Source organism: Ostrea edulis, chromosome 6 (assembly GCF_947568905.1).
Source record: "Ostrea edulis chromosome 6, xbOstEdul1.1, whole genome shotgun sequence".
NCBI lineage: Eukaryota > Metazoa > Mollusca > Bivalvia > Ostreida > Ostreidae > Ostrea > Ostrea edulis.
The window spans coordinates 19,302,547-19,374,635 of NC_079169.1; the positions used below are offsets into that span (position 1 = coordinate 19,302,547).

Below are 72,089 nucleotides of genomic sequence, written 5' to 3' on the forward strand. Positions count from 1 at the left end.
TTTTTACCCAAATAATACATGTGTTTTGTTTTGATAATAACAAAGATTTATTCTATTCTTTGATATTGAAGGGTAATCTGCAGTTTTCCTTGAATTTTCGCAGTTGATAATCCTGATATTTGTACTTTATAAATTAAATTTCTGATATAATAAGAAGTTATACTTTCACTCTTATGCACAAGTTCCTTTTTCATCTTTGCCTTGCTATGAAAATCGATCCTTTGACTTTGGTGTTCTGAATGACAGTGAACGGTGAACGCACGGTGAGCGCAAAACTTTAAACGGAGAGCGCACGGTGAACGCACGGAGAGCGAACGGTGAACGCACGGAGAGCGAACGAGTAGAACGTTTCAGGGACTATATATATATATATATATATATATATATTGCTTGAGTTTAACAATTGTAGAAAATCAATTCTCGTGATACACTGTTTGTATTTCACTTCCCGTCGGCGTCACCGGTTTCGTTGATACACGTGGTGGTTACTTACTATACTAGTATACACATAGGTATAGCTACTCTATCAAGGTCATTCATTTGAGTATTCTTAATACACTAAGTCGCTTACTGTCATTTTATGTTTTGATATAGATGGTAAATATTGATGTACAAAACAACGAATGAGGAATGTTTATCAACAAACATGCTTATCACAGTCCAAATATTTAAACTTGTGCTTGCACTGACCGAACGAAATTTTGGAGCCGTATTCCTTGAACTTTCTAAGTGTACTGAATCCCCCCTATAATGTCATGCGTATTTTGCGACATAAAACTCCAGTAGAATATGAGAGTAAAGGAATGGAGTCCTGTTGTACTTTGGCCGCATTATGTTAGGAATTCATTCAGCATACACTTTTCTAAAATACAAGCCTGCAAAAGTACCCCAATGTAAAATACGCTTCTGAAAGAAATTCGCCTGTTAAATAGATAATTCAAACATTTTTAGCGAATACATTATCTCAATCTATGAAAAGAACATCTGCTAAGCCACTTCCTGTTCTGTGGGCTGAAATAAATAATGTAAGCACCAGGCCATCGTAGTAAACCCCTGTTTATTGTTTCACTCCATTCCACAAACATGTAATCCAGGTATAATGCCTTAGATATCCCGTATGGCTGTACATGATGAAATCCAGGTATAATTCCCAAGATATCCCGTATGGATGTACATATGAAATCCAGGTATAATGCCTTAGATATTCCGTATGGATGTACATAATGAAATCCAGGTATAATTCCCTAGATATCCTATATGGATGTACATATGAAATCCAGACGTAGTGCCCTAGATATTCCATGACATTGATATGGATGTACTGGATGTACTTACCTAGATCTTTCAATATTCTCATCGATTTAAAGGTATGTTCATTTCTAATTTTCATACAGTTTTAAAGAAGATCAGCTTCGCTAAAGCCGTCATAAACAAGATTGGCGCAGGCGCAAAGGACATATTCTATCTTGCAGGTACGTTATTGAAAAAGAATCACAATTTTTCAAGCAATGTGTGAGAGAAAGAGAATAGTAAAGCTAGTCTATATCTTAATAGAAAAAGGGTATACAAGATGTAGACTAGCTTTAACCGTGCGTCATGTGTACTTTATTTGCATGTCTGATTGAAAGAATATATATGAGAGAGAGAGAGAGAGAGAGAGAGAGAGAGAGAGAGAGAGAGAGAGAGAGAGAAAAGAGTAAATTTAAGCATTTACATGTACAACATTTTCTAATGATTATGTTGATAAAATTAGCTCTATGCATATACATGTTATTGACCTATATTTGAAATTACTATTTCAGGACAATGCTATGGTGGGGATTCAAAGGTAGATGTAGTTTTACAGTTATTTGTGATTTCATAATTACCGATCAATTATACTTTTTACTTAAGAAATAATTCATTTTATAGTGATATTTAATATTCTTTATTATTTTCTGTTTTAGACTGATGAATATCAACACTGGGTGGACACTTGGAGGGCTTCAAAAAGCGGTACGAGTATATTCTATATTTATCTATCTATCTATATGTCTCTTTAGATATCTTCATCTATTTATCTATCTATCTATCTATCTTTCTATCTGTATGTCTCTTTAGCTATCTTCATCTATCTATCTAGCTAGCTATTTGCATACATCAATCTGTTTTTCCATCTGTCTATAATGTTTGTGGATTACTTATTAGTTAACCATAAAGTGTAAAATACAAATCTATCAAAACACCAGTGTCAATGTTCAGAGATTACAATCTTCCCTTGCATAGTCAATGAAACCCCGATGACGACACTCTATCATGAAAAATTACATATATGTATATCTTGAAATTTTGATTTGAAATACATGTATCTATCAAACGGCCATTTTACTTACATTTCGTGCACGAAATTGTACAAATATTAAAACTTGGATTACCATATAAATTAAATGTAAAGTCATTGTTTCTAATTTCAAGAGGTTGAAAAGGCATCCCCAGAAGAAATTCAGAAGTATACTGACCTCCTGGTGGGGGATATAACGGAAGTCGTGGATAACATCGATGTATTGCTTAGCGGAAGTGAGTATCATTGGTCTCCAAAGCAACTGGTTTTTCTTTAATTGCTGATAAAAATTATATTTGGCTGAAAGTGATAAGATTATGCAACAACCTATCCATCCATGCTAAACTTTATCAAGGAAAACGAGATCTCAATAGGAGCATGTTATGTTTCGAAAATAGAAGAAAAAATCGGACACGGGAATTCAAAGAACTTAAATCTTGGTGAAAGGTTACCCCCGCATTATAGAATTTAGACTTCATAAAAATTACCTCCAACCCAGTGTTGACAGAAAACATTAGTAACACTATGTTGTTTTTTTTCTATGATCAGAAGGCACAGATGAAAATGGCGAAGAAGCTATGAAGCATTTCGGTGGAATGATGGAACTTGTAAAGCTTCATGCTGCATCGGGTAAACAAATTTAATCATACCACTTCCCGTTACAAGTTTAAATAAATAATTCTACTGCCAAGTCTCCATTGTTGTAATATTGCAAACTAATCGCAAATCAACAGGAATTGCGACAAAAGATATATATGTAAATATTATGTACACCCCTTTTCATTTCAAAATCAGTAAGTTTCAAAAGGTTTCAACAGGCTTGCTTAAAGTAAACATTTAGAAACATTTATGGTCGTTTTAATGATATAGTTTGCCGATACTACCTGTCATTAGGTCAAATGATATCTGACGTGTTTCATACCAATTGTTACGCCGTTCTTTACACGCTAATTTTTTTTTTTTACTACGGATTACTCAATTTACCTGATCAAGATATAGGACCCATGGCAGATGTGACCTGTCAATAGGGGATGCTTACTCCTCCTTAGCACCCAATCCCACCTCTGGCATGTTCAGGGGTTTGTGTGTTAATTTTTTATTCCATACAGGACGTATGAGGTAGATCACTGTTCGTTATCTTCACCTTTTAATTCTGATACTTCACTGATTTCCCAGTTTATTTTCGGAAGGTCGGTGGTCTCTTCCCAGGTACATCTGGGTTCTCTCTTCCACCAATAAAAACTGGGCGCCACCAGATAACTGAAAAATTGTTGAGTGTGACTGACAACAGCAAACACAAACAAACAAACTAACAAACTAATACTTCACTGAAAAGATGATCTGAAAATTTAATTACTTTTCATACAGGTGTTATCTAATAGATATATACATAATTTGTGAATAAAAGAAATACAATGTAATCTACATTTGGCCAATGATAATGGTGTCTATTTGTCTGCCATAATAATTGGAAATGAAGTATTTTGGCAAACTCTTCACTGTTACAGTTGCACCATGCCTTTGTATTTCCAGGAGAAGATGCTATACAGCCCATGAAACTACCCCCCGGGTCTGACAAGGGATGTACCGCTGGTGAGACTGTAATGAAATCTAAGACCATAATATTTTTCTGCTAAAAGATTCATTATATACAACTATGATATTAATATGGGTCGGAATTAACCCAGCAGCAGAATATACTTACAAAGGTAATTTAGCAATGAATAAGATTTATTTACAATAACAAGTGAAAGAAAATTATAACAATAAAAAAAATACTACCTTTCGATAGAGATACAAAATAAGGTCCAATGCCGAGCGGAATTTACACACAGTCACGAGTTAAATTCCTAAATAATCCTAGTTCCCAGTTATTGCGTATAATCACCAATTTTTGAGGTGCTTTTCTACCAGAGCTTAACATCATCTAATTTCACAGTGTATTTATAATGAGGGTGAATTTTCTTCAAAGACACAGTTATGCAACCATTACGTCATCTTTCTACTGCATGATAAACGTCGAACTCCAGAAAAATCTACATGTAGGTCACAGGTGCTAATCAAATACAAGTATTACACAACAATATTTTTTATCATTTTCCTTTCTGGCCATAGTGACCTATAGGGATTTTTTTATCACATGAACACGCCATTTTATCCAAATGTCATTCTGGCATAAAACACTATGTCTCAGCGAAGAAACCACAAACAAAATCTCAAAAACATAAACGATTGTAGTGGGCTCTTGTGCAAAGGAAGTGGACTAAAAAGAATTGAGAAAAATTGCTATTTTCTAATAAAAGTATCTTTAGAACCTATAATTATCGGAAAGTTAGTCGTGTGTGGAGACGAACAAATGAAACGTTCCATCCCAAATGTCTCCAATTTACACTGAAACATTCTACGCCATTTTGGGGGGTTATTTAGCATGAATAATGTTAGTATATTAAATTCATTCGATGGAACCTTAAATTCAGACCGATATTAGGCGATACTCGGAGATGTTAATGACGTTGTAAATGCTTGATATTTCCCAGAAAGAGGTTCATATTTCAACAGGACTTACATATGTAGCACCACGTCATAAATCCAAAAGTACAAGAGATATTTGATACACAACAATGTCCCTACACTTTTTTGGTTTGAAAATAGTCCTGATTTAAATCCCATTGAAAATAGTTAGGTTCGAATAAAGAAACACCTTGGCCAAAACATGCCCTCAAATAAAACAGGTATGTGTAAAGCACTGCTGTGAGAATGATATGCAACTCCAAAAAACAAAACTTCTGTCGAAACCAAATTCAGAGCATGCGTAGACACATTCAGTATGTTATTACTGCCAAAGGTGGGGCAACAAAATACTGGAATGTTTGGTGAGTTGTATAATGTGCAAACAAGAATAGAATTGTTAAATGCCTCAAAACATTTGGTTGTTTCTTCGTATAGCAGCAATTAGTGGGTTTTTTTTGTTTTTTTTGGGAAACGTGCAATTAATTTGTTCACAAAACCATGTTAGATTTTGAAGAAGTCCATAGATCTGTAGTATTAATGCGATTGGTGACTGTTATCTTCATGTTTTCATGATAAGCCATGTTGTGCTAAAAATCAAGATCATTCCCGACTATTTGAACGATATTTTAAGTTATATAAAAAAAACTTATTAGTAAAATTGTAAATGGATGACTAATACAATATAAATTCTTTTCAGCGGATGTTGAAGAGCAAGACAGCTGCGATGCTAAATTTGGTGTAATTCTTTCATGTACCAAAAAGGGACTGACGGCTGTGATCAATGACTTAAAGAGTAAAAAAGACGGTAAGATAGTCACATTCGCACATTGCGAACAGTCATACCGAGGAGCCACACTCAACCATATGTAAAACTTATATGGTACCAATTTTGAACAGATGCGCATTTCGACAAATAATGTATCTTCAGTGAAGCTCAAACCAAAATATTACTAATAAGGTCAAACCTAGGGAACATACTTACACATCACAAACATAGTCATACATGTACCTAGGACCACACTCACACATTACTAACATAGTCATACCTAGAGATTAAACTCACACATCACTAACATAGTCATACCTAGGACCACACTTACACATCACTAACATAGTCACACCTAGGACCACACTCACACATCACTAACATAGTCATACCTAGGGGCACACTCACACATCACTAACATACTCATACCTAGAGGTCACACTCACACATCACTAACATAGTCATACCTAGGACCACACTCACACATCACTAACATAGTCATATCTAGGACCACACTTACACATCACTAACATAGTCATACCTAGGACCACACTCACACATCACTAACATAGTCATATCTAGGACCACACTCACACATCACTAACATAGTCATACCTAGAGGTCACACTTACACATCACTAACATAGTCATACCTAGAGGTCACACTTACACATCACTAACATAGTCATACCTAGGACCACACTTACACATCACTAACATAGTCATACCTAGGACCACACTTACACATCACTAACATAGTCATATCTAGGACCACACTTACACATCACTAACATAGTCATACCTAGGACCACACTCACACATCACTAACATAGTCATACCTAGGACCACACTCACACATCACTAACATAGTCATATCTAGGACCACACTTACACATCACTAACATATTCATACCTAGGACCACACTCACACATCACTAACATAGTCATACCTAGGACCACACTCACCCATCACTAACATAGTCATACCTAGAGGTCACACTTACACATCACTAACATAGTCATACCTAGAGGTCACACTCACACATCACTAACATAGTCATACCTAGAGGTCACACTTACACATCACTAACATAGTCATATCTAGGACCACACTTACACATTACTAACATAGTCATATCTAGGACCACACTCACACATCACTAACATAGTCATACCTAGGACCACACTTACACATATCTAACATAGTCACACCTAGGACCACACTTACACATTACTAACATAGTCATATCTAGGACCACACTTACACATCACTAACATAGTCATACCTAGGACCACACTCACACATCACTAACATAGGCATACCTAGGACCACACTTACAAATTACTAACATAGTCATATCTAGGACCACACTTACACATCACTAACATAGTCATACCTAGGACCACACTCACACATCACTAACATAGTCATACCTAGAGGTCACACTCACACATTACTAACATAGTCACACCTAGGACCACACTCACACATTACTAACATAGTCATACCTAGAGATTAAACTCACACATCACTAACATAGTCATATCTAGGACCACACTCACACATCACTATCATAATCATACCTAGGACCACACTTACACATATCTAACATAGTCATACCTAGGACCACACTTACACATCACTAACATAGTCATACCTAGAGGTCACACTCACACATCACTAACATAGTCATATCTAGGACCACACTTACACATCACTAACATAGTCATACCTAGGACCACACTCACACATCACTAACATAGTCATACCTAGGACCACACTTACACATCACTAACATAGTCATACCTAGGACCACACTCACACATCACTAACATAGTCATACCTAGGACCACACTCACACATCACGAACATAGTCATACCTAGGTCACACTCACACATCACTAACATAGTCATATCTAGGACCACACTCACACATCACGAACATAGTCATACCTAGGTCACACTCACACATCACTAACATAGTCATATCTAGGACCACACTTACACATTACTAACATAGTCATATCTAGGTCCACACTTACACATCACTAACATAGTCATACCTAGAGGTCACACTCACACATCACTAACATAGTCATACCTAGGACCACACTTACACATTACTAACATAGTCATATCTAGGTCCACACTTACACATCACTAACATAGTCATACCTAGAGGTCACACTCGCACATCACTAACATAGTCATACTTAGAGGTCACACTCACACATCACTAACATAGTCATACCTAGAGGTCACACTCGCACATCACTAACATAGTGACACCTAGGACCACACTTACACATCACTAACATAGTCATACCTAGGACCACACTTACGCATTACTAAGATAGTCATACTTAGTACAACACTCACACATCACTAACATAGTCACACCTAGGACCACACTTACACATCACTAACATAGTCATACCTAGGACCACACTTACACATTACTAAGATAGTCATACTTAGTACAACACTCACACATCACTAACATAGTCATACCTAGAGGTCACACTTACACATCACTAACATAGTCATACCTAGAGGTCACACTCACACATCACTAACATAGTCATACCTAGGACCACACTCACACATCACTAACATAGTCATACCTAGAGGTCACACTCACACATCACTAACATAGCCACACCTAGGACCACACTCACACATTACTAACATAGTCATACCTAGAGGTCACACTCACACATCACTAACATAGTCATATCTAGGTCCACACTTACACATCACTAACATAGTCATATCTAGGACCACACTTACACATTACTAACATAGTCATATCTAGGACCACACTTACACATCACTAACATAGTCATACCTAGGACCACACTCACACATCACTAACATAGTCATACCTAGGTCACACTCAAACATCACTAACATAGTCATATCTAGGACCACACTCACACATTACTAACATAGTCATACCTAGAGGTCACACTCACACATCACTAACATAGTCATATCTAGGACCACACTTACACATTACTAACATAGTCATATCTAGGACCACACTTACACATTACTAACATAGTCATACCTAGGACCACACTTACACATCACTAACATAGTCATACCTAGAGGTCACACTCACACATCACTAACATAGTCACACCTAGAGGTCACACTTACACATCACTAACATAGTCACACCTAGAGGTCACACTTACACATCACTAACATAGTCATACCTAGGACCACACTCACACATCACTAACATAGTCATACCTAGGACCACACTTACACATCACTAACATAGTCATACCTAGAGGTCACACTTACACATCACTAACATAGTCATACCTAGGTCACACTCACACATCACTAACATAGTCATATCTAGGACCACACTTACACATCACTAACATAGTCATACCTAGAGGTCACACTTACACATATCTAACATAGTCATACCTAGGACCACACTTACACATCATTAACATAGTCACACCTAGGACCACACTCACACATCACTAACATAGTCATACCTAGAGGTCACACTCGCACATCACTAACATAGTCATACCTAGAGGTCACACTCGCACATCACTAACATAGTCATACCTAGGACCACACTTACACATCACTAACATAGTCATACCTAGAGGTCACACTCGCACATCACTAACATAGTCATACCTAGAGGTCACACTCACACATCACTAACATAGTCATACCTAGGACCACACTTACACATCACTAACATAGTCATACCTAGGACCACACTCACACATCACTAACATAGTCATACCTAGAGGTCACACTCACACATCACTAACATAGTCATACCTAGAGGTCACACTCACCCATCACTAACATGGTCATACCTAGGACCACACTTACACATATCTAACATAGTCATACCTAGGACCACACTCACACATCACTAACATAGTCATACCTAGAGGTCACACTCACCCATCACTAACATGGTCATACCTAGGACCACACTTACACATATCTAACATAGTCATACCTAGGACCACACTCACACATCACTAACATAGTCATATCTAGGACCACACTTACACATATCTAACATAGTCATACCTAGGACCACACTCACACATCACTAACATAGTCATACCTAGAGGTCACACTCACCCATCACTAACATGGTCATACCTAGGACCACACTTACACATATCTAACATAGTCATACCTAGGACCACACTCACACATCACTAACATAGTCATATCTAGGACCACACTTACACATATCTAACATAGTCATACCTAGGTCACACTCACACATATCTAACATAGTCACACCTAGGGCCTCACTTGCTCTTATTTTATTTCCAAAGTCACTCATAGTAAGGTAATGATGCAATGTTTAAAAACTAATGTACAAAATTAAGTGAACGAGATTACATTGTTTGAAATGTAAACAACATTTTGAACAATATATATACATGTACATGTATGCTGTGTAATTTACTCAAAAGCTATGTGAAAATTTTATTTATGTTAATTTCAGCGGTGAAAAAAATCAGCTTTGCAAAGGCAGTGATTCACAGCATTGGTGAAGGAGCTGAAGGCGTTTACAAGTTGGCAGGTACGTTTGGCTTTACATCAAAATAATTTTCTAATGGAAGATTTGTCTTGTCAAATATTTGTGTTGACTGATGGAGTTTTGCAACGAAACCATACTATATCAAAACACAGCAATATCAGACATTCAAAGGCTTAAAAACATTCAAAAAAGTCTTTAAAAAACACGCCGCAGTGGTCTAGAGCTTAGAGCGTTTGTCCCGCATGCGGAAGACCGGGTTCGAATTCCCACAGCGACAAATCAAATTCGTTAAACCAGTTAATGTCAGTTCCATCGCCAAACGCTTAACATCAGTTGTGAATGTCACTGGTCCTCGGAGATTACCTTAAAAACGGATGTCCCGTGCCACAGTAGTTGTGGCACGCTAAAGAACCCTCACTGCTCAATGGCTGTAAGCGCTGAGCAAAGGCCTCAATTTGAAGCCCTTCACCGGTGTTGGTGGCGTCTCCATATGAGTGCAAAATTCTCGAGAGGCGTTAAACAAGATACAATCAATCAATCAATCGAAGACAAAACGCCTCGGCTTTAATACGAAAGCTGTTCGATATGTGTATTGGACCACAGCGCGATAACGCTTTGCACGATTTCGTGGATGATGATACCTTCCCAACGGTATAAACACGAACCTTCAGCTCCACATAGTTTTAAACTTGTAGTCATTTCAATAGAGCCAGTTGTTGACCACTGTTGTAAAAATGGTTGGGAAACGGGTTGAGAATATTGAAGAAATTAGAGCTTATATAAAAAATTTCACAAAACTTCGGGTCATTCGGTAATACAGATTTTTACTGAATTGGGGGAAGTTTATGGGTCTGATAAGGTATCTTATGAGACAGTTCGTAGGTGGAGAAAGGAATTTCTGCATGGCACAGAGTCCGTCAAAGATGCAGCAAACTCTGGCCGACCTGTGACTGTAACAGGCAAGGCAAATGTCTCAAAAGTCAGGGAAATAATTCAAAGTGATATTACCAAAGCTGTTGGCATATCGCTATCACGGGTGTATTTCATTTTGAAAGTACGAAAGATTTCTGCCATTTGGATACTGCATATATTGACAGATGACCAAAAACGAGTACGAGTACAAACCGCTAAGCAATTGTTCAAAATGTTTCCCAAATTCAATCAAAGACAATTTGCAAACATTGTTACTGGTGACGAAACAGGTTCACTATTTCGAACCAGTAAGAAAATTTGGAAACAAAATATGGCTAACTAAACACGGTAGATGGTCTGTAGTTGTCAAAAGAACCATAAACACAATGAAGGTTCTTTATTGCATATTCTTCTCATATGATGGTATAGCCGTACAAATTCCTGTGCCGAAGGGCAAAAGTGTTGCAGGTCGGTATTACCGAAATGTTATACTAAAAAAGCTCAAGAAATATTATCATAAACGACGCCCTGTGTCAGGATTTAGATATGTTCGTCTACTTCATGATAATGCTCCATCACATACATCTGACTTTGTGAAGCATTTTTTGTAGTCGGAGAAGGTTACCGTCTTGCCACACCCACCATAATCTCCAGATCTAGCCCCATGCGACTTTTTCCTTTTTCCAAAACTTCAAAAGTTCTTATCTTGTCGTCGTTACAAGTCCCGACATTAGTCAGTGCCTCAGAGGTCTACCTAAATCAGCGTACCGTGACGCATTTCAGAAATGGATTCAGAGATTGAAGTTATATATTTCAAGCCGCGGAGAATACTTTGAAGAGATGCAATGTTCATTTCACTTTTTGAGTTGAATGCTTTTGAGATATCGTACAATACACATCACATATCGAACAGCCCTCGCATTTCAAAACATCGGAGGTCATCCTGCGACATTCACAAAAACGTGGACTTTGTATTCTACACAAATTAATTGCGGCCGTTGTTTGAGGCTTCCGTCAATATGTTTCTTGTAGAATCTTCTGTTTTGTTTGGAACCTGCTATGTCCTTGTATGTGTTGATTTGAACCTAGTGTATGTTGTTTGAATCGTTTATATCGTTTTTAATCATTTACATGTTGTTTTGAACATTTTGTGTATTCTTTTGTTAGAATACTGCTATGGTGATAAAAAGGAAAAACGGATGGAAACCGAAAAGAAATCTAAGGCAAGACTAGAACGCCTGCTGCGTGAATATCTGAACACCAAGTAAATACCACCAAACAGGAAGCGACGCGAGTTACTTGACGGAAACAGGAAGTGAACCTCATTCTCATACTCTTCTTGTGTCCTCAAAATATGCGACCACCTTCGTCCTTGGACAATTCTTGAAATATATTTTCACGTTTTATATCGTTTATAAATTTTATTTTTAGAATGGATTTACATCATTAAATATTGAATGCATAATACAGCCTCGTTTTCTAGTGTTGTATTTTGAAGAGTCAAGGTTGAAACGTGTAATTGAAGTGTTCTACTTTATTTGGTTTAGCTATTTTTAACGTTTTTAAAAAAGAGACAAAAGACGACTCTGTATGGACATACGCGTGTAAATGAAAAATGTTCCAGATTTCTTAAATTTGTTGGTTCATCCACTCTAATTAAATGCCAATTTTCGTGATAATGTCAGGTGAAAAACGCAATTGATCAACAAATTCACGTGTTTACAGAGTACTGCTTCCAAGAAATCAAGTATCAACAAGAAGAGTTGTCACTTATCCACAAACTTTGATGCCCACGAAAATAATTAAAACTATCTAGGAACACATGTCATTTCCTTTGATATTGTATTATAAAGATATCATCGTCAAAGATAACAACGTGATACATGAAAGCCAAGTAGGATTTACAAAGAAGGCTTGAACTTCTGACCATTTATTGGTTATGACATGCTTTATTGATAAATATATCAATACCGGTAATAAACGCTTGTGTGTCTGCTTTGTAGATTTCCATAAAGCATTCGATACGGTAATACACAAAGGTATAAAATTAAAACTTCTCCAATTGAATATAAATGGTTTATTTTACAAAAATTATGTGTAACGTGTACAAATACAGCAGCATCTCAATAAAACTTGTCAATAAATTAACCAAGCCTTCCTCACCAGAAATAGGAGTTAGGCAAGAAGATGTTTTAAGCCCAAATATTTTTAAAATAGTCCTTGATGATCTCTCAAATCTACTCGGAGAAGACCGGGTTATTCATCTTCACTTTCTAGCAAGCATATAGGGGCTTTACTTTACACAGAAGACTTGGTATTAATATCTGATAATCAACAATCTTTACAACTAAAACTTAATCTACTTAACAATCATTGTAAAGAATGGTGCTTGGATATCAATGTAAATAAAACAAAAATAATCATTTTTAATAAACGTGGACACCTAATAACAGAATTTTTTTTTATTGATAATACAGATTTAGAATGTGTAAAACATTACAAATATTTGGGTATAATACTCTCATCTTCTGGTTCTTTCAAAGAGGCAAAATCTTTATATAAAAAAAAGCATTGAAATCCTTATCTAAAATATACAGAGATATCAAGCATACAGATCCACCTATCAAAGCATTACTATATTTTTTTGATCACTTAGTTAAACCAATTGTGGCCTATGGTTCCAAAATATTGGGTACATTCTCAACCACATTGCAAAATAAAGACAAAGACCTTTATGAAACTGTCAAAGATCTGAAGATTGAAACATTGCATATAAAATTCTGTAGATCTATAACTGTAGCGGGGAAAATGCACAAATATTGCAATTTTATCAGTACTGGGCAGACTACCAATCTTCTATTCTGTTCTTATAGCTATTTTCTCTTGTTGGCACAGACTTGGAAATATGCCTGAAAATACTTATTATACAGTGCATACAAAGAAAGTATGACTTTGGACAAGTCAAATGTAAATAGTTCACAAATGTAACCTATTTATCTAACAAATTAAGTATATCATGATCCAATTGCAGATCAATGAAAATATCAACTTTAAAAAGATATTTGAAAACAAGAGATGTTTGTAAAACACATATGCCCCCCATGGTGCAAAATTAAAAAGGATTATACACACACATCATTTAATTGAGAGTAGTATCATCAATTCAAGATATTGAGCAGACAATATCTTCCTATGTCAAGAGTGGATTGACCATGTGACCTAAAAATCAATAGGGGTCATCAACTCCTGAAGATGTACCAGTGTACCAAGTTTGATGTCTGTCAAGCAAAGGGTTCTCAAGATATTGAACGGACAGTATATTCCTATGTCCAATTTGACCCTTGACTTTTGACCATGTGACCTTAAAATAATTAGTAGTCATCTTCTCCTGAAGATGTACCAGTGTACCAAGTTTGATGTCTGTCAAACAAAGGGTTCTCAAGATATTGAGCGGACAGTATATTCCTATGTACAGTTTAACCCTTGACCTTTGACCACGCAACCTCAAAATCAATAGGTGTCATCTTCTCCTGAAGATGTACCAGTGTACCAAGTTTAATGTCTGTCAAGCAAAGGGTTCTCAAGATATGGAGCAGACAGTATGTTCCAATGTCCAGTTTGACCCTTGACCTTTGACCATGTGATCTGAAAATTAATAGGGGTCGTCTTCTCCTGAAGACGTACCAGTGTACCACGTTTGATGTCTGTCAAGCAAAGGGTTCTCAAGATATTGAACGGACAGTATATTCCTATGTCCAGTTTGACCCTTGACCTTTAAACATGTGACCTCAAAATAAATAGGGGTAGTTTTCTCCTGAAGATGTACCAGTGTACCAAGTTTGATGTCTGTCAAGCGAAGGGTTCTCAAAATATTGAACGGACAGTATATTCCTGTTTAGTGTGACCCTTGACCTTTGACCATGTGACCTCAAAATCAATAGTGGTCGTCTTCTCCTGAAGTCGTATCAGTGTACCAAGTTTGATGTCTGTCAAGAAAAGGGTTCTCAAGATACTGAGCAGACAGTATATTCCCATGTCAAGTTTGACCCTTGACCTTTGACCATGTGACCTCAAAATCAATAGGGGTCATCTTCTCTTGAAGATGTACCAGTGTATCAAGTTTGATGTCTGTCAAGCAAAGGGTTCTCGAGATATTTGATGGACAGTATATTCCTATGTCCAGTTTGACCCTTGACCTTTGACCATGTGACCTCAAAATCAATGGGGGTCATCTTCTTCTGAAGATGTACTGGCGTACCAAGTTTGATGTCTGTCAAGCAAAGGGTTCTCTAGACATTGAATGGTCAGTATATTCCTATGCCCAGTTTGACCCTTGACCTTTGACCATATGACCTCAAAATCAATAGGGGTCATCTACTCCTTAAGATGTACCAGTGTGCCAAGTTTGATGTCTTTCAAGCAAAGGGTTCTCAAGATATTGAGCGGACATTATATTCCTATGTCCAGAGTAGATTGACCCTTGACCTTTGGACCTGAAAAACAATAGGGATCCTCTTCTACTCATAACTAACCCACATATGAAATATCATTATCATCAAGTGAATGGTTCTCAAGATATTGAGCGGACAACACATGGTCTACAGACCGACCGACCGACCGACAGGTGCAAAACAATATGCCCCCTCTTTTTCAAAGGGGGGCATAAAAAATACGAGAGAGATTTTTGTTGGAATATTGGTTTAAGATAAGAGATGAAGGCTGCATCACTGGCAAATTGACCACATATTTCGATCTCAAAAAAAAAAACCACTTCAACATTCAAAAGTATTTATTTTTGAAAACTTATCAACTAAGAAAGATAAGACACAAATTTAGAATAAGTACTCACAATCTCAGAAATGAGAGTGGAGGTATGAAAAAATAATTAACACTGAAGGTAAAAAAAAGTTATACTTGAGAGAAACAAAAGAATTTGTAATATGTGTGACACGAATTGTGTGGAAGATGAGATACACTCACTTATTGATTGTCCTTTATATACAAGTGAAAGGCAAACCTTTTTTTTTTTCATAATATTTCTAAATATAATACAAACTTTTTAAATTTTTCAAGTAAAGAAAAAATTCTGTGGCTTATGTCAAACGAAGATAACTTGTTCTTAACCAAGCTGGGTCAATTATTAATCAGCATTTTTGAAATGAGAAACAATGAAATACAATGTAAGAGGTAAAAATGTATAAGTCTCTATAAAATAATGTATACCATAGATTTTACAATGAGACAAGATGTACCAGGTATAACTGATTTCCGTAGCCCGTTATTGTGTTATACGAGGTAGAAGTTCATTGATTATACGAAGGCGAGTCAATAAGTAACCAGCCTAACTTATTTCCGGTTGAGATCCACCTTTTCTTTTTCGATGTAATTGCTCTCTAGTGTGATACACTTAGACCAACGGTGATCAAGTGCCATCAACCCAGAACTGAAAAAGTCGGGGTCCTTCTATTGACCCACTCCTCAACTGCCGTCACGACTTCTTCGTCAGACCGGAAATGACGTCCACAGATATCCTTTTTCAAGTTTGGGAATAGGAAGAAGTGGCTAGGAGCTAGGTTAGGCGAAAAGGCAGGATGTGGTATTAATTGATACCCGTTTAGCTCTACAGCATCCATTGCAACTTTGCAAGTGTGGACTCTCGCGTTGTCCTATTGCAGCAAATCACCTTTAGAGAGTTTACCTCGGCATTTTTCACGGATGGCGGTTTCTTAGCTGGTCTAGCAAGATTGCATAGTATACTCCAGTTATTGCACTTCCCTTGGGTAAAATGTCCAACATAATGACGCCTTAATTGCGTCCCAAAATACTGTGACCATCACCTTGCCAGCAGATGGTTGTGTCTTGAACTTCTTTGGCCATGGGGACCCAGGCCCTACCCCCTGACGACTCCGACCTTTATTCTCTGGCTCATAATAATGAACCTAAATCTCATCTACAGTCACCAGACGCAAATGAAAATCCTCTTTAAGGCACTGCATACTGATGCTCTGGTTGCCATTTGCTCATCGCTAAGGGATTTTGGGACCCAACGGGCTGTTAGCTTGCGCATACCTAAACGATCATGCAAGATTGTTGAAATGCTACCATGTGAAATGCCTAATGCCTGCGCTATTTCTACCACCTGAATTCGCTTATCATAGTATACCAGATCCCGAACTTTCTTACACATCTCTTTATCGGTGGCGTCCAGACCTGGCTTCATCTTCTAAAGACGTTCTACCGCGTTTGAATTCCCCTGCCTAGAATTTAACATGAGCATATGGTGCTGAAGACCCATAAACATCGGCTAACTAGCCGTGTATTTCCTTGCCTGGTTTACCTTTATTTCCTTGCCTGGTTTACCTTTAAATACATGTACCGAATTATAGCACGGTACTCAACTTCAGATGAAAAGCATGCCTCTGCATCATTATCCATGTTTGACATTCAATATCTTATTAAAGAATGACTCGATACACGTTCAATTTTGTACCTAGGTATAAAACATGTACCCCCCCCCCCCCCCCCAAGAAAAACAAGGCATGAAAATCGTGACCATCGCGGTCAATCGAAAATGGGATAGGCTGGTTACTTATTGACTCGCTCTCGTAGCATGTCAATTCCTAAACTTTCCCGTGTGTTAATACATCGTGACATATATGATGTGACAGATGTAATGCTTATAGGAGTTATGAGATTGATCACTGTTCGATATCTTCACCTTTCATATGTAAAATTACATCTACATGATCTATATATCATAAAAAATATACGTCGTGGGGATGGATTCAGAAAAATTAAAAGATCTTCACCATGCATTTTTATGTACATGACAACTATATCACGGGATGACCCCTAATCAATCAAAGAAAATTTACTACTGATGACATCATTTCAGATGCTCTACCCCTAATCTTTTTAAAGGAAAAATATACCAGTTTTATCATATAAAGTTCGAAAAATCTAGAACTATGTCAGAAATAACGATAAAGGTGCAGAAAAAATACAGAAATACAGAAAAGAAATACGTTCAAAGCGTGGTACATGTAACTCTTTTTTCAAAAGTTGAACTTGTTCTTTTGGGTTTAATTTTAATTTGGTTTGATCTCTTCCTCTTACTTACACTAGGCTGTTATCGGTTGTAATACTATTAGTCAAAATATATTAGCATTGATAATGTCTGTTTCAGTTGCTTCATATGCTCATTTAAAGACCGCTCGCAAATTCTATGGTCGTTATAATGATCTAGTTTGCTAATAAAACTTGTCATTGTGTCTAATGCTGTCTGACATGTTTCACTCCAATTGTTAGGCGGTTCTTAACACACTGATCTTGATTACTCCGTTTACCTGATCAGGATAGGATCACGGCAGGTGTGACCGGTCAACAGTTTCAACACGTCCCCTGTCCCGGGTTTACGTCAACTGGTCTTGGGAGCTGTTACAATAGGGGACCAGTTAAGAGAAAAGCAGGCTGAGGTAATCAGAGTTGTGATTCAAACCCGGGACAGGGCATGTTGAAAATGGATTAAAAGCAAGTAAGTGTGGATTTCCTTGTGACAGTTTTGTGCATTACTGTTAAATGTTTGAAAACAAGATGTCTATTGCGTAAATCCAGGCACATCTGAGTCGAAATGTCGGTCGAAGCATAAACCGTCACCGATTCCGGCATTTACAAGTTTTCCAGAATTAAAACATGAATGCTTGCGAAGAGAAGTCGATCATGGCTATGCCTCTCGACTTCTCTAAAGAGAATAGTAACAGTGTAGACCAACAGGTGATACCACACGAACACGGACTCCCACTCCCGTCGACCTACCACCTAAATTCGTCGATTCTATGTTTATCATATCTATTTTTCAACTCCCAATGCCATTTTGGAGTTTTATCAGAGTCATGTGTTACCCGTGTACAGTTACACACTGGATTTAAATGTATATATTTACATTTGCAACTGTTTTCTCCTACATAACATTATCACGAGCAATACGTATTTATTTCTGGATAAATCTACTACGGGGTAACATTTGTTAAAAGTAGGTAACAGGTACTACTTTTACTAAGGCAATACACATCTAGCAATCGCTCTCACAAGTTACTACAGAAATATTTCAATAGATGAAATCAACATCACAAAATGTATTTACGGTTTTATTTGTATTCCAAGCAGTGGACTTTCATCAATAATTGATAAAAGCATTTCTGTAAACAATGTCTTTAGTTACTAGCCTACTAGGCCTAATGTATGTCTAAAATTTCGTCTGCTATAACTTCACCCTGGTCATCGGTGATGCGGAATTGTACCTACTGCTAGACGATGACATTAGGCTTTAGCGAAAAGGTCATTCACAGGATGTATGGCCTATAAGTCGTCAAAGTGCATTAAGACCTACACACCACACTGCTTCCGTGCCACAGCAGCCATAGGTGATTGATGTCGGTTTCCAAGTTTATGTCGGGACATCGAAGCGAGGCGTCGTTAAAAACCTATTACAAAAAATTATCGAGTCAAAAGAAGGGTTCAGTGAGCTCATGTTTATCAACAATTACATATCCAAATCCAAACCGTCCCTTACCTTCGTGCAGTTCCACATTCTCTGTGATGTTCAGTTCTTTCCGGAGATTCATCTGAGCTGCGTCCTCTGTCCTGTCTATAAATGATTTGCCTACAACTGACGACTGCCGCCCTGTTTTTCATGTTCCTCCATCTCAGTCTTCTGTTAACTCCGTAATATCCACAGAATATCTTTCAAAGTCGGTCTTCAACGTCTTCACTTTTCAAAAGTCAAAGCGCATCACAACTCTAAGTGTAACACTGCGCATCCCCGTTTAAATCATAATTCCCCCACCCCCTAAAATTAGACATATGGAAGAGTTTTCCATTATATACTCCCGAGTTAATGTATAAGTATATGTTGATATACTTGCTTTCTAGCGTCTTAATAATTAAAAGAGTTCTTCATTTTATAGAACTTTGTTTTGTGTTGTCGTCATTTTGAACATCTATGACGCTTCGTTGTGGACGTCAACAATTTGAAATGTATGGAAACGTGTTGTTAACACAATTCAGCAATGTTGTCGACCAAAAATGTAATTATAAGGAATAAGGTATCATTTTAAAATATTTATCGGGATATAAATACGGGTTGGTACATGATCAAATTTTTCATAAAGCCCTTCGGGCTTTATGGAATTTGATCACGTGACCAACCCGTATTTATATCCCGATAAATATTTTTAAATGATACCTTATTTCTTAAATAAAAGCGGAAAAGCACATCGATACAATCACGTTAAATAACATTTACAGTCAATCACTCTTCGAAAAAATAGATATTAAACTTTTCTGTAAGGGGTTACATGTAATAGCAAACGTTCGAAAGCTATAGTTATCGAATTGGGCAGATTCCCAATGTAATTTAGCGTCGTCTTTCAACAGTTTCCTAATTAATGACATAGACTAAAGAATTTGTATGTCTCGTTTTCTTTATTAAAGGCTGCATTTACTGTTTCAAAATCTAATTATGAGGGGAATAAACCTATTGGATTGGCTCCATAAATATTACCGTAAACTTTATTCAGAAATAGAATTCATATCCATGCATCCACATCTTGCAGAAAATGTTTGAGATCTTTCTTTTTATACAGTTGCTACATGTACAAAAAGAAAAATCAACTGTTTCGTTAGACGCATTTTGTAAAATAAAACACATTTGTCGCTTAGAGTAGTATTCTAAAAAAAATCCTATCATAGAAAAGTTTTTACTAAAAGAATTTAACTCCATAAAATCATGAATGAAAATGTAGGCATTCTGGGATTCCGTGTGATGAAAGAGTTTGCCCCAAATACTCAATATATTAGAGTGAAGATGAGATGCAATTTATTATTTGCCTTACCGGTATTTCATGAATTTATAAAACACGTCAAACGATTGGCTGCTGCATTATCTCAATAAAAATTATATCAAACCAAAATAATGCCGAAATTTCACGGATGTAAAATAATTTTCCTAGATTCTTTAAACACAAGAAGTGCTGTACAATTTTGAATATCATGGAGACCTTTCTTTTTCCTCTCTGTGTTTATCAAGGAAATAAACGGGATAGTAGAAACAGAATGACGTGTAGCTGTAAACAGTAAGATAGCAAAAAAGAATGACGTGTAGCTGTAAACAGTAAGATAGCAACACAGCATGACGTGTAGCTGTAAAACAGTAAGATAGCAACACAGAATGGCTTGTAGCTGTAAACTATAGGATAGTAACAGAGAATGACGTGTAGCTGTAAACAGTAAGATAGCAACAAAGAATAACGTGTAGCTGTAAACAGTAAAATAACAACACAGAATGGCTTGTAGCTGTAAACAGTAAGATAGCAACAAAGAATGACGTGTAGCTGTAAACAGTAAGATAGCAACACGGAATGACGTGTAGCTGTAAACAGTAAGATAGCAACATAGAATGATGTGTAGCTGTAAACTATAGGATAGTAACACAGAATGATGTGTAAGATAGCAACACAGAATGATGTGTAGCTGTAAACTATAGGATAGCAACACATAATAACGTGTAGCTGTAAAACAGTAATATAACAACACAGAATGATGTGTAGCTGTAAACAGTAGGATAGCAACATAGAATGACGTGTAGCAATGAAAGGAGCTTCTATTATTTGTTGAAGCATTGAACCCCCCCCCCCCCCCCGATCAAACTTAATCTATAATTTAATAAACGATTTATGTATTACAGAAAAAAAATGCCTGTTTCTTTTTAAATCTTCCTGTAAATTGTAGCAATTTTTTTAAAACGACATGTAATCAACATTATGCACACGTAAAGTTTATTTTAATCTGTTTACACGATAAAATAATAACGTATTGGTAATTGCACATCTACTATGACATATTGTGTACAGGTTCACGAAAGTTACGATGGAGCATGGGGCCGGGCAACAGCTGAAATGAAATATTTCAATAACAACAGGGTTAAGATATCCTCCAATAATATTTGAACTATAGGTATAAGTTTTAATCGGTTTAGTAAATATATTTTTCATTTCACTGAAATCCGCAGTGTTTATTCTAACCATTTTAACTATGCATAATTGATAAACATTACACAAAACATTCACTTTGAAGGACATTTCAAACAATAACATGATTATTTTCAATTTGTAGGATCAAAGAACGCAAGGCGTTGTTGTCGGAGTTTTACAGCTTCAGACTTTTGTTTTTTACCTATTCCCGGGGCGTGACTTTCAGTTCTGTAGAATGTTCATGCGCTTCTATTAAAGTTTTATTTACATAGGTTGCGCCAAACATAAGCCGCAATGGTTGGCTTTGTAGACGATTCAATACCATGCTATTCATTTGATGAGAAATCATTAGGAATTATTTGGACTAATTTAAAGAATGAATACAAAATATCCATATTTCTTCAAAATTTGAAGTGCCTTTGTTTCCTTCTATTTTTAACATGATGCATTGTAAAACAACGATCGAACGTTTCCGTCACCTTTGAGTGTACAATAACGAGGAATACTTTTTAATGCAGATTAACTGTTAGTCTGTTTAATACAAAGATGGCCATGCTACCAGGATTTTTAATTCTAGCAATTGGAATAATAATAGACTGTGCTCAAGTGTCAGGTACTACATGTATATATGCATATGTTTTTATCATTATTGTTTTGGGGGGTTTTTCGGGGGGGGGGGGGTTGGTTGTTTTTTAAATCATAAGAGTATATTTTAATGTAATTGTGGGATGAGAGAGGTCATTTTCTCAACAAAATTACAACTAATACGGAGAGTTTGTATGTGCCTCATTCTCAACTGAGTGCAGTTATGTCCTGAGTAAGAAGCAGGTTTTATTACTTGTGTATATACTTAGTTTTGCTCTTTCAGAAATATATGAACGAGGAATTATAAAGGAACTATATAGCGGATTAAAAATTTTCACCGTGGCTCATTTCACCAACCAAAATTTTATTCAATGTTTCGTTAAAGCATCTCCTATTGAGTATAATTTTAACATCGAAAGAGTGATACAAGCACTATTTTACATGAGTTTATTATGTGTTTTTTCTCAGATTGATATAACGTGTTTTGTTTGCAAATAAAAGATTTCAGAGTTTAAATTTTGCTGTGATTTGATGCATGATATGAATATTTAGATAAATTCACAAAAATGTAAATGTTTTTCCTTTAATTATTTTTTGAAACTTTAATATTTTGTTCTGAGGAACAAAACATCTTACTCTGTATGGTATAAAAGAAATCATATTTTTTTTTCTCCACATAGTTTCAAATATAGGGCATCATAGACCAGTTAGAAAAGTGTGGAATTAAACATTCGTGAAAAGAATGTACCCTGTGTAAAACTATCTATAGAGATTTTACAAAAATTAATACTTTTCATAAAACCGACCTATTTGTTACTAAATCGCAACTAAATATATGTAATTGTAACTGTAATTAACAGATTCATATAACGCCCTATCAACATTTATTTAGTTCTAAAGCGCTTTATCAATGTGAGAGAAAAGATAATATAAAATTGATGTGCACATACATGTAAATAAAACATTCATAGTGTCAGAATTAAAATGCCTGATTATTATTATTATTGATATATGGCGCCTAATATAATGATATAATTACCCTAATAACATATAAAACAATTTAAAAACAACCCTTGGGAATAATTAAATACATAGAAAGGACATAAATATAATAACAAACTACAGTTGAAATAGCAACTGAAGGTTTTTTTCTTTTTTCTTTTTTTTTTTTCTTTCTTTTTTCTTTTTATAAAAAAATGTAACAGCATTGTAAGAGCTGTAATGTAGGAGCACTAAGTATGTAAAAAAAATCAAAAGCTAATCTTAAAAAATGCGTTTTGATAATTTGAGTATACCAAGATGTACATTATATGGTACAAGGCTCTACAATAGCAAATCTTAAACTTACAAATGCTTCATATTAAGACCTCTTACAAGGAAATGCATAAAAAATTAATGTAATGAACAAAATGATACAGAAATTGATATACTTTAAAGTAAGAAAATTCCACTTACGATTTCGGATATTTTGGAATTTTTTGTAAAAATTTTATTAAGAAAAAGAAAAAAAAGACAAATTCGGCAAATTACATCATCATATTTGAGTTATGCGTTACTTTATACATGTAATAGACGGTTAAATCAAATATGATGCATTCAAGATTTGGACTCCCAGACCTCAAATATCTTGGGTATCTTCCATATTTTTCATAATATGCCATGGATTATATTACATGTAGTTTAATCGGAACATCATTAAATATTTGTGTTATGGAGATTTCATTTATCAAATTCATGAATTTAAGAAGATAATAGTGAAATTGATTTTCACAGGTGTTTGGCACTATCGAAGTCATGTAAAAAAAAATAGCTCATACCAAATAAAGTTATTTTAAAAGATCGCTATAGAACGTCATATTTGTAAACTATTGCATTAGATATACATGTATGTAGTGTTCATGTTATTTACATAATAAGCATTCTCTTTCATGGAGCTTCATTGTTCACTGATATCATTCTTTTTATTAAGGTTCTTAAAAAGGAAGCTCATTATACCAAAATTTTATTCAATGGCTCATTAAAACACCTCTTATGACCTATGATTTCACCATCTAGAGAGTAATACAAGCTCTCTTTTATTCTATATGATTTTTTGGGATTTTTCCGGAATGATAAAAAGGTGTTTTGTTTGAAAATAAGAGAGTTTAGAGTTCTAATTTTGCTGCGATTTAAATGAATATCTAATAAAACATGCCTAAACGACTCAGAAAGACGTTTTCATTTTTGAATTAAAAATATTTATGAAAATTGAAAGCGTTATTTGTTAATATATTTTAAATCTACGGATAAAGTCTTCAAAAAAAAATGTCAGTTAGAATAAAGATACATGTATATCGGAGAAGTATATTCTAAAAAGAAATTGAAATGAAATGGTCAACATGCATTCAGAAATTTTGCGACTTTTCAAATTTGAACCAATCAAGTCTAACTGACAATGAATTTGTAAATCAAAATAACGAAACTTACGTAATACACCATAAAGAGTCTTCGTTTTTATTTATATCTAAACATTTCCGCTAAAAGTTCGATAATTGTTTTCTTTAAATGGAATATAATGGAAATTCTCGTCATAACTGCTGTTGTCAGAAATCAGCCTGGTACCGATTTGTGTCGTTATTCATCGTTCTCGTAATGTATACATGCGCACTCTCTACACCCAACAATTCGCTAAGTTTGAAAAATGATTAATTGCAGTACACAGAAAAAAATAATGGCATGTATAATTTTCATGCATGTTCCTTTTCGTTCAAAAATCGTGTAAATATCGTGTAATAATCATACGAAAAATCGCATATTTAATTATAATTCATGCAAATTAAGTCGCATGGTATTCAATCGAAAATGTCGATACTTTATGTGGGTAAGGTTAAATTATGCTGTTATATATAATAACTTTCGACGTGTGATAATCGTGCAAAATTCGCATGAAAATGTAGCAATATTTATTAATGCTGCATTATAAAGGAGAAGGAACAAAGTTTAAACACTATATATGTACAGTTCCGTGTTTACACCGGTACATATGTAACACATACATGTACAATCAGGTTACGTTGACTTCAATTACTATCGTCATCCTGCTTGAAATCACGTTTTATATCTTACACCTTCGTACCAAAATATAATTGATGTTTGCATTAGAAGACCGATTCTCTCCAGATGACTTCCCTACGGATTGTTTGCATGAAAATCATGTGAAAACATGCGAATACCACGCGTCTTGATTTTCATTTTGTTCTCATGCGAAATATTCATGAAATGCATGTGAACATCATAAACCACGTGCTCCACTCTCCGCTGTGTATGCAGTACAATACAGAAAGTGTCCATTATTTAAATTGTCAAGAAAGTGTTAACACAAGTTCCAATTTCATGCCAAGTGTCCAAAATGGCATTATTCAGCGAAAGTGATGAAAATAAAACGGGCACACGAAAAGTCCCTTCATACAATAAGACTACATATAACATTAATTTAAAATTGTGTTTTAACATTGCGAATCACAATGCATAGTTTATTGATAATAATTATCAGTCGTGTGATTACATTGTGAATATTGTTAACTTTTGAAATTGCAATATATATTAGATCTATACCCTCATGTATTTTAAAAATTGTAGTCTACCTTTTATACTTACATTCTACTTTCATTTCTGTCGAATCCCCAGCCGTTAAACGTACTACATTTCTCAAGATTCAAACGCGCATTATTCACAACTGCATCGAATTCATAAGAAATGACTATCATTACTATTGGAGAAAACATTGGAAATGTAAATGAATTATATCCATTGAATCTTTTGTCTTATATTTCTTCTGAAATTGACATTGCTTTCATCATAGACAATGAATACACGTTTGGTGCGAACTAGTTTGATCCAGTGGGTTTTTTTTATTACCACCTGCCCGCGTAATCATTACTAATGTAACGTGTAGCGGTCACCCAGCCAAGTACTGATCACGTTCGTCGTTGCTTAACTTGCGTGATGAAAAGAGACTCTACCGCATCACTAGAAGTGCTAGCTCTCTAGCGAGGCAGTATAAGTTCTCTCTTATATCGTCCGCTACACTTCCCCCAGTCGGGGGAGCTTCGCACTGAAGCTTAGCGTGAGTTCTTTCTGAGTGTTCGGCACCTGTTCCCGACGACAACCACCCGTCGTCCCCAGACGAATCCACGTCCGTACATGGACACGAAGTTTCAGAGCTCCGATGAGACTCTACCTGAAGCAGGCCTCCCACCAAACACTAGAGTCACTATGCTGCCACCAATTTATAACGTGTAGCGGTCACGCGGCCAAGTGCTGATTGATTGGATATTGTTTAACGTCCCTCTCGACCATATTTCACTCATATGGAGACGTCACCATTGCCGGTGAAGGGCTGCAAAATTTAGGCCAATGCTCGGGGCATACGACCTTTGAGCAGGGAGGAATCTTTATCGTGCCACACCCGCTGTGACTGGGGACCTCGATTTTTGCGGTCTCATCCGAAGGACCGCTCCATTTAGTCGCTTCTTAGGACAAGCAAGGGGTACTGATGACATATTCTAACCCGGATGTCCACGGGAGCCAAGTGCTGATTACGCTCGCTGTTGCTTAACTTGAGTAATAGAGAGAGGCTCTATCGCATAGCTAGAAAAGTTAGCTCACTAGCGAGGCATTATAAGTTCCCCCTTATACTGTCTGCTACACCCCCCCCCCCTTCCAGTCGGGGAAGCTTCATCCCGAAGCTTAGCGTGAGTTCTCTCTGAGTGTTTGGCACCTGCTTAGCAATGGCATCCGCCGTTTCCGACGACAACCACCCGTCGTCCCCAGACGAATCCACGTCCGTACATGGACACAAAATCCCAGAGCTCCGATGAGACTCTACCTGAAGTAGGCCTCCCATCAAACACCAGTCACTACGCTGCCACCAATTTGTAACGTGTTGCGGTCACCCAGCCAAGTGCTGATCGCTGTTGCTTACATGTAACTTGCGTGATCGATCGATCGAGAGAGAGAGAGAGAGAGAGAGAGAATGAATCCACACCACTAGAAAAGAGAGAAAGAGAATGAATCCACACCACTAGAAAAGCTAGCTCTCTAGCGAGGCAGTATAAGTTCCCTCTTATACTGACCGCTACACTAAATATGGAGCGTCGCCATGGTCAAAGGTTGTATTGGTTGTTCCGTTTAGTAACGAATGAGTCAACGATACGATATTTTAGTACTTCAATCTAGTATATATTATAGAAATATAGATATAATCAATAAAGTATCTTTTTTTGTTGTTTTATCAGGTGATGAAGATTGCAATAATTGCATAAAATTTTGGATACCCGCTTATACGGATTATGAGTGATTACACAAATGTGCTATTCAAATGATCTTATCTATGAAATTGGCATATTGGATAAATATGTGCAGATACCCGATGGGCGTGGTCATAATGACACTCGGGAGCTATGCTCCCTCGCGTCATTATGACCACACCCTTCAGGTATCTGCACACCCATGCAACCAACATATTATATGGGGTAACTACCACATAACCCACACTTTTCTTCAAACCCCGCCCACAAACTTTAAAAAACAACATCACTGTCCACTGTATGAAGTTCCTCCAGATCAAAATTGCCCGTATCAAACACGGATAACTGACTCAGACTAACTTCTCCAAATAAATATTCGCACTCAATCTGATTTGAAGCTTGAGACAAGATAATATCGTCAATGATTTCGTCCCAAAGACTTTCTACAATGTATTTTTATATTCTCCTCCATGTCACTTCATGTGTGCAAACAAGTAGAGAAACAGGTGTAAGTAGAAATACCGGTATCGTTCATAAAGATTTTTAAAATAAAAGATCCAGTCACGTGATAACGCATTCAAGAAATAAACTTGTTTTGCGGACAGAATGAACAGCGACGGCCAATCAGACTTGTCGTTTTCATTTATGGTTTCGCGCCATACAATTCTTAATTATTTTTTTTTGCTTATGTTTCGCCGATATTTTAAATTTATTGTATATACCAGGGGCGGATCCAGGAATTCCAGTTACGGGGGGCGTCACTTTATGAGGCAGTGGGTCCAGGGTGAAGCCCTGGTGGGGGTCCAGGGGGCGAAGCCCCCGGAAGCTCTTGGATTTTACAGATTTTATGGGGCTTGAAATATTTCTCCTATTTAGTCATTTGTACTATTTTCTACCATTTTAATAAGGTGAAATTAATAAAATGACACAAATTTAAAGGATTTTTTGGAAAAAAATTAAGTTCTCCCAATAAAGTAATCAAGAAATCAAAAGATTTTGTCATTTATTTCTCCTGGAGTGGAAGAAATTATTGTTTCTTTTATCGTTTAGTACATTTTCCGAAACAAGATAACCGCGATTTACCTTAAATTTGAAAATTTTAGGGGGGGGGGGGGGGGGGCTGCGCACGCCTCCAAATCTGCCACTGTATACATGTACATGTACATGTAAATGTTTTTAAGCCAATTTGGTCAAAATATGTATTACAATGAAGAATATCAATAGAATTTTTAATAGAGTAACTACCATCATCAATTAAATATGTCGCTAAATTTTAAACAGAAAATACACAAATATGGGTTCTTAGAATCTTAATTGTATATAATTTCAATTCTTCGAAGCAAATACCGGTACTAGAAGTCGGAAAATGAGTAGGTGTGAAATGAAAATATCAAAACCAACGGTCCAAACATTTATATGCATTTTAAATAAGTTTTTAAAAAATTAATTAATGTTTATACATTTTTTGGTGATAGAAAGTCATTTTCATTGAAAGATATGGTGTACAAAGTGTAATGTAAAGACCTAAAAAAAAAAAAAAAAAAAAAAAAAAAAAGGGGGGCACCATATTGTAAACAGGCGACCGTGCTTCCGAAAGCTATAATAAAATATAATGAATAATAGTAAACTATGGTACAAGTCACTTACCTCATATCATATTGATTATGTACAGATAACAAAAGAAGGCACGCCAAACTATGGGACAAAGTTTACAAACCTGACACTTGTGCAGTGCCTCTCTTCCGCATTTGTCCGAACTGGTGACCTCGAGGTCAATGCACATCGGAGATTTCTGTCGGGAAGACATTGATTTAACTCACGAATCGACATTTTCTGCTGATTTTACCGTCCATTGCTTCAGATCCACTCTGATTTAATGAGATTATATTTATTCAATCACAAATATGTTATTCTATTTGTTTTCTTACTTTTCAACTTATTCACCGTCAGTTACAGTATGACTGCTTTAAGTACCGCTATTTGTTTAAAGGGACTGGTTCACGATTTTTGAAAAAAATATTTTGCATTTTTGATGTTAAACATTAAAAATAATCTCATTTAATGTTGACAGCCAAAATTTTGACCTTCTGAATGCAAGAATAAAAGCAATATTTTAGCTTGAAATGTGTGTTATGTAAACAAAGATTCGAGTCTTTTTATGTAAACAAACAAACCAGTGAAATATTAATTTTGTAATATAAAGCATCTTAATTTTGCATAGTCACAAATTTTAACTTTTAGATGACACATTCTACCCAAAGAATGCTTGAAATGTGAAAGATATAATAAACTTAGATCGATATCCATTTCTTTTGAAAATTTCGCAAACAATAAATACCGCAATCTTTGTTTACAAAATAAATAACAAACTCTCTAAAGCGAGCGTCTGTGATAATGTTTAACCTTAATTTTTATGCGAAATCCATTAAACACATTAGACAGTAGATCATTAAAAGTGAAAAACAAAATTTTGGGGGAAATCGTGAATCAGTCCCTTTAAGACACACACTCCATGAAAGTTAACCTTTACTTCTTTGTAGGGTATTTTCTCCTCTACAGGGTTTTACTAGAATTAAACTTTAATTTACTAAATTTAACTCTACTACTCTACAGGGTTTTGCTAAATTTAACTTTACTCCTCTACAGGGTTTTACTAGATCTAACTTTTCTCCTATACCAGGTTTTACTAAATTTAACTTTAATATACTAAATTTAGCTTTACTATACTCTAAATCTAACATTTACTCTTCTACATGGTTTTGATAGATTTAACTTTATTCCTCTACAGGGTTTTACTAAATTTAACTTTCGCTACTCTACTGGATTTTTGCTAATTTGTCCTGCAATGTTCTATAGAGTTTTACTATTTCCAACCTTATGTACAGGATTTTACTACGTCGATGATGCCAAGGTGACTGTCGCCGCCGCCAAGACACACTGTGAATCTCTTGGACTGCGACTAGCCGTTTTTGAGACACAAGCTGAATGGGAAGAAGCCAGGGATTTTCTTAATACCTACAACTCAATATGGGGGTGAGAACATTTAATTAATACCTACAACTCAATATGGGGGTGAGAACATTTATTAATACCTACAACTTAATATGGGGGTGAGAACATTTATTGATACCTACAACTCAATAGGGGGGGGAACATTTCTCATTCTCAAAATTCAATAAGGGGTAAAAACTTTTCTTAATACCCACAATTCAATATGAGGGCGAACACTTAATTGACTCTCGGAGTATATTTTTGTGCTGACGAATGCATCAATGAATCATCACACTTCTCTCAAAACTTTGTTAGCGTTCTAAATGTATATCATACATTATACTTTAATAACAAGAATTCAAAAAACAAATTGATCTTACATTAGCAAATATTCATTATCACCGAAAACATAATTAAAATCAAATCTTCCTACCGTATAAAGCACAAAATTGATGACATAAAAATCTAATTCCGATACCGTAATTTTCCGTCGCCACCATATAACTGAAAAATTGTTGAGTGTGGCGAAAACATTAATTAATCAATCAACCATAAGAAGTTATGGTGCCTACATTTTGTCATCCTCGATAGCCAAGGGTGACGATACAGGGTGTTTCTCTTTCACGAAAACCACCGTGTAAAATCACCCTTGTCTAGCTAAGATGACATTTTGTGGGATTCTTTTCTTTATTCTTATACCTACTACGAAAACTTACGATTAAACTTGGAAAGTATTTTCTTTATACGGTTAAACTTAGAAAATGTTTTCTTAATGAAAGGTGAAGATAACGAACAGTAATCAATCTCATAACTCCTATAAAGGTGAAGATAACGAACAGTAATCAATCTCATAACTCCTATAAGCAATACAAAATAGATAGCTGGGCAGACACTGACCCTTGGACACACCAGAGGTGGGATCAGGTGCCTAGGAGGAGTAAGCGTCCCCTGTCGACCGTTTACACCCGCCGTGAGCCCTATATCCTGATCAGGTAAACGGAGTAATCCGTAGTCAAAATCAGTGTGCCACGAACGGCCTAACAATCGGTATGAAACACGTCAGACAGCATTTGACCCAATGATAGGTTGTGTTGACGAACTAGATCGTTATAACGATCATAGAATTTGCGTAGTGCTGACTTCAATCGAGACTGTTGAAACCCCTGTACCATCAACTTGTTTGTCAGTAGCTTGCCTCGATTTAAAAACTGACTATACATAGCTAGATCAAGCTCTTGCGTATCGAATCAGTTGAGAGATATAAACACCATATGCAGGTGATGATGGAATATTACTACATACATATGGGAAGTTGACGATGGAGAAGCTGAAATCATCCCGTTTGTCATACAGTTGAGTAGTCATATAATACAGATATCTGAACCATTATTTCGTCTCTAATTCAGTCGCGGTTCTACTATTTAGTATGCCCAACGAAATCTCGTTTTCTTGTCAACCTTTCATTAAACAAACATATGTAACTTTGAAATTATGAAATATAGTGACGTCAGGCACTTAATGTCGTTTGTGAAAATGGAAGAACTGGGGCAAATGGAGAAAACAAGTTGCCTTCAAACTTGTATAAAAATTCTTGGTTAGCTGGCATTTTGTCACCAAATATTTGAATTCAATAAATATTGCTCTAAATTATAAATTTCAGTAATAACACCAGTATTTAAATATTGCAAACACCTTTTAACCTCAAAGCTTGCACATAAATGTGTAATCTTGGTGATTAAATAATTATTGTCTTCCTAGACAATAATTTTTCCTAATATATTTCTTTACACTTAAAGCGGTTATCAACGTAGTTTTGTGTACAAAATAAATGTTTTATTATGCATTATTATATATTCCTTGCCATTGAGAGATTTTGAGAGAAAAAAATGGTTGCCATCATTTTCACAGCTAATGCCCCTTTAGCAAGAATAGCAGTTCTGTCCCAGCTCTAAAATCATAAAGGGGAACGTTTATCCTTAAGTACAATCGGTACATGAATTTAATTCATCGGTTCCGCTTTGCAGTCTCATGGGGATCCTGGTTAGAATAGGTCCTCAGTACCTCTAGCTTGTCGTAAGAGGAGACTAAATGGGGACGTACTTCGGATGAGACCGCAAAAACCGAGACCCCGTGTCACAGCAGGTGCGGCACAGTAAAGATCCCTCCCTGCTCAAAGGCCTTAAGCGCCTAGTATACAGATGTAGGCCTAAATTTTGCAGCCCATCACCGGCAATGGTGACGTCTCGATATGAGTGAAAAAATCCCGAGAGGTACGTTAAACAATACACAACCAACGATTTACTGCTAGAACAAGAAATGATTCAGAAAAAATTCAAGACGTTCACCGTACAATATCCCCCTATGTGAAAGGCGACGATAACGAACAGTGATCATCTCATGTCTAGAGTGGTTGACCTTTGAACTTTGACCATTTGACCTCAAAATTAATAGGGGTCCTCTACGCCTTCGAAATTACCAGAGTACCAAGTTTCGTGTCAATCAAGCAAATGATTCTTAAAATATGGGAGACTGAGTTTTGTCGACCGTCTTTGTTTATGTGTTCTACTTATATAGCCTTTCTATTGGAACACAATGCCGATTACGGTGAATATAAAACGTAACAATTTAGGAATTGATTTCTTTCACACCTGTCCATCTAACGTTACGAAATCCGATCTTGATCTGTAACTTTCCACTTTGAAACTGCACTGCAAGTTTCAAATGAGTCCTCGCAAACATAACGGGAAAAGTCTTTAAAAAATCACAGGGACAGACGGACGGACAGACGGTGAGGAAACCTATAGTCCCCTTTGGTTTTACAAACTAACTTTGTATGTGATAATAACGCGATACGTACGTCACATATCAAGAGCAGCGAGGGATGGGGGTGTTGCTGAATGTACATCACTAGGGATTGATGCATAGAATGTAATTATTTATCATAACATTTCATAGCAGTCGGTTTGTTACGATGACTCAAGAAAATCCCACTGAGTAAATATCCACATATATATGGCATGTATGGTGTTTATATCTCTCATCTGATTCGATACGCAAGAGCTTGTTCTGCGTATGGTCAGTTTTTGAATTGAGACAGGCTACTGAACAACAAGTCGATGGTGCAGTGGTTTTAATAGTCTCGTTTAAAGTTAGCATTTCGCAAATTCTAAGGTCGTTATAACGATCTAGTTTGTCAATACAACCTATCATTGGTTCAAATGCTGTCTGACGTGTTTCATACCGATTGTTAGGCCGTTCTTGGCACACTGATTTCGACTACTGATAATTCCGTTTATCTGATCAGGATATATGGCTCACGGCGAGTATGACTGGTCGACAGGGGATCCTTACTCCTCCCATGCACCTGATCCCACCTCTGGTATATCTAGGGGTCCGTGTTTGTCCAACTATCTATTTTGTATTGCTTACAGGAGTTATGAGATTGATCACTGTTCGTTAGCTTCGCCTTTCATACGGTAGAGGAAATGCTGTTCTGTGATTTTTTTTCTTTTTGTGGACAGCATTTTTTTTGTAACTCCCTTTTTTTGAAGAGTTCCAAATTTTATAGTTCCGCAGGATAATTCCGATGAAAAGCATCAAATCGACCACTTAACCTTTAAGCATTCTAAATCAAAACTTCCCAGGAAATACTCAGGGATTTTTTATCTTCAGCTATAGCATAATTAAACCATTCTTATGAATTTATTTGCATAGCGAGTTGCTTTTACTTTTATATCGTGAACATTTAGTCTACTTTTCCAAGGAGTACATACTGATAAAAAAAAGTTCGTATAAAATCATAAATTAATATTAATATCTGATCCATTGTAAATAAAATTGACATATACTAATAAGATATACTTTTAAAACGTTTTATTAAGAACTTTAATACAAGTTATTAATAAGGAATCATTCTACCGAAACAATCAAAAAATATTTCTCCCCCACCCCCACATCCCCACTTTCTAACACAATGACAAATAGATTCATTAAATATATGATTAATAACAGAAAGTCTCCTCTATGCTGGGTTCTTCAATGCAAATTCATTCATTCAGAAAACAAAACCACGTGTGGATTGGACTGCAGAGAGACACGTCACAGTCCACAATGGTGTACAAATGGATAGACGGATCGGCGCTATCATGGGGCGCCTTTTACACTACTCCATGGAAAGACACCAGCACGCCCTTAGACGACCCAACCAAAGCCTGTGTGAAAATGGAGTGGGGGACAGGGCTTCTCTGGGAAGACCACGACTGTTCTTCAACTGAGAACTACTTATGCGAGGGTTGGATATAAGTGTTACTAAGATACTATAAATACATAAAAATTTCAGTTTTGAAAATACATGAGGGTATGAATTCCTATGTTGTATGCCAGCATACTTCATGAAGTAGCGCTTCGTGAAACGTATTCTGACGTCATTGTTGTTCCTGCCCTCAAGAATCCTCTAAATTTTAAAAAATAGTCGTACTGCATAATGTATATTTAATTATTTATCCAGATTCATACGCATATCGTTCACATTAATGAGGAAATTGGTATAATTCCAATTAGTAAAGATATCGAAGGCATAAATATGTACATGTAAATATTATGAGACGACAATCTTAAGTATCGTGTATAAAAATACGTGTAGTCAACGTACATTGTGTCAATGCTAAGACAATGTCTGCTACGATTTCAAGTATGCTACAATTTCAGACTGAAGATCAATCCTTTAAAGTGCGTTTCCTTATTCATGAAATGCTGCCCACTTTTCAAATGCAAATTTACGGCTAAAAACGAAATAAATAAGCAGATACAACCATATTTTTAACATTTTACATACAAAATGAAATATTTTCTAGGTCTCTTTTTCAGTTGTAGGACCTTTTTGTAAAATGGACTTCGGAGCATCATGGAGGTCACAGAAAATCCTATTTTTCTTTCTTCTTTAAACGTTTTAAAATATTGTTCAGATTCGGTATGATCGTGTATTTTTTTTCTCTAATATGACACTACAACATACCTCAATTAAACTCGTAGCATTCCCACAGCCTTCGCACAAGGCATCTTTTAAATGCATGTTCATTGATATCCTGAATGTTCAAATGATTCCTGCAACCTTCCAGTATTGCTTTGCGTTTGATATACCCAAAGGTTTCCGAACTCCCAATATTGCTTTCTGTTTGATATATCCACAGGTTTTCACCCTTCCAGTGTTGATTTCTGTTTGATTTATCCACAGGTTTCCAATCTCCCAGTATTGGTTTCTGTTTGATATACCCACAGTTTCCAATCTCCCAGTATTGGTTTCTGTTTGATATATCCAAAGGTTTCCAATCTCCCAGTATTGGTTTCTGTTTGATATACCCTAAGGTTTCCAATCTCCCAGTCTTGATTTCTGTTTAGTATACCCATAGTTTCCAATCTCCCAGTTTTGGTTTCTGTTTGATATACACACAGGTGTCCAACCTTCCAGTATTGGTTTCTGTTTGATATATCCAAAGGTTTCCAATCTCCCAGTATTGGATTCTGATTTGTTATACCCACAGTTTCCAATCTCCCAGTATTGGTTTCTGTTTGATATACCCTAAGATTTCCGAACTCCCAGTATTGCTTTCTGTTTGATATATCCAAAGGTTTCCAATCTCCCAGTATTGGATTCTGTTTTGATATACCCACAGGTTTCCATATGGATCCGGTTTCCACGAGTAGCTGGCAGAATGCCAAATCTAGTTGTGAAGGTATGGGGATGAAGCTGGCTTCTCTTAAAAGTGCCGAGATCAATCAAGCCGCCATCGAATTCATCAGCATCATATTACAAAATGCTGGGTAGGTGCAAACTATCTATAGATGTAATTATAGCACGGTTTGTCCCTGCCCGTGTGGAAAATAATTTTAACACCCCCCCCCCCATAACATATTGATATAAAATGACGGTTCTTTTCTACACAAATATTGGCGTTTATTTATGAATGTAACCTAGTCTTGTTAATTATGTTAAATGATGTTGACTCATATCACAATGTTTCACTAATAGTCTCGAATTATTCAATTGTTTAAAAAATGGTGGTGATATGATAATGTCCGATTACACTGTTTTTGATTTGTTTTTAATTTCATTTTATTTTGTTTAGTTGGGATAAAACTTTTATTTTAATGTCCCAATCCTGACTATTTGTTTTTTCACACAGAACCTCTGGTGATGTTTGGCATGGTCTATATAAAACCAGTACGAGCACTTACACGTTTGAGGACGGCACGCCCTGTAGCCCCGGTGTTTACGGAAGTACTCACAACACTTACCCATGGTCTTCAGGCGAGCCGGACAGTTCCGCGCAGTGTATTCGCTTAAAGTCTGCCGGTTCCCAGCAATACACGTGGGCAGACTATGGCTGCAGTAACAGCTTTAAATACCTCTGTCAAGGTAGGGTTGATCCCCATGCTTAACAAAGAAAAACGTCATAACAGCTTTACATCATGCTAAATAAAAAGTTAGGAGAAGGCCAAATCCATACGGTTTGTGCAGATCAAGGTCCATTAAAGGGACTGATTTACGTTTTGCCTCTTTTTTTTAAAATTTGTTTTTGAATTTTTTGAATGTTAAACATTAAAAATATAACTCAGTTAATGTTGACAGCCAAAATTCTGACCTTCTGAATGCAAGGATGAGAGCAATATCTTTTAGCCTGAACTCTGTGTTATATAAACAAAGACTCGAGTCTTTTCGTTTATACAAACAAACCAGTAAAATGTTAATTTTGTAATTCAATTAAAGAATCTTAATTTTGCACAGTCACAAAAACTTTAAAATGGCACATTTTACCTAAAGAGTACTGGTAATGTGATAGATATATTAAACTTGGATCAATATCCATTTCTTTTGAAAATTTCGTAAACAATAACTTATAGTAATCTTTGTTTACAAAACCAATAATAAACTCTCTAAAATGAGCTTAATTCTGTAATAAGGTACATGTGTATTTTTGAAATGTGAAAACCAAAATTTGGGGGAAGGGGGGTCGTGAATCAGCCCCTTTAACTTCTGTAATACATGTATGTTAAAAGTCTTCGCTCCCTTATAAGTGAGGTGTCTTTATCATCCTAGCTTTATCATACTGTACACTCACATTCTGTGCTAACGTTTTATGCTGTCTCTCTTAAACATTTCAGAAGAGTTTTCACCCACTACCTCCCCAGTTCCAACCACCATACCAACGACGACGACAACAACAACAACGACGACAACAACGACGACAACGACGACAACAGCAGCACCAACCACTACCATAACACAACCCGAGACCACCACCAAACCGTGGTGGTTTGTGGAGTACAGTGATGACGGGAAAGCTATAGGAGCCAATGGAAAGGTAAAGGGATTTTGAATTAGACGAAATGATCACAAATAGAAAATAGAAATAAATGGAAACAAATATTAAAAAATTAGTCACAGAAATACTATTCCAGTCTGATGAATTGTGGGATTGTAATCGCAATAGAAACAAATTTGTAAGCCAGTCATACAGAGATATGAACGACTGGTTCACGTTGTTAAACATTAAAGATATAGCTCATTTAAAGTTGAAACGAAAATGTGTACCATGAAGGATAAGAGCAATATAGCTTTAAACAAGACTCGAATCATTTTTATGTTTATAAACAATGCAGTGACATGTTAACATTGTAATTTAAAGCATCTTAATTTTGCACAGTCACAAATTTAACTTTGGAATGACGCATTTTACTTAAGGAATACTTGAAATGTGATAGATGAGAAACTTAGATCGATAACGATACATTTTGAAAACTTTGTAAACAATAACATGCATCAATCTTTGTTTATATAACATTAAACTCTCTATAAGCTTCTGCCATTGTGTATAACCTTAAATTTATGTGTGAAACCCTTAAAACACATTAGCCAATAAATTTTGATCATTAAAGTAAAAAACTTAGTTGGGGGGGGGATTATGAATCTGTCCCTTTAAGTACATGAACGTGTTAAGTACATGAACTTGTTAACTATAAGCTACATAAACTTTCTAAGTACATGAACTTGTTAACATTCTATGTTTGAAACGTTACACACGGATATCGTTTTGAATGAAATGCGACTGAGAAATTTCCCATATTCCACATCATTCTCTACAAAAAACGCGAGTTTGTTGATACAAAAACGTGACGGTGTTGATTGCAAAAGCGTGACTGTTGATTGCAAAACGTGACTATGTTGATTACAAAAACGTGACTGTGTTGATTACAAAAACGTGACTGTGTGTTGATTACAAAAACGCGACTGTGTTGATTACAAAAACGTGACTGTGTTGATTACAAAAACGTGACTGTGTGTTGATTATGAAAACGTGACTGCTGATTAGAAAAGCGTGTCTGTGTTAATTACACAGGCATGAGTCTGATTACAAAACAGTTTTGACTGAATATATTACAGAAACGTTCTTGTGTCGATTACAAAAGCGTGGCTGTGTAAATTACAAAAGCGTGACTGTGTTGATAAAAACGTGACTGTCGAATACAAAAACGAGACTTAGTTACTTACAAAAGCATAATTGTGTTGATTAGAAGACCGTTTTGACTGCATTTATTACAGAAGCGTTACTATGTTGATTACAAAAGTGCGACTGTGTTCATAACAAAAGCGTTCTTGTAATGATAACCAGTGTGTGACTGTGTTTATTACATCAATAGGCCCATGGGCCACATCGCTCACCAGAGTCACCTTGGCTCATATTTAAAGATTTTATCTATGTGTATTCACATGTAAGACTTCGATCGCTATTGTGGCCCCAACCTACCCCCGAGGGTCATGATGTTAACAAACTTGAATCTGCACTATGACAGGAAGCTTTCGTGTAAATATAAACTTTTCTGGCCGAATGGTTCTTGAGAAGATTTTCCCTATATATTTGTATATCATATACCTAGTAGTGTATCAGCCCTGATACACCTATCTTGGCTAGGGTGAGACAGCTGCAAGTAGGTAGGGCTGTCTCGCCCTAAGGGCCGAGATATCTCTGTCTCGGCCCGTTGTCAAGGGGCTGTCTCGCCCTCAAATTTCAAATGGCTATTTCTTCTTTAATCTTTTGAAATCTAACATAACTACATGAAAAAATGATGTTAGACACAATTTTTTTCATATATAATACTTTCTTCCACGACAAAATTTAATTTAAGCAGAAAAATTAAATAAAAACGTTTTTGAAAACAGCGCTAAATTGTAGCGAGTATCTAAGCAAAGGGGGGTAACCCAAGTAACAATTGTTTATTTAGAACAATAACACATTTAACTTCATTTCAAAACAATCAACGTTCTAGGTGACAGAAAACAGTAGGAGGATTATGGAGGGTGATACTGAAGCATTTTCAGAAATCCCCGGTCCTAATGGAGATAAAATGTTAATTTACAGCAATTTTGATGTAGAAAACTGTTTTAAAACGATTTCTGAAATCTAAAATCCCGAGGACTTGGCAATAAAACGAGAAAAGTAGAACCATTATCTTCCGACGTATTTCAACGACTTATAGATGCTAAACAGATGGGAAACGGTAAAAAAAAAAACTTACTTCAGTATAAGGTAACATTCCTTAAGCAAAGAAATAGCAGCATCAGATCTGTAAACATTCCCGTTCATACGATGACGCCACGTAAACAAAGTTCTACAACTCTTACAAATTATATGAAATATTGAAAACGGGCGAGTTTGGTAAATCCGAAAAAATAAATAAAAATCAGCAATGGAATAAAGCTACAAAACCCAGACTTTAGCATGTTTCACAATGTCAATAGTACTGGAAACGTAACCATTAAAGTAAACTCTCTGAAGGAATGAAATAGTCAAATATCGTTGTACAGTATACTATGTATTTATGTTTGGGTCAATGACCCCCCCCCCCCCAATTTAAAAAAAAATGTTTATCAACTTGTTGTGTTTTAGGTATATGATATAAACAATATCACACTCTAATGTTGATCTCGGACCTGGGATTGGCCCCGAGAGTTGATCTCGGCCCGAGCCCGTAGGGCGAGGGCCGAGATCAACTCTCGGGGCCAATCCCAGGTCCGAGATCAACATTAGAGTGTGATATTCTATATATGTCAAACTTTGATCCCCTACTGTGGCCCAAACCTATCCCCGGGGTCATGGTTTTCACAAACTTGAACTTACACTATGTCAGGAAGCTTTCATGTAAATTTAAGCTTTTCTGGCCCAGAGGTTCTTAAGAAGATTTTGAAATGACCCCATCCTATTTGTTCATGATTGTGATTATCTCCCCATTGAAGGGGCATGACCTTTCATTTGCAGTGAGTTTTAAGGCCCATTTTGGGTCTGATTTTCGGCCCTTTCCCCTCCTAAAAATTGCCAAATTTTTCCCAATTTAGCTTGCATTTTCCCCAATAATAAAATTATGAAAGGAAAACGTATTTGAAAAAAATAAACATTCCATGTGAATTATATACATAAGACTTAACAAAGAGTTATGGGAATGATGATTTGGATAGAATAGTTGAAAATGTTAGAAGGTTAAAGAAAATTTGATGTGTAAAATAAAGATAATATAATGTTTGATATGATTTTAAAACTTATTTACGATGAAATTGATTTTTCCCAATTTGAACGAAATGTCGACAATTTTGCCCAATTGGAAAGTCATAGGACCCTTGTAAAAATGTAGAAAAATCACTGATTTGAATAACCTTGGAAGCCCCTCACCCAAGGATGAATTTTGGTAAGTTTGGTTGAAATTGGCCCCGTGGTTTTGGAGAAGTTGAAAATGTGAAAAATTTTACAGACGGACGGACGGACGGACAGACAGATGGACGACTGGTGATAAGAAAAGGTCACTTGTGCTTTCAGCTCAAGTGAGCTAAAACGTGACTTTTAATTACAAAAGCATGACTATGTTGATCACAAAACCACTTTGACTATGTTTATTATTGAAACGTTCTTGTGCCGATTGCAAAGGCGTTATTGTGTTGATAACCAAAAACGTGACCGTTGATTACAAAAACGTGATTGTATTTAAAAGTACAAAAATATTACTGTATTAATTACAAAAGCGTGACTTTGTTGATTACAAATGCATGTCTGTGTTGATTACAAAAGCATATACCTTGTCCGATTAATTTATTTCAGACGTTTGATAAATCCAACCCACCTGCCAGGTTTGGTATCATTGGTCTGGCCATCGGCTTCTCTACCTTCGCAGTGCTGTTCACTCTTATCTGCTTTCTGTGGTTCTGTTGTATAAAAAACAAAGAGGATTATCGTTTTATGGAGGAAGAGGAGGAGGAAAAACGCAAACCCCCGCCCCTTGCGAAGGAACCACACGGCATACCGTATATTGCGTAACAACTGTTGAAAACTGAAGTGTCTTAAAGTATTTCATAAAATAAAACAAACCTGAGGTTGATTTTGCATTCAATAAAAGCTTTTGTAAAATCATTATATTTCCTACAGTATTTTCTCGTTCACATGACACCTTCATTTAATTTATTTGAGGGGGAAAATAAACCAAAAACTGCTTGTATACAAATTCCCCTCCCCATTTACTGAAGAAACGCCTCTCCCTGCGTAATAATGATTTCTAAAATCAGCGGTCAAATACTTTTCAGGATAACATAGCAAAAACATAACGCTTACAGATCTACCACGTACATGTAACAGCGGTAAATAAAAGAACTGCGCACGTTAACTCTGGGTTCCCGCCTACATTTTTAACTCGTATATTTTAAAAACCCTTGCAATCTTGCTAAAGATAATTTTTTAATGCAAAGTACAACCCTTTAGTAATTGATTATTAACTTTAATACGAGTGTTAATTGATTAATTGCTCTTAATTTCAACTCCTTTTAATTAGGGGGTAGAAAAATATGTTCCTTGAAACCGGACTTTAAAACGTCAGATATAAACGTGGTCTTTGGTGATCAGGGGCTCGTTTTACAAAACAACTTACGACAAAGTCGCAAGTCTTTAATTGTATTACAGAATTATTAGTTTAAAAGAAGGAATTAAAACGTTTCTGAAACTTAATTTTCGACATTATGTTTTCACTATTTTACATTGAAGTGAATTATCTTTCAATAAACGCGAGAATTCTAGTATGTAAAGTTGGTAGTAAGTCGAAAGTTCATTCGTAAAATGCACCCCAGGTGTGTTGGAATTCCCATGGGCACGAATTTTGCTCATTTGTTAGCTGACCTGTTTTTATATTTATATGAAGCAGAGTTTATTCAAAAACTTCTACATAAAAAGAAAAAATATCTTGCTGTGGCCTTCAATTCGACATGTAGATATATCGACGACTGTCTCTATTAACAATAATAATTTTCCTTTAGATGTCGATTCGGTATATCCAGTGAACTCGGAATCAAAGACACCACAGAGTCGTCAACTTCTGCTTCATACTTAAATATTTTATTGAAAGTAGATATTAACGGCAAACTATCAACTCAACTTTATGACAAACGGGATGATTTCATCTTCTCCATCGTCAACGTCCTGTATTTATGTAGCAATATTTCATTATCACTTTCATTTGGTGTTTATATCTCTCAACTAATCCGATACGCAAGAGCTTGTTCTGGGTATGGTAAGTTTTTTAAATCGAGGCAATCTACTGACAAACAAGTTGATGGTACAGGAGTGTCAACAGTCTCGTTTAAAGTCAGCATTTCTAATATTATATGGTAGTTATAACGATCTAGTTTGCCAATACAACCGATCATCGGGTCAATTGCTGTCTGACATGTTTCATACCGATTGTTAGACCGTTCTTGGCACACTGATTTTGATTACGGATAACTCCGTTTACCTGATCAAGATATACGGCTCACAGCGGGTGTTACTGGTCGACAAGGGATGCTTACTCCTCCTAGGCACCTGGTCCCACCTCTAGTCTATCTAGGGGTCTGTGTTTGCCCAACTATCTATATTGTATTGCTTATAGGAGTTATGAGATTGATCACTGTTCGTTTTCTAAAATACAATAAAAAATCAAAAGCATTAAGCAAACCTTTGCTAATTGCATTGACATGATGATGGGAAGGTATAGATCATATAACATACAATAAATCAAACACTTTTTGCGACAACAATTTATGCTTATGAAAAGGTGAAGATTAGAAATAGTGATCGATCTTATAACTCCTGTAAGGAATATATGATAGAAAGCTGGGCACGGCAGACCCCTTGATATAACTGAGGTATGATAAAGTGCCTAAGAGGAGTAAACATCCCTTGTCAACCGGTCACACCTGTCATGAGACCTAAATCTTGATAAGGTAAACGGAGTAATCCGTAGTCAGAATCAGTGTGTCCAAAAACGGCCTAACAATCGGTATGAAACACGTCGGACAGCATTTGACCCAATGACAGTGTGTATTGGCCAACCAGATTGTTATAACGACCAAACATTTGCGAACTGCTGACTTCAAATGAGACTGTTGAAATCCCTGTATTATGGACATGTTTGTCGGTAGCCTGCCTCGATTTAAAAACTCATCAAAAACAAAACAAGTTCTTTCGTATCGCATCAGTTGTGATAATAGAATATTGCTAGTTGACGATGGAAAAGCTGCAATCATCTCGTTTGTCATATAGGACTCAGGGCGGGTGTGATCGGAAGACAGGGGATGCTTACTCCTCCAATACACTTGATCTCATATCTGGTATGTCCAGGGATCCGTATTTGCCAAACTTTTTATTTTGTATTTCTTTTGGGAGTTATGAGATTGGTCACTGTTCGTTAGCTTCACCTTTCATAAAGTTAAGTTGTTACAGTACGTGTAGTTTACCCTTAATATTCATTTTCTGAAAATTGTTGAGTGTGGCGGGAAACATCAATCAATATTCATTTTCAATAAAATATCTACGCATCTAGCATGAACCTAAACAGTTAGGAGTTCCCTTTCTTAAAACTCCACGGATACCTTACGACAAAGACATTCTAGTACACTCCCATGAATGATATGTTTGGGGTCATGAAATTAAAAAACAAAAAACAATTACAGTTATACCATCTGGCTCGGTTGTGTTCAAAAGCTAAGGAGTTAACTTCCATAAGAGCATATTCACCTCTATTTTTATTTTTTTTTTATTTTTTTTTTTTTTGGTTTAGAATAATGATTGTCGTGTTCAATCAAGACAAATGCCTACAGTATAACACCCACTTTTTGTAACTCATAATACTCTATACGTCTCGTGGGGATCCAGGTTAGAATAGGTACTCATTACCCCTTTCTTGTCGTAAGAGGCGACTAAATTGGGTGGTCCTTCGGATGAGACCGCAAAACCGAGGCCCCATGTCACATCAGGTGTGGCGCAATAAAGATCCCTCCCTGCTCAAAGGTCGTAAGCGCGGATCATAGGCCTAAATTTTGCATCCCTTCACCGGCAAGGATGACGTCTCAATATGAGTGAAAAATTCTCCAGAGGGACGTTAAACAAATTCAATCAATCAACCAACCAACACAAATTACGTTATATTTTCTTACGATACTTAGATGACCATTTTCGTCCGTGGGTCTGTTAGTTGTATTCTACCTGTGAGGACATTGGGCGACTTGCTTCACGCTTTATGTAATATTCGTAATCCCAAACTCGATCAAAATAGCATCATGTAATAATCATCGACTTTGCTTTCGTGTAAGAATACAATTTAAAGAACAACAAAAACAGTTTTTAATTTATTCTATACTGCTATTCATTTAGAATATAAAAAGTACTCAATACATGTAAATTACATATGAACTTTGAAGCTTCTATTTCACTTTTTGGCCTCACATGAGGCATGAGAGTACCGACATATAAAACAAACAGGTAATGAATGAATAACAAGTAACATATGTACAGTAAAATTGTCAGGTTGCTAGTGGAAGGAATATCATTTTTTGAATATTGACATTACAATTCTACATAATATAACCAAACCATTAAGAGTAAATCTGTATACAGGGTTATTTTCACCTCGTGTTATTTTCGACTTTCTACACTTTTTGGCAGTTTTGCTTCGTTTTAAATTCGCCTAGACACATTTGAGTTAGAAGAGAGATAAGAGAAAAAAACGGTTTCGCCCAGTCTTAAATTCGCCCACTGACGACGAGAGCGAAAGGGACGAAAATAAAACGGGGGCGAATATTTCCCTGTATACAGTATTACAAAGAAATGATTATTCCAGACATATTACATAGAAATACAGAATCCACAATTATTACACAGGAATACTGGATCCAGACATATTGAATAGAAACGATCTATCTCGACATATCATATAGAAATGCTTGTTTCCTAGTAATATGTATTATGTTTTACTTATTTATGAAAGCTTGATTCCAACATATTGCATAGGAACGGTCGATCCTGGCATGTTATATTGGAAAGCGCAGTCCCAGCATGTGACTTCCGTAACACGGTAATTTGAAAATACTTTAAATCATGAAAAAGTGAATATAGAGAGAAGTGAAAAATCACATAAATCCTATAAAGAATACAACATTAGGAGAAGGGCAAAGATGGGCCTTCGTACACAACAGGGGTGGGATACGGTGCTACGACAATCATGAAAATTTAAACAATTTCTTGTACATATCTCTGCAAGCTCTGTTAAATCTGGAATCGAAAATGCCATACACAAAGCAGTTGACCACGTTATTGAGGAACATGAGTCGCATTGAAAGGCGATATACACTTAATTCTAATACACTCATGTTGGCCTTAAAGTTTTCTACCACACACAAAAACACCCCAAGCACAAGATACGGTAGATAGACGACAATGAAGATGGCGGTAATGATAAACAGGATGATTGTCGACCGATTGCTACTGGCTACTGCTTTCTTGTCAGTTCGGATTTTTGGAACCACCTGCAGTGATTTGATTTTGTAAAATTCCATTGCATTTTGGACGGTTGATATCTCATATGATTTTTGTCTTGTCCACTCATTTTGTGAGTAATTCTCCTTTGAATTACTTTCAGTGTTTTCGAACTTTTCATTATCAGAGGCACATGTGGTTCCTTTTGACTGCGTCTTACTTTTGGATTGTTGGCTAGAGTTAAGATTTGATACTGAACGCTCATTCATCTTACCTGCTTGATGAAACGATTTTCTGCGATGGTAAATGACTATCATTATATATGCATAACTAACGATCAATACAAGAACACACACAAAAAAGAGAATATACAAAACAGATAGATGTATTAACGGCGGGTTTAAAGATTCGTCGATATCGTCTTCAAAAAAACACTTCTGGACAACTCTTCCATCTGGCAGCTTTACGGCATGTAATCCATGGACGTAAAATACGGGGGCTGCGAGGATGACCGATGACACTATGCCTCCGGCTATGTATCGTCTGCATGTAGAATTCGACCATTGGGGACTCAAAGGATGACAAATTCTCTTGAATCGGTCACGTGACAAAAGAGTCAAAGTGAGTACCGAGCTTAGAATCAATGCTGCACTGATAAATTTAAAAAGTTTACATCCTGGCTCACTGTAAAAGTCATACGGGTACCCCAGATCCAATATCTCCAGCGGAAGGTCTATAACACAGACGAGCAGATCTATCAACGCTAGGGCTAGTACGAATGTGACATATGTTGATTTCCTATTGTAACGGAAAAGGAAAATTCCAAAAACATGACCATTGGCTACTGTTCCAATGACCAGGAGAATGATGAGGAAAATAATGGATGGGGTTGTCCCAACATCGACAGGATCGTAGACAATATTCTCTACGTCTGTGTAATTAATCCCTTCACTGGAATTCATCATCTACAAAGTTAATCAGGAAATGTATTAATTTTAATAATTCTTGATTTTCTTTATTGAATTAAAATTTGCGCATGGTAGAAATATATCTTTCAGAGTAAAACAAGAGTACCGCAAACGGTACATAGTACGCCCGTGAAAATCCTTACACGCAGTGTTTTTCTTGAGACATAATTTGTAGCACTCTGCGTTAGGTAGTATACGGATGCATATTCAATTGCTGGGATAAAATTTAGAAATTCATTTCAAAATTAAGGATTATCTCCCTCGTGCATAACCCCTATCCTTGGACGAATTTGGCTCCAGTTTTTGGCGCTCTAGTTTTCCTTCTAGCTCTTATAAGTTTATTGTTTTTTCGAATTTCCAAAATTTCGGCTTGAGCATCATGCACTGAAAAGACATTATTTGTCGACATGCACATCTGATGCATCAAAGTTGGTACTGTATAAGCTTTACATCAGCCATCAAGCTGTGATCTATAATACTTTATTTGCATGATATAAATATATCCTAAACGTTCAACAATCTGTAATTTTCTTTACAAATGAAGAAAATCAAAATCCTTGCCACATGTACATCCTCCCTACCCATACAAACATTCTGTAAAATAAGAAGGTACACACTTGAAAACTGTAGAAGGAAAAATAAAAGACAAATCATGTACTCTCTATGCAATATTTCCTCAAAACTGTCCAAGGTCAGCAACCTGTAATTTTCTCAAACATTGAAGAAAATAAAAATCCTTACCACATGCACATCTTCCATACACATAAGAATACTCTGTAAATTAAGGTCCTTACTTGAAAACTGTGGAAGGAAAAACAGACAAATCATGTACCCTCTATGTAATAATTCCTCAAAACTGACTAAGTTGAATAGCCTGTATTTTCTCAAAAATTAAAGAAAATCAAAGCCTTGCCACATGCATATCTTCAATACTTATTATAAATACTGTAAAATAAGAAGGTTCTCACTTGAAAACTGTAAGAGGGGTTCACAGAACAAATCTCAAAACGGACAAAGTTCAATAACCTGAAATGTTCTCAAAATTTTTAGAAAAATCAAAATCCTTGCCACATGCTTATCATCAATATCCATACACTCTGTAAAACAAGATGGTCCTCACTTGAAAATTGTGGGAGAAGTTTAAGGCAGACAAATTACGTACCCTCCATATAAGAAGAATTTTCAACGAAAAGGCCACAACTCCGTCAAGAGCGATCGAAATTGTTCAAAATTGCAATAAGATCCAGAGTGGTCCACAAAGAAGCTACATAGCAAGTTTCAGCTTGATATGTGACAGAGAAATCAAATTAGAGTCAGAATACCCTGAACGGACGGACGGACGTACAAACAACGCTGCATCTTCTTTAAAAATGTCTTGTTTAAAGACGGGCGTATAATAATAAAAAAAAAGGTAAACTATTGATAGTGAATAAGTTTATATTTTCCATAGATAATCAATTATTCATTATAAAAAATGTTGTCAAGGGCAATAACTCCTATGCTGGCATTCCTCTATGGTACAGTATGTCTATTATACAATGATTTCCATAATATCCACAATCAATTTATACATATTTATGAATAAGAGATTTTTCTGAACTTCTGACATTAAAAATTTGTCATTTTAACAAGTTTATTTATCTCTTTTTATCATTCAATCAAATGAATGAAGATCACAAAAATAATTACATTGCTATGAGATTTAGTACCTATCTACATTTAACCAACTTGCATATTCTAGTATGTGCGCAAAAATAATATATCTACTTACTGCAAAGGTTTGGCAGAATAGTAGACTTTTCGTAAATGGTTTTTATTTAAATATCCCCAAAATGGCTACGTCCAAATTGCCCAAGGAAACAGAGCCAACAAAACATTGCAAATCTGAACAGGTGGTTTGTAAATTATTCCTAATAAAAACAACCTATAATTTGCTTTATTATGTTTCAATATATTTAAATTCTCCATGTAGTTTAAATATGTTGCAAAATTGCGTACATGGACATTATGCATTCTCGGTTTCATGATCATAAAATCATGCGATAATCGATTGAGGTATTATACATAATTTTGAAATGTATCTATTTACTAGATGATTAAAGTGATATGAAACATTTCAACTAGTAAGATTGAAAGAAAATGTTAATTTGTTCCGAATTCACGTTCTGAAAGAAATAAGCATAGATACAAAGGCAGAGATTAAAGTTATCAAAATGTATATAGGTTTATGATAGAAACCGACTTTCGAACAATCTTCAGTCTGCACTGACTGTATTGTAAGGAGAGTGTCACTGAATTTTTGCAATTTCTTGTCCAGAAGTGCAACAGACAGGTTCTCAAAAGAAAAAAGGTCTTTAATTTGTATAATATAGAGTCCATGATGCGCAATTTAGTGGCAAAGCAAACATCAGTTGAAAAATCACCTTGCAGTATAAGTCTAAACAGACAAACGCAAGATAATTTCACCGAGAAAGGGCAGTTGGACATTTAGCGGCTCAAGTAAACATTGCGTGTGATAATACCATGGGGTGCACTTTCATTATGTTTAAAAAGAACATTTTAGTGACAGAATCTAGTTTATTCTTATATCATTATGGCTGAATGTCCTGGATAATAGAATGCATTACCCATAAAACAACACTCATACTGATAATGAACATCTCATCTTGTTGTAAGGTCAATTCACATTATGGTTAAGTGGTCATATTTTTCGCGTAAAGTGCACTTAATGTAGACCGTGGTCTATTTACTTTTTAATATTGTAACGAACACATAATTAAAAAATCGTGAAACATTATTTTGGGATGAAACCACCTTTCCAGATTTTTGTATGTATACGTCAGTATCAACTATTTTCTCTTTTGCAAACTCACTATAGCGTAGCAAAACCCAAATAAAAATATTTGACAAAAATAGGCTCTTATTTCAACATTTCTTTTATGTATCATATATGTAGCAGTCCTGTATGATTAAGCAGAAGGTGATTTATTGACGAAAATTAGATGGCTACAAATATTAAAATGGAGTTTACATTTTGTTTTATAGTGAAAAGGTGAATATGAAGAACAGTGATTAATTTTAAAACTCCTATAAAAATGCAAACTTAAGAGTTGGAATCAGGTGCCTAGGAGGCGTAAACCTCCCCTGTCAACCGGTCACACCCGCCATGAGCCTATGTCTTGATCAGGAAAACTGAGTAATCCGTAGTCAAAATCAGTGTGCCAAGAACGGCCTAAGATATGAAACACGTCAAACTATCGTTATAACGACCATAGAATTTGCGAAATGCTGACTTCAATCGAGACTGTTGAAACCCATGTACCATCAACTTGTTTGTCAGTAGCCTGCCTCTATTTAAAAACACGTCATACGTAGAACAAGCTCTTGCGTACCGAACCTGTTACGAGATATATATAAATACTACATACATCTGATATGCTTATCATTTCCTAACTAAACTTGTGTTGAAAATGCTCATTTTCTTGCAATTGTTTTGTTTTAAGGTACATATAGTGAAATTAATTTTCGCTTATATCTTCTTAAATTCATTAATTTGATAAATGAAATATCCATAATACTAATATTTATGTTATGAACAAACCGCATGTAACATAATCCATGGCATGTATCTGGCATATTCTGAAAAAAAATATGGGAAACGTCCAATATCTGTCTGGGTCTGGGAGTCAGAATCTTGAATGCATTTATTTCATCTGTCTATTATAAAGTAACGGTTAACGAGCAGTAGAAACCTGATATTTTGGATACATGTATAAACAATCTTTTGTCCTAAAAAATACATGTAATCAAGGTCATATCTTAAGGTTAAAGATGAAATATGATGACGTCATTTGCGGAATGTGTAATTGTAATTTTTTCTTAATCAAATTTTCTAAAAAGTCCAAGATATCCAAAATCCTAGGTTGAATTTATTTTATTCTAGAATATATCAATTTCTGCATCATTTTATTCATTGTGTTATTTTTTTCAAATTTGAATTATACAATTAGAAAAATTTTTTTAAAAAAATCAAAATCAAATTGTCAAAATTCAGAAATTCTGCAATTTTTCAAATCTGAACCAATCCCGATCGGAATTATAAAAAATGTAGGCATAGAGAACATTGTAATCAGAAAACTACATTCGCTTGATGTAAAATGGTTTACAAATGAAATGAATTTACAAAGGAAACTAATGTCTTCATGAAAAGTGCATAGAATTACATTGTAGCAAAAATATGGTTATTTGAGTAATTTCTATCAATTTTTATCAGGATCGTTATTGTTTCTTTCGCTTGATTCAAATCTAAAATATGGCGATAAATCTGACGCTTGGTCATTTTATTTCAATTTCTTTTTAAAATGTATTTTTCTAATGTATCTTTTTTCTAATTGACACAGTTTATTTATTTATTTATTTTTTATTTATTTATTTTTTTTTTGTTGAAGATTTTATCCGTAGATTTAAAGAACCCTTAACAAATAACGTTTTCAATTTTCATAGATTTTTTTTTCTAAAACATTAGAACGTCTCTCTGATACATTTAGGCATGTTTCATAAAATAGTCTTAGCATGCACAAAATCTTAAACGTGCGATTAATTTTTTTTAGAGCCATCTGACTGGTGGCATGGTGACTTCCTTTCTAGTTATAATTGAGAGGAATAATGGAATTTTTATTTCTCGAAATTCTTAATTCACGCTGTAGTTATTTCGCTACAAGTGTTGTTTTTTCAATTAATGATTTTACACTAAAATTGTAATGCCTATGCAAAATACAAAAATGTCACCACCACACCTTTTAATACACATATCCTATATATTTTTCATTCCTGTCAATTTTGATGAACTAGCGTCTTATACTCACCTTACAGACGAGGCGAGGGAAAAAAATTCAAAGTAATAATAATTTCATTTTCTTCATAAAGGGAAATGGAATGCAAGTGCTAAGGTACGTACTTTTAATAATAATTTCAATTATCTAAATCATCGCTCTTGTAACGTACATGTGACTACCATAGAGTTTACAACTTAAATGTCTTTGTATATCCATTTAATGAAAGACTTAAGAAGTAAAGACATCAAGGAGATTGCATTTCATTTTGGTCCATTAACTATTTCAGCGTGGGAAAGAGCAATAAAACTATTTACTGCAAAGGTTAAAAAAGCAGTGGTAATTTCGTGTTCTATTATCTCAAATACCTCTGCACTGCTAATTGAATCGCAATAAAATATAACTATACAGAATCTCCCACGCGCTTTTTGAAACAGTTATCATGTCGTAAAACGAATTTTTAGGCCTTAAAATTTCAGGTCATTTATTCAATCACGCTTAGGTATATTAATAAATGACACGGAGTAGGAGAGATAGAGGAGAGAGAAAAAATCTGATGTTGAATTCATTGTCAAATAAAGTCGTATTATTTGAATTAGAACAAGAAACCACGCACGTTACATGTAATACATAAACTCTAAACCCCAGTAACAAAACAAAGACCGGGGGGGGGGGGGGGGGGGGGGCTCAAAATCTCACACGGCCTCTCACCTCCGGCCGGTGTAGAGGCAAATTTTGACTCCCATAGAATAATGACCGGGGTTATTTTTCGACGTCGAAAAGTGACCCCCGGTCATTATTCGGCGTAGAATAATGACCCCTTTTGTCCGTAGAAAAAATGACTTTCAAAAAATCAGTCCATCTCACGTTTAGAAAAATTACCCTCGTAGATAATGACCCCCTTGTAAATTTTATTAAGGATTATTTCTCTGGTAATGCCTAAGGGAGGCAGTCCAACATTGTCATATTATAAGTAAATCTATCATTCATATGAAACGTAACCAGATTAAAACCTATTAGGAATTATAATTTTGTTTCAAAAATAAGATTTACTTGTTTTAACAAAATAGTGACTCCTACCAAATAAGTGTCTAGTCACAACGAGTTATATTCGTTATTACGAGTAAATACATGCATAGTTATATCGAGATACATGCAATCGTCTTGCCATAAAGGGAATATGGGTTCAGGCGTGGAAGGGGGCTCTATAGTTACATTTGTAAACATGCATTAGTTTATTCTACACTAAGGACCATAACATGCAAACAGAGTGCGTAATTGATTTGATATACACAGAGTAGCTACTGCCATTATTGTGAAATCCGTGTCCCCATGTGTTATTAAGGTTAGAGTGTTATGCTAACCCATTCAGAATTGCATATAGTCAATGTAGCTATAAATATTTTTACAAAGAATACGGAGTATGATATCAAATGTCAGACTTTGCTTAAGAATGCAGACAAATTGAGGGTTTTTTTTACCGTGGTATATACTCATCTGATCAATCTATGTTAATTTTGTGTTAAAAAATCAATATATGCACCCAGGGGTGCATAAACCGAGTTGCATGGGATACATTGTAAAGTCAGGAATGATGTGGCATATTTATAATTGTGAAGAACTAATTTCAGTTTTAAACTTTTTAAGTTACTGTCCAGAAACCATATTTGTCTGAAGTTTTCAATCTATTTTTAGTCACTGTGACCTTGACCTTTTTTCTCCAAAATCAATAGGGGCCTTACTTTGCTGCTATCCAACAATATAACCAAGTTTCATTTGATTCAAATTAAAAATTTCAAGTTATTCTCCGAAAACTAATTTTTTTTGGAATTTTAAATCTATTTTCGGTCACTGTGACCTTGACCTTTGACCCATTTTCTCCAAACTCAATAGGGGTCTTCCTTACATAGTACCCAACAATATATAAAAGTTTCATTTGATTCAGATTTAAACTTTCTGAGTTATCATCCGGAAACCAAATTTTTCTGAAATTTTCATTCTATTTTCGGTCACTGTGATTTGACCATTTTTCTCCAAAATCAATAGGAGTCTTCCTTACCTGGTACCCAACAATATATCAAAGATTCATTTGATTAGATTGTAAACTTTTCGAGTTATCATCCGGAAACCATTTGTTGACGCCCAACCGCCCGCCCGCCCGCCCGCATCACCAACCCAATAGCCGAGTTCAAATTCGTTGCAACTCGGCTAAAAAGTTAGGGGTACAAGCCCCCGTCCCCTTGTCCTACACCCCTGATAGGCATAAATTATCCAGTGAAATGCTATAGTCTACCCAAAGTTATCGTTCGCATACTCACTAATACTTTTATCAACACTTACTCATTTTTCAAAATTCTTGAAAAACGATAATGGTGCGTAAATGAAATAAGCTATTGACTTCAGTTGCAAAAAATGTATAGTCAATTCATCAGTTTTAAGATTTCACGCCTCTCTATGACACAAGAAGTATAATTGTATTTAGACGCAGCTCTTTTTTATGTGTGTGTTTGATTACACAAGATCTATACATGTAAATATATAGCATAAATACATTGGTAGATTCAGAGGGAGGTTTGGAGGTTTTATAGGTTGTACCTCTGCCTATCGTTACCACATTTTGAGAATGGAATCCCCCTTTTGAGAACTAAAATTTATGGTAGAACCCCTTTTTAAAAATTCCCTGGATCCGTCCCTGAAATATGTGGGTTTTTCCCAGTTGTGATTGGTCATGGAACCTACAGTGGGTTTCCCTCAAATTTAATGAAATAGTTCTTACTTTTATTTTATTAACCGTGAAAAATTTTTTACACCTGGAATACATTTGATAAGAGGAGCAGCAGGAACGATAACTCTGGGTAAATAATGACCTGAAAACGGGTATTAACTCCTTTAAAATAAATCAATATGCTAAGAAAGGGAGGGGGTCATTTTTCTACTGGGGTAATTATTTTTCAGGTATGACAAGCAAAATAATTACCTCTGGGTCTTCTTTCTACAAAATTATCCAATTTTTCTACGTCGAAAAATGACCCCGGCGTCGAAAAATGACGTCCGGTCATTATTCTATGGGGGTCAAAATTTGCCTCTACACCGGCGCGGGTTCGAATCCCGCTCGCGCCGATAAGTGAGAAAGTTTCTCAGTTTACTTTCGGAAGGTCGATGGTCTCTTCCCAGGTACATTGTATCTGGATTCTCTTTTCCACCAATATAAAACTGGGCGCCACCAGATAACTGAAAAATTGTTGAGTATGGCGGAAAACAGCAAAACAATCAATCAAAATCGCAAATATTGACCTATAATTTGATTTTAAAATGAGATTTGGGAACAACGCTTACCCCTGCAACGGAATAATCCAAGGTGTTGGCTGCCAGCGAGATCTACATTTAAATTTGTCTAATGGTAGATAATCATAACGATTACAATTGCGAGTTTTGGTTAGAAATAGCCTCAACCAGACAGACAGTTTAAATCTTGTTCATGTATGTACCTTATAAATGACCATGTCGTTAATTATCGATATTACACAAATCATCATAAAACGTTGTTTAGAGTTTTGAATTGGATGAGTATAATGGAATTTTATGCGATTTCAATAAGTCCTTCTGGGAACAATACGTCATTTCTATTTACCGTACAATCCATTAGTGATTGTGTTTACTATATATCGAATATCGCAGGAAATTGGGAGGCCTCAGCACAATGACGCAACAGAGTCTAATTAAAATCTTAAAGAAGAGCAACAAAGAGTTGTCTGAACAAAAAACAACTGTCCAGAGTTTGAACTTATTTGTCAAACCACATATATTGAAACGACAGAATAGAAAACCAATGGCAAATATTCCTAGTGCTCACTAACTCAGCGATATCTGCAGCAGAAATTAGAATTTTAGCATGAAAGAGAACCACAACATTTAATAAAATAGCACTAAAAAGTCTACCTTATCATGAAAGAATCACAGCACATAATACGATAGCACCACCTTATCATGAAAGAACCACAGAATATTATTTTTAAAAAAGCACCACCTTATCATGAAAGAACCACATCATTGATTGTATCTTGTTAAACGTCTCTCGAGAGAATTTTTCACTCATATGGAGACGTCACCAAGACCGCATCAAATTTAGACCTTTGCCCGGCGCTTACGGCCATTGAGCAGTGATGGTTCTTTAGCATGCCACACCTTCTGTAACACGGGACATCCGTTTTTAAGCTCATGTCCGAGGACCCGTGATATTCACACCTGATGCCGAACGTTTGGCGATGGAACTGTCACTGCCTGTTTTAACGACTTAGGTCTGTCGCGGCCGGGATTCAAAACCTGGCCTTCTGCGTGCGGGGCGATCGCTCAAACCTCAAGACCACCGCGGCGAAAGAACCACATAATATAATTCTTGAAAAAGCACCACTTTATAACGAAAGAACCACAGCATGTGATTAAAAAGCACCACCTTATGATGAAAGAAACACATTATATAACGAAAAGGCACCACCTTATAATGAAACACATCCACATAAGGCAGTTATGGCATTCCATTCTGTAAAACCGTAGCGATAATTTAACTTTTTTTTTTTTTTTTTTTTTTTAGATAAGGTCAGTAATAGTTCAGTTCGGGGTTATAGGAATTTGAGCTTTTTTAAAGTAAGCTCAGTAATAGTTCAGTTAGGGGTTTTATGAAATTGACCGTTTTTTAAGGTAAGCTCAATAACAGTCTGATTGGGGGTTTTAGGAAGCAGTATCAAAAAGCCAAAATGAGGGATGGAAAAATTGTACTTGGAAGCGAACGTGATGAATAAGTTTTTTTTAAATGGTCAATGGCCTTAAAACTTCTTATCATAAAGGCTGTTATATACCTATTGTTCGAACATTAGACAAAGAAAATGCGCTGACGTAAGTTACCCGGTAGTTGGGTCATTAGCTTTGCAAGTGTGGGGACACTTTTTGTTAACTTGGACATGCATGTTAGAATGAAAAGGGACGACATTCAGAAAAGTTTGTTAACTAATAATGAGAAAGGGATATCCAACTGTTTCAGCAGAGATGATAATAACTGATGACCAGACAGAGATGATAATAACTGATGACCAGACAGAGATGATAATAACTGACGAACAGACAGACAGAGATGATAATAACTGATGACCAGACAGACAGAGATGATGATAACTGATGACCAGACAGACAGAGATAATAATAACTGATGACCAGACAGACAGAGATGATAATAACTGATGACCAGACAGACAGAGATGATAATAACTGACGGTCAGACAGACAGAGATGATAATAACTGATGATCAGACAGACAGAGATGATAATAACTGACGGTCAGACAGACAGAGATGATAATAACTGATGATCAGACAGACAGAGATGATAATAACTGATGACCAGACAGAGATGATAATAACTGATGACCAGACAGACAGAGATGATAATAACTGATGACCAGACAGACAGAGATGATAATAACTGATGAACAGACAGACAGAGATGATAATAACTGATGATCAGACAGACAGAGATGATAATAACTGATGAACAGACAGACAGAGATGATAATAACTGATGACCAGACAGACAGAGATGATGATAACTGATGACCAGACAGAGATGATGATAACTGATGATCAGACAGACAGAGATGATGATAACTGATGACCAGACAGACAGAGATGATAATAACTGATGACCAGACAGACAGAGATGATAATAACTGATGACCAGACAGACAGAGATGATAATAACTGATGACCAGACAGAGATGATGATAACTGATGACCAGACAGACAGAGATGATAATAACTGATGACCAGACAGAGATGATAATAACTGATGACCAGACAGACAAAGATGATAATAACTGATGACCAGACAGAGATGATGATAACTGATGACCTGACAGAGATGATAATTAATTGATGACCAGAGAAGAATACATATCACTCATGTTACATACCGAACGACGGTTAGGATAGGAGGAGAGTGGATATAAGCAAGCGTTATGGTAACTTGGAAACTTTTTCTAGAAAATATACGCACCTTGGTTTAGTGTCCAGAAGATGAATGAAACCATCCGTGTCCTAAATTTGAGATTAGACCGACATGAAACTGTCCGTGTGTCCTGCAGTTTGATCGACTGATTCGACTCTTTGCGCTTCTCACAAATTCATTCAATCTGATTCCAGGTGCAATGTCATGTATGTTTTGTACCTAACTGTCATACAGGTGTTTAACATACAGTTTTAGATTTCACTCACATTTGCATTGCGTCGCATCTGTAGGATTCAATAAGAAAATAGCAGAATTTAAATTTACAATCTGAATGTGCATTGTACAAAGCAAGGTAATGTAAAATTGATGCCAAAGAGATCAATCGACCTTTGAAGATCCAAGCATTATTAAGAAGAAACCCGTTAGAAAGATGAAGATGAACCAGTTGACACGACAGATCTGGGTTATGACATCACTTTGATCTGAAATTGATTATACATGCCGATCAAGCGTTATTAAAACTAGAGATGACGACAGTAAGACAGAAACACCCACTCCCTGGTGTTTGCCTTTAAAGATACCGAAAATGTATTTACAGCTATTAAAATCACACATGGAGCTATTCTAATTGTAACTAATTAGTTACCTCATTGTAAAATACATTAGGTACTTGAAATTGTATTTGGCACAGGGTATTTAATACCCTCCCTAATTCTGAAAACCAGAGGCCATCATCTGGAGCAAGTTTGCTTAAAGTTCTGAAATGTGTCGATTGATTATATATTGTTTAACGTTCCTCTCGAGAATATTTCACTCATATGAAGACGTCACAACTGCCGGTGAAGGGTTGCAAAATTTGGGCCTTTACTCGTCGCATAGGGCCATTGAGCAGGGAGGGATCTTTATCGTGCCACACCTGCTGCGACACGGGACCTCGGATTTTGCGTTCTCATCCGAAGGACCGCCCCATTTAGTCGCCTCTTACGACAAGCAAGGGGTACTGATGACCTATTCTAACCCGGATCCCCACAGGGTCTGAGATGTGTAGAATGTATTATATCCGTTATTGGAAATGAGTGTCACCTGATTCACTCATTCAGAAAATGTAGGTCAATGCAGAATCTGGTGCATGGTACTTTAGAAAATGTAATCACGTAGAATTAAATCTCCTCGCAAAAATAATAATGAAAGAACGTAAACTTCACTGGAAAATGTATGTTAAATGCTCCATATGAAGCGTGTCCGATTGAATATTATACATATATATCTAGATCTACAAATGTACTTATTATGCATAGAATCTTCCTCACTGTAGAATACATGGTATATTTAGCAGAAAATGAACCTGTGGCAGCCCCCTCCCCCCTCATTCAACTTTGTCACTTAAGAAAATATAGGTAATTTGAAGTACCTGGTGCATGTTGATGTCATGTATGTTTAAAGGTATAATCCCTGTACGTTTACATGTACAATTCCTGTCTGTTTCATTATTCTAGAGCAGGCTTGGATTTCTCGGGGGGAAAAAAATCTCAAAATTAAGTTTGAAATTTCTTTTATTTGAGCAGTAAAATCTCAGAGCAAGTTTGGACTTGAGTTTCTTTCGTGAAATTCCAGGCCAGGCCTGTTAGGCATTACACCAAGGGTTAGTTTCACAAAACTATCTTACGACTACGATTTGACCAAATTGTTTTCAATAAATCACATCATAACTGTTTCACAAAACTGCCATATCTTAAGATTGTTAGAGATCTTACGATATTCAGATACTTGTTTTAATGTGGCCATCATTGATAAGCTTCGTATACCACGACATGTGATTTTTGTGATGAACTCAATATTCATTTAGAATATCTCACAGACAATTTTTCCTACTTTTGCTGCTTATGAAGCAGTCACACCTTACCAGATAGCAGAAACAGACGTCGCACTGATAAACACAATGCTGTCCGTTGGTATTTGTTGATAAAAGTCGGCCCCGCCTTTGCTCGCCGATCCTGCGATCGTTGTATGAAGCGTATAAAACACACAATAACCGCACGATTATTGGACATGTACAGGACAATTAACGGTCGATTAACGGACATTACCGTCGGGATAACGGATATCTACCGGATTAAACGAAAGTGGGACATATGCGAAACTGATATAACGTTCTTTCAACGTTAAATGAACGGACGCGTGACTGACAAAACGGGTATATAACGAAAGTGGATATCACCATCGCTGACATATTTCCATGATGCCTCCTATGGAAAGGTCAAGAATTGCTGGGAAGGGTAAAGGCAGGGCACCTGGAAAGTATTTTTTTTTAAAAAAACATCTCCTCCTATCATTACAATGCTGAGGACAAGCATACTTTTTTTCATTTTCCCCTCCAACCGGACATATCTGTTGAATTTAAAACATTCACTTTAAAAGTGACATTTCCCAAAGTTACCTTCGTTGCAATGAAAACTGTGGAGTTTTGTGTCTATCTTTTTCTCCACCTCGTTAGTCAATAATGATTTTTTTTCAGCAGCTGAAAAATTCAAGATTTCGTAGATATATCAAGTTTTTTGACACCGATTTATCTGAATGCATGGACTTCGTACCGCTTCATGTTCACAAGTGAATCCATTCGAATGTCATTCATTTATTGCTTGGAGACACAAATGCTTATTTCTTTACGTTTTATCTTTGGCAGTTTTCATAATTTTTCATTTCATTCAGTTATTGGCTTTTCCACCTGAACGCTTTCGCGTACAGTATATACATATATATTTGAACACATTTTTGGTTCCATTAATGCGACGTTCGTTACAAGTTTGCACAATATTACATGTGCTTTTGGCTCTCTTTACCCACCCACACCCTCGTTTATGGAATATCTTGTTTGCGTTCAGGGATGTTATTTTGTTAGATAAAACAAGTGTGACGTTGCGAACTTGTAATGAACGCATCGAGCTCGAAATAAAGGACACCAAAGAGTCGTCCACTTCTGTTTCATACTTAGATATTTTATTGAAAGTAGACATTAACGGCAAACTGACAACTCATCTGTATGACAAACAGGATGATTTCAGCTTGTCCATCGTCAACTTCCCATATTTATGTAGCAATATTCCATTATCACCTGCATATGGTGTTTATATATCTCAACTGATTCGATATACAAGAGCTTGTTCTGCGTATAGTCAGTTTTTAAATCGAGGTAAGCTACTGACAAACAAGTTGATGGTACAGGGGTTTCAACAGTCTCGATTGAAGTCAGCATTTTGCAAATTCTATGGTCGTTATAACGATCTAGTTCGTCAATACAACCTATCAGTGGGTCAAATGCTGTCTGACGTGTTTCATACCAATTGTTAAGTCGTTCTTGGCACACTGATTTTGACTGCAGATAACTCTGTTTACCTGATCAGTATATGGGGCTGACGGCGGGTGTGACCGGTCAACAGGGGATGCTTGCTCCTCCTGGACGCCTGATCCCGCCTGTGGTGTGTCCATGGGTCCGTCTTTGCCCAACTGTCTATTTTGTATTGCTTATAGGAGTTATGAGCTTGATCACTGTTCGTTATCTTCACCTTGCATCAATCCTATTATTGTTTTTTCTCTCTATATATTTCTATTTCGAATTAAACAAGGAAATGTTTATTTTTGGAGGAGTGGAACGAGGGAGAAAATAGAAGTTTTTATACCGACATCATTCACCATTTTCATTTTGTATCACAATTTCTGTAATCAAATGGTACACAAACCGAGCGAAACTTTTGTATCACAATTTCTGTAATCAAATGGTACAAAAACCGAGCGTAACTTTTGTATCACAATTTCTGTAATCAAATGGTAGACAAACCGAGCGTAACTTTTGAAATAAATAGCGTAAAATCACATAATATAAAATACAATGTATCAAATTTTATTAAAATATTAATTAAATAATTACAAATAACTAAAATCATAATATTTCAACTTTCTATCTCTATTTTTATATACTTTAATCTTTTATATGGCATTAAATTCGCCCGTGCCGTTAAAACACGGTATTTTACAATGTTATGAGTATAACAACGTCCTAAGATCTAAGTTTTGTGAAGCGGTACTACCTTATGATTGTCAGAAGGCGGATCTTAAAACACTCTTATGATCTATCTTATGATAGTTTTGTGTAACCCGACCCTGGCTTCCAAATAAATTAAACTTGGTCAGTCATCCAGAATATGTAGGTAATCTTAGCAAGTCAAGCAGGCAAAATTCAAACAGACTGGTGTGTTAAAAATGTCAATCGTGAGAATATTTTTATAGTACTTGTAGATCACATTCGATAAAATTTCCCGTCAAAATGGAAACAAGCTATCGTTAGACCTTTGTTAAAGATGGTGGGTCTTGAACTGGAATACGCGAACTATAGACCAGTTAGTAATTTGCCGTTTCTGTCAAAGCTTATTGAAAAAGCCACGCTCTACGGAGTAAACGACCATGAACTCCTTCCAAAAAACCAGTCTGCATATCGCCGTTTTCGTTCTTGCGAATCCGCTCTGTTGAGACTCGTGAATGACTTGTTAGATGCAATGGAGAAACGGAAAGTTACGGCTCTCATGGCGATCGATTTGATACAGTGGATCACCAAAATACTTATTGATGTGCTCAAAAAATAATACGGTGTTACTGACTCGGCTTTGACTTGAGTCGATTCATACGTACAGCCGCGTAGTTGCAGAGTGTGCATTAATTCTACGTCATCATCACTTCGTCAGTTACAGTGTGGTGTTCCGCAGGGGAGCTGCTTAGGTCCATGGTTGTACCTTACGTATGCGGGTACATTGTTCGACGTTATTCCTCCGACAATTTCAGTCTATGGATTCGCGGATGATCACACTGCAAATAAACGGTTTAGTCCTACCTCCATTCACAACGAAACCAAAGCCATCCGAGAACTTGAAAAATGTGCTGAAATCATTAACGATTGGATGAATGCAAATAAACTGAAAATGAACACATCAAAGACCGAATTCATTTTATTTTGGCAGCAAGAAGCAACTGGATAAATGTAGCACAAAGGTTGTTAACATTAATGGTGATGAAATTGAACCAGAACGTTATATAAGATACTTAAGTACATATTTGGATGAAACTCTCAATTTTAAGGAATATATAAAAAGTTAATGCCGAACAGCTATGATCAATTATCTTAGTATTAAAAGTATTCGCAAATATTTGACAAAGGAAGTTACAGAAATTTTGGTTTTATCTTTAGTAATTTCTCATTTGGACTATTGTAATATGATTTTATACGGCATAGCACAGACTGAAATATGTAAAATGCAAAGAATCCAAAACATGGGTGCGAAACTGGTATTAAATCGTAAGAAATTTGACAGCTCTAAGGATGCTCTCATTGACCTACATTGGTTACCTATCGATTCTAGGATATCATTTAAAGTATTGACATTCATGTATAAGTGTCATGTGGGCGAGGCGCCATTGTATTTAACAGAACTTTTAACGAAACATGTACCAAATAAAAAGTTACGCTCCGCTCAAACTTCTGAGAGTTGCTACATTGTTCCTTTTAACAGGCGTAAAACTTTCAGTGACAGAAGTTTCAGAACCATTGGTCCGAGACTGTGGAACAGTTTACCGGCTGAAATAAGACAGTCCAAATCTTTACATACTTTTAAAGCCAAACTGAAAACACATTTGTTTAGACAGTTTTAATGTACATGTTTTTAGTTTAGTATATGTAGAATGTGTTTGCATGTATATGATGTATTGTTTATTCTTTTAAAGCTTTTTATATTATACATGTACAACGCCATTGAATACTCTGTGTAAAATTAAGCATTAAATCAAATATATATATATTATATATATATATATACACACACACACACACAACAGCAATCGGCGTGTTTAAATTTCGCGTTTACAAGACGAAATTTGGCCCTAAACTTACATTATGCAAACATTTGGAAATTAATAAACTTCTAAAGTAACAATTTACAACGTGAAAATGCAAATTTAGAGACCTTCACAAAAAGAAAGGGCAAATTAACAGACCTTCCCAAAAAGAAAGGACAATTAATAAACCTTCACTGAAAGAAAGGGCAAATTAACGTAGTTCCATACTCCTGTGACGTCATAAGATTTTTCAAAGTCAATAATTTAATGACTGGAACATAAATTTTGTTGGAGTCTATTTCAATAGTTATTGTAAAACATCTTGTTAGCCATAAAATATTTCAAAAGTCTTAGTTATATTTGAATAGTCAATAATGTGTTTCAAAATATTGAATCCAAGGACAATAACTCTGTTTTCATTAAATTATTTATCAAGTACATTATGCAATAGATTTCCTATATTTTTCACAAACATTTTACCAAGGTGATAAGGAATTATTATCTGTGTCTTTTCATGTAATTACATAAAATTTTAATCCATCAGTGGTTTTGAATAGCTCAGCTGTATGGTGCCAGACTTAGGTTTTTTTATGGGGGTATACATACTCTGGAAGCTATAGATTTGAAATCATTAAGGAAAAGTATGGATTTTTTTTCATAAATAACTATAACAGATGTACATCTACTAATATAAACAGAAAAAATGATATGTAAACCATGCTATAAGGAAGTTGTGTCCATATTAGTTTGTTTTTTAACATTTTCGAGAATAAGGCTAATACAATAATTTTGCATTTTTTATACAAAAACTTGATGAACATATTGAAAATGACATGTGTTTTAGTTATTGACATGTTTCCTGATAAATAAATGCAATTTAAATTATTAATTGTTTTTTTCATTTTAAAATAACAACAGATAACTGTTTCCAATGAATTTCATAAAAATCTACATAGGGGTACATGCCTTCAGTAGTGACTGTAATGAAAATTAATATGGAAATCCTTAACTAATTTGCCTTTTTTCATTACTCTGAATGTTAATCTATTGATTCCAAACAAAAAAATGCTACCTAAACCCCAAAAATCCAGGACTAAGGACCCACCTTAATAAACCTTCATAAAAATGGCGAATTAATACACCTTCACAAAAATGGCGAATTAATAAACCTTCACAAAAATGGCGAATTAATAAACCTTCACAAAACGAAAGAGCAAATCAATAAACCTTCACAAAAAATGGCGAATTAAAATACCTTCACAAAAAGAAAGGGCAAATTGATAAACATTCACAAAAAGGGCAAATTAATAAACATTCACAAAGAGGACAAATTAATAAACGTTCATAAAAAGGACAAATTGATAGGCCTATACTAAAACTGACAATTTACCTTGATCGTTCCTTCCTTCGGGTTTCCACAAACACGTACATACATGTGTATATGTATCTATCAGATGAAAAAGTATTACAAATTACTTCTTTTTCTCCAGGAGTATATCAATTGCTACCAGCAATATCAGGGCCAAATGGACATCCATGGTCAAGTGAATTTTCATTAAGATCACAATTCGGACAAAGCTCGTGCGATACCATCATTAAACTCTCAGGTAAGTAGTAGGATAAAATGTTTGTCTTTCGCTAAATAGGGCCCCGGAAAGTCTTTTAAATTTCACTGTCCGTGGTCCCGGGGGATCTTACAGGGACTGTTTACACTAATCATAATATTGCTTTTTTACTAATTGAAAAGTACATGATACCTAAAGGAATTTAAACGGGATTTGAAAAAAAAATTATAGACATTTAGAATTATGAAGAAAAACAATTGAGCTTGTGCATACTTGAATCTATAAAATTGTGCAGCGTTTCAATTTGACATAAAATGTAAAGGTGAGAGAGCCTAATAATTCTAATCGCATTTCTTATTAATAGATAAGAATTATCAAAGAATGCCCATGATAATGTTTTACAAAAATTAATATTTGAGAGGTGCACATAGGTGTTCATTATCAGGGGGAAAGTGGATTAAATGAGTGAATTCAAGAGAAGAAATGTCACATCATTTACAGGAAGTGAAAAATTCAAGAGACGAATTCTAAATATTGATATGATTTGCAAGGGTTGAAACATTAAAATGATTTGCAAAATTAGATTAATTACGATAAAAATTATAAAATTTATATAGCGCCTTATATTTAAAAAATGCTTCACAAGGGTAAAAAGAGAAATGCAACATAAAACACAATTAAGTGAAATTACAGGAAAGTATGACATAAGATCTTATATCAAAATAAAACTCTATAATTAAGATCGATAACTTGGGGTGATAATCAAAAGAGTCACAGTTTAAACATGTTAGAATCTAAAAAGCTAATTCATAAAAGTGAGTTTAAGGCGGGGTTTTTCTTTGGGGGGGGGGGGGGGGGGGGTCCAAAATTACTAGAGATGTTGATTTCTTGATGACATCTGGAAGGTAATTCCAGAGATGCACTGCATTCCAGCTGAGTTGTCCGCATTTATTTGTTCTGATTTTGGTACCACAAGTCGTGACTTCGATTCAGACCGTAATGATCGACTTGTTCTGTATTCATTTAAAGACTGGCGATGTATGACGTTGGATTGATTGATTGATTGAATATTGTTTAACGTCCCTTTCGAGAATCTTTCACTCATACGAAGACGTCACCATTGCCGATGAAGGGCTGCAAAATTTAGGCCTATGCTCGGTGCTTATGGCCTTTGGGCAGGGATGGATCTTTGTTGTGGAACACCTGCTGTGACACAGGACTTCGGTTTTTGCGGTCTCATCCGAAGGACCGCCCCTTTTAGTCGCCTCTTAACAAGGGGTACTAAGGACCTATTCTAACCCGGGTCCTCACGGGACCAGATCCATGGAAGGAACAACATGTGAAAATCCAGTGGAGTTCCACCAGAATCGGAAATACCTATTCCCGTTTCGGCGTCCTTGTAACTAGACGGGCAGCAATATTCTGCACGTGTTACAGCCGGTCAAGTGTTTTTCCCAACTCCAAAATATAGACAATTCAATTCAGGAGAATACATGCTTTTTGATTTGCAAGAGATGAACAAATACAAGAGTTGATACAATCTATGATATGCAATCAATGATCAACAATTCCAGAGATGACTTTGCAAGTTAAAGAGTAAATGAAAACTTGAAAGATATGATACATGTATATCTAGAAACAATTTGAGCAGCATTTGTTTCGATTTGATTTGATGTTTTCCGCCACACTCAACACTTTTTCAGTTATATGGTGGCTCCCAGTTTTTGTTGGTGGAAGAGAGAACCCATATACAATGCACCTGGGAAGAGACTACCGACCATCCGAAAGTAAACTGGGAAACTTTCTCACTTACCGGCGCGAGCAGGATTCGAACCCGCGCCGACAGATGCGAGAGGCCGTGTGATTTTGAGCGCGATGCTCTAACCACTCGGCCACGGAGGCCCCTCATTTGTTTCGACAACATGGAGTCAATTTTAGGTTATCCTGAGTAAACTCAGGTGATCTATTGCAACTGGTCAGTGTCGTCCGTCGTGCATAACAACTGAACTTTTTTAACCTCTTCAATTTGATAACTGCACTTCCGATTCGTATGAAATTTGGTATGAAACATCTTAGGGACAAGGGTGACATAAATAATAAATTTCAGAACTTCTCCACCCCTTTAGCCCAAGTTTGGGCAAATATTGAACATTAAAATACCATTCTTCCCTAATAATCTTCAGGAAAAACTAAAATGCATAGTGATGTAGAGCTGTTAAGCCTCTACAAAATTTGTAATTTCATGATCTTCAGAGTAGATGATTTCTAACTACAGGGCGGGACCAAACTTGGTATATAGGGTTTATGCGTAAAACGGAAATATTCATATCTAGTGATTAGTCATCCAAAAACTTACTTTGTTAAACACCACTCTGATTCCATGCAAAAGTACTCTGAAGTTGAAATGAAAATGCTAGAGTTCCTCATTGACAATATCTTCGTGGTCTTTGGTGATCAGGTCTTCCAACAGTCTGTTGGAATTCCTATGGGCACGAATTGTGCTCCTTTGTTAGTTGACCTGTTTCTATATTCATATGAAGCAGAATTTATTCAAAAACTTCTACGCGAGAATAAACAATCTCTTGCTGTGGCCTTCAATTCGCCATTTAGATATATCGACGACGTTTTGTCTATTAACAATAAAAACTTTCATTCATATGTCGATTCGATATATCCCTGCAAGCTCGAAATAAAAGACACCACATAGTCGTCCACTTTTGCTTCATACTTAGATATTTCATTGAAAGTAGACATTAACGGCAAACTGACAAACGGGATGATTTCAGCTTCTCCGTCGTCAACTTCCCATATTTATGTAGCAATATTCCATTATCACCTGCATATGGTGTTTATATCTCTCAACTGATTCGATATGCAAGAGCTTGTTCTGCGTATAGTCAGTTTTTAAATCGAGGCAAGCTACTGACAAACAAGTTGATGGTGCAACAGTCTCGACTGAAGTCAGCATTTCGCAAATTCTATGGCCGTTATAACGATCTAGTTCGTCAATACAACCTATCATTGGGTTAAATGCTGTCTAACGTGTTTCATACCGATTGTTATGCCGTTCTTGGCACACTGATTTTGACTACGGATAACTCCCTTTACCTGATCAGGATATAGGGCTGACGGCGGGTGCGACCGGTCGACAGGGGATGCTTACTCCTCCTAGTCACCTGATCCCACCTCTGGTGTGTCCAGGGGTCCGTGTTTCCCCAACTATCTATTTTGTATTGATTATAGGAGTTGTGAGAATGATCACTGTTCGTTATCTTCACCTTTCATTTAAATGATATCTTCTTTAACATTATTGCTACCATATTTAAACTAAATGGATATTTATGAAGGAGAGGTAGACGTCAAAATTGTAAAATTCAGGGTTTGGTACCAAGGTGGGGCTAGATGGTCATAGTGATTAAATGTCTTTATCATATGAAAGACTTCTTTAATTTTGCTAATTCTTTATAAAAACCGAAAGCATACTTAGAAAAAGCAGAAAGGGATACACAAAAATTGGGAATTTGGCAATCCAAGAGTCATATAGTTTTAATATAACATATATTATATTGTGTGAAGTCTAATATCACTATATTGACTCTAAACCCTTCATCATCACATGGTCTATTTCATTTTTGTTGTTGTTTTTTTTCCCGGTGGTTTCGACGCAATTGAGCCAAATTGTAAATATTTCTTTCATTGTTGTCTACGCCCATGAACATTTTAGTATCAGTGAAGTGACAGCAATTACCTATAATGCCTCACATTGACAACTTTCTTTGGGATGAACAATGAACTTGGCTGGAATGTCCTCATCAACTCAATCATCGTCATCCATCCCCTGTCTTAGAGGTTCTTTGATGTTTCCCCTTACCCTGTCAATGATTTCATTTGGTGTGACTACGTCAGTGGAAATGCTATATACTCTGTCTATTTGGCAGTTTTTGTGAAGGTCTTCGAGTTGACATTCTCCAATACCGCGTTAGCCTCTAAGGATTTCGTACATGGGGAAACCTTGTAAGTGTCTTAAAGGAGAGTATCATTGCATCTATCGGTGCCTCTTTCCATGACATTAGTCTCTTGATGGTGGCGTTTAGACTCTAGCAGAAGTTGTTTGTAACTCCAGATGATGGATTCTATTACTATACCTCGTATTTCTCAAGAATAAACCTACACGCTCTGGTTTTCAATACAGCGTTGATGTCATTAATGTATTCTTACATTGACAAACTCTATAGTTCAGAGAACTTTCCACAACATGAACTATCAAATATGCAAACTATAACCTGGTAATATACCCCAAATTGTTTTGTAGAAACAAGATAAGATGCAAGTGAATTGTATTCAAAACAAGAGGCCCATGGACCACATCACTCACCCGAGTTACCTTGGTCAATATTTGAAGATTTTCCTCATGTAAAACTTTGATCCCTATTGTGGCACCAACCTACCCCCAGGGGCCATGATTTTTACAAACTCGAATCTGCACTATGTCAGTAAGCTTTCATGTAAATGTAAAATTCTTTGGCCCACTGGTTCTTGAGCAGATTTTTAAAGATTTCCCCTATATATTTGTGTCAAGTTTAATTGAAATTGGCCCAGTGGTTCTGGAGAAGGAGATGAAAATGTGAAAGGTTTAAGACAACAATGACAACGACGACAAACAGACAAATTTTGATCAGAAAAGTTCACTTGAGCCATCGGCTCAGGTGAGCTAAAAATTATAAATCATTGAGAAATATTGCCTGTGTCCTTAAGACCTGCAAGTTTGCATTCAATTTTTTCATTTGAATTTAAAAATGATAGTGTGTCAACACTCATGTAAATAAAAAAGTTGACCGGGAATCAACTGAAAACTTGTATCTTTGAAATAACCAAAGCAATAGCTGACAGTCAGCAATGAAAAACCTAACAATATATTAGAAAACAAATTCATTTATCTTACATCTTGAAAAATACATATGTAATTAGAGAAAGCATTGGTAAAATAAAATTTGGTGCTTTATATAATTTTAATAGGTGCTGAGAGTAAGCAACAATATGCAACAACAACAAATACATCAACTGACTCGCACATGCTTCAGGGCCTACACAATTTGTACATCTTCGATTACAGGGAACCATTTACATGTATAAATGAAGTGATGTCCCAAATTTCAGTCACTAGTAAATTGTTCCAAGAAAAGTCGCAGATGACCTCATCTTGTGCTGTCTGTGTGTACTGATTATGATAAAAATGCACGATCTTTGTGCACTTTCTTCTTATTTTTATCAATTTGGGATGGATTGCAGTTAGAAATGCTGGTAAAATAACTACACATACCTTATCAATATTGCCAAAGAAAAAGATGTCAGAATTCCCAAGCAATGTCAGAATTCACAAGCTTAGCACTATTCAGTACTTTCAGTTTTTTGATTTTATTATCATCATGTTTTACCAGGATTTATCATTTAAGAAAACAAAAAAATGGATAGCTCTCTTGGGACAAGGGCTAGACAATTCAGTCTATGCGAAAGTTTTTTAGACCACACAGGACATTCGGTCCTGTGTAATCAATGAACACACCGGACCGAACCAAATTTTGTCAGACCGAAAAACCTAATGTAAACAAGTGAAACACGTGAAAATGCAAAACCAAGGGAATCTTATTTATTATACTAGTAATACTATACCAGGGATCCCTCCCGTATAATACTTTAGACAGTCCATGCGGTTTTAATCACATTCATTTACGTATTTGGATTTGTGTGCTATTTTTTACTTATAACAAACATTTAAATGACTCCGCATCAAAATAGTAAAGCTCTAAACCGGACACTGAGACATCGGACATTCCGGTCCGGTGTAAAAAATGATGCGTCGGACCTTAGGCACTGCACATCGGTCAGGTCCGACGTCTTTCGCATAGACTGAGACATTAGCTGACTCGATGACATCCCATCACTCTCTAGACATCAGCTGATTGGATGACATCCCATCTCTCTAGACATCGGCTGATTGGATGACATCCCATCTCTCTAGACATTGGCCGACTTGATGATATCCCATCTCTCTAGACATTGGCCGACTTAATGACAT

General features: G+C 35.9%; 4 protein-coding genes across 5 annotated transcripts in view; 2 read left to right on the forward strand and 2 right to left on the reverse strand.

The window, feature by feature from the left end:
• LOC125646182 (uncharacterized) overlaps positions 1-12,525 on the forward strand; it is a 56,270-nt gene extending 43,745 nt beyond the window's left edge. The window contains exons 24-32 of the mRNA XM_048872363.2: positions 1,395-1,472; positions 1,803-1,828; positions 1,947-1,995; positions 2,455-2,556; positions 2,870-2,950; positions 3,854-3,913; positions 5,529-5,636; positions 10,109-10,186; positions 12,224-12,525. Of these exons, the coding sequence (XP_048728320.2) occupies positions 1,395-1,472; positions 1,803-1,828; positions 1,947-1,995; positions 2,455-2,556; positions 2,870-2,950; positions 3,854-3,913; positions 5,529-5,636; positions 10,109-10,186; positions 12,224-12,324 (683 nt within the window). The 3' untranslated portion in view covers positions 12,325-12,525. The remainder of the gene's footprint in view (positions 1-1,394; positions 1,473-1,802; positions 1,829-1,946; positions 1,996-2,454; positions 2,557-2,869; positions 2,951-3,853; positions 3,914-5,528; positions 5,637-10,108; positions 10,187-12,223) is intronic.
• A 10,003-nt stretch (positions 12,526-22,528) lies between these two features.
• LOC125646184 (uncharacterized) lies at positions 22,529-42,403 on the forward strand. The gene is made up of 7 exons (XM_048872366.2): positions 22,529-22,699; positions 30,845-30,992; positions 35,009-35,241; positions 36,623-36,770; positions 37,133-37,365; positions 38,112-38,311; positions 42,095-42,403. The coding sequence occupies exons 1-7, from the start codon at positions 22,633-22,635 to the stop codon at positions 42,308-42,310; spliced, it is 1,245 nt and encodes a 414-aa protein (XP_048728323.2). The 5' UTR covers positions 22,529-22,632; the 3' UTR covers positions 42,311-42,403.
• A 4,112-nt stretch (positions 42,404-46,515) lies between these two features.
• On the reverse strand, positions 46,516-47,733 carry LOC125647039 (neuromedin-U receptor 1-like). Its single transcript, XM_048873735.2, has one exon. It carries the CDS (start codon positions 47,731-47,733, stop codon positions 46,516-46,518), a length of 1,218 nt encoding a protein of 405 aa, XP_048729692.2.
• A 23,196-nt stretch (positions 47,734-70,929) lies between these two features.
• Positions 70,930-72,089, reverse strand: part of LOC125646183 (probable methyltransferase-like protein 15 homolog) — a 15,700-nt gene continuing 14,540 nt past the window's right edge. For both annotated transcript variants that reach the window (XM_056141766.1, XM_048872364.2), the window contains exon 7: positions 70,930-72,089. This exon is cut by the window's right edge and continues 931 nt beyond it. The gene's annotated coding sequence lies outside the window, so the exon portion shown is untranslated.

Excerpts from the sequence above, each read along its gene's own strand:
- LOC125646184 (XM_048872366.2), top strand. The coding sequence starts at position 22,633 with ATGGCCATGCTACCAGGATTTTTAATTCTAGCAATTGGAATAATAATA. Across the intron at positions 30,993-35,008 it reads ACCTACAACTCAATATGGGG|AAAACAAAACCACGTGTGGA; the intron begins GTGAGAACATTT and ends TCATTCATTCAG. Across the intron at positions 38,312-42,094 it reads CTATAGGAGCCAATGGAAAG|ACGTTTGATAAATCCAACCC; the intron begins GTAAAGGGATTT and ends AATTTATTTCAG.
- LOC125647039 (XM_048873735.2), bottom strand. The coding sequence starts at position 47,733 with ATGAATTCCAGTGAAGGGATTAATTACACAGACGTAGAGAATATTGTC.